Here is a 72,089-nt window from a genome sequence, read left to right as displayed (position 1 = left end):
TTACAATTCTGACTCCTTCCTTCTCATCGAAGTATTTATCCCAATCAAAATTATCCCAAACAGATTTTTCATCTTGTATACTGGATTCACTACGATCACAAAGTGTCAATACAGCTTGTCTCTTTTCTTTAGAAGGTCCTTCATCAATCTGCTTTCTTGTTGGTTGCTCGTTATTCTGATGATAAATAGCCTTTTTGTAGTAATCCTCATAAAAAGGATTCACGCTATCATCAGCTTTGTTGTTCGTGCATTCTCTCTTGAAGTGCCCCTTTTGTTTACACTTGAAGCAAGTGACTTTGTTCTTATCGAAACCTATCTTCATGTCTGGGCCTTCCAAGCACTTTTTGCCAGTTATCTCCATGAATCTTTGAGCTTTTCAGATGACACTTGCCATGCACCAGCGAATGTCCATGGGTTCCATCTCTTCTGGATCGACTTGATCGTAATCCTCCTTCGTCATGTTTGGATTCCCGATCTTACCTGCAATTAAACCTTCGTATGATACCAGAATAGAAGCTAAGAAACTCATGTGCTATTGAGCAAACTCATTGTTCAAAAGTGGAGAATTTTTCCAATCCTGGTTTGGATTAGTTTTAGACGATGCAGATGCAGATGAAGAATGATATCCTGGATAATAGCTCGAAGATTTGTTGTTTGACGAGTCACCATTCTTATCTACACTAAACACAGTTCTGATCTTTGGAGATTCGTTGTTTTGTAGCATTCCTCTGCGATAGTACATATTAACATCTTGTTGATAACTAGAGCTAGATATCTTGTTTTGTTTTTGTAGCAACAAATCATGTCCCTCTATTTAATTTCTCAATCAAACTCTCTAACGTTATCTCATCGAATTTATCATCATTTTTCAAAACGATCACATAGGTTTTCCAATCTTCCTCATGTGGTAATGCCTCAACTAGTTTATCCACCATCTCTTCTCTCTCTTTGTGGATTCCAAATCTTTCCATTTAAATCTTTAGATGGCAAAACCGTTCTATCATTTGACGAACTGTTTCATTCTTCATGCAACCAAACAAGTCAAACTCCTTTTTCAACAACGATAACTTGTTTTTCTTGATATCCTTCCCATCTTCAGCTTTCAACTTTAACGCTTCCCAAATTGACTTAGACGTTTCACCATGCTGAAGTAGTGAGAAAATATCCTCTTTGACATATGGTTGAAGTAAAGTTATCATTCTTAATTCACTTGAATGTTCCTTTTTATCATCAGCTGTGAATTTTTTAAGTGTGATTAATTCATGTTTTTCATTTCTTGGTTTTTCATATCCTATTGTTAACATGATCCAACTATCATACGCATAGGATTGCACCCAGTTTTCAAATCTTTCACACCACCAGTGATAGTCTTCAATATTCATAAGCTTTGGTGGTCTCAGATGATTTCCGTATACATTATCATGATTCAAACTCTCAGATATCACAGTTGTAGCATTCTTTGGTGTCACTGGAGTTTCTTCAGATGTAAACACGTTATAAAATGTGTTATAAAACTCTTCGCCAATTCCCGACATCTTCAAAACACTTCTTAAATTTATCGTTCCTTGAATTTTTCGCCTCGTTTATCACCTCGAATCACCTGCAAATGAACAAACGATCAGTTTAAAAACAAACAGTCAGTTGGATCGGATGTGTATCGATCGGACGAGATCAACAAAAAACAATCGGATGACTTTGGATCGGATGTCAATCCGATCGAACGTGGTCAACTAAAGTCAACTGTCTTGGATCGGATGTGACTTCGTTCGGATTGTCGTTCGATGATTGATAACAAAACAATTAAACAAGTTACTGTGGATCGGATGTCAGTTCGAACGAACTGCCTTCCGAGACTTTGCAAACGAGTGAACCACTTTATAATTTGAAATGTATTTGGGTCGAATGTCAAATCGATCGGATGTCAATCCGATAGTTGACAACTCCTTATAAACTAATATTGGGCCTCAAATTTGAAATTTGGATCTGATGGCAAATCGAACGGATTGCCGTTCGATGATTAGACCTCCAAATGATATCAAGTGTTGAATCGATTATCAAAACATTACAATTCTCATGTGCCAATGTCAGTATATATCAATTATAATTGGGCCGATTGCTATTAAGTGGATCTGATCACTGACACACTTTATTGGGCCACTAAAAGTATATTACAGAACGTTGTTCTCGCACATGGGCTATCTGTGTGGTGGATCAATATAATTGGGCCGAGAATAGACAATTATTGTTAACAAATATGTTCACATGTACCTTTAATATTGAATTGGATCGGATGTGTTTTTGGATCGGAAGGCAATCCGTTCGGATTGCCGTCCGACACTTGTACACCTTGAAAATTAATTGGATTACTGCATGTGGATCGGATGTCAATCCGATCGAAGTGCCTTTCGTTACTTGGATCGAAATGTCGTTCGACCGAAGTGTCGTTCGAGACTTGGACCTTAAATCAATTAAACAAACTGCCGTGGATCGGATGCCAATCCAATCGAAGTGGTCAATGATAGTCAAAAGATAATGGCAGAAGAGGATCGGATGGCAATCCGTTCGGATTGCTGTTCGATGATTGTACCACAAAATGATATTGACTTTCAAGTGTGGCCGACCATCTTTATTACTTCAACAGTTTAATTGGACCTCCAACACAATCACACATGGGCCGATAACACTATCACTTAATGGACCTGACACAAATGCAGATCACATGTGATGACAATTTGTTTAAATGAAACGAGTAGTGGCCGATAACTTTTACTCAAATATAAGAGCTTATTGGACCGTTAGTATGTAAGTTGGGCCACTGCAAAGATTGTTACGTGATATACTGTCAAAGTTAAGCTAAAGATAAGTCAAAGTACAATATTGAATGAATAGGCTTTGGATCGGATGGTCATCCGATCGAATGGCCATCCGATCGGTGAACATTCACATGAACAGTAACAGCAATAGCCAACATTATTAACGTTTTCGAATAGTAAAATCTCGATTTCTCTCAAACCGTTTGGAATTAAGATCTGAAATTGTGTAGGCTTTTAGAACTACGATTTTCGCACACAATGTCAAAATTTCAGCCAATTTTATCCGTAAAAACCTCGTTAATTTTGAGTTTTTCTGTTAAAGCGTGAAGAAAATGAGTAAAGTAAGAATCTTGACAAATCTGATGTGATTTTGATTCTGAATCTGATGAATTCTTGTGTGATTTTGTGTGTTTGATATGTGCAATCGAGCTCCTACTCTGATACCACTTGTAGGATCGGTTTTTGACTCCCGAACGATTGCGTATAACACGTGTGACGTGCGGAATCTGTACACGTGCGTGGACCGAACACGAGAACGTACTATAATCTGTGATTCTATTCAAAGATATGAAATCATACAATCACGTGAATCACCTTTTGCACTTTCTCTCTCTAGGATCCAAGCTCTCCAAATCTCCAAATGTGCAAAAGTTCTAAACAATTACCCTAAGAGATCTATTTATAGGCCAAGGCTTTAATGAGAGTTCTCATTAGTTACATAAATGCCACCTTGCCTTTTCTCTAAATATTACAATATAAGGGTATGTTTTATTCTAATTTCTGCTACAGACTGATTGAAGGAGGCGATAGACATTACTGCACCAACAATCTTTAATTGATATGCTACTTGCTAAGATACGTGTAGAACAATACGTGCATTACTCGTATACGAACCTAACAAATATTGGTAACCATAATAGGGTGTGGTTGACCGACTTATCACAAGTATTTTGCCTGCCGAGCAAAGCAAAGGTGAGTTCACACACACTAAAAGCATGCATCCTGGGTGGACACATACGAACTACTATCCTTGGGAAGGATACTTTTAAACTACTATTCCCGGGGGATACGGTTGAATACTATTTATAAATCATGACTTAGCAAACTAAATGAAACTCTATCATTAAGTCCCCACTTTCAATACCGATTAATCGCCGGGGGCGAACGGGATAATTAGTTGATAACGCTATTAGGTTTGACAAACCTCACACCGTGACCGGAGGGGGGGGGGCGTGAACTATTATGCATTGCAACTTGGTCAATGATGATAGACATTGACTTGGGTTACAACAACTTGACAGTCACTAGTATTCGGTATCATACACTTTAGTACGCTTGCAGATGGAGTAGCTCCCTATAACATGATTATAAATACACAATCGAACAACTTATGTTTTTTGGAACTAAAACTGGATAACTTGTGAACTCGCCAACTTTACGTTGACACCCTACTGCATGCTTTGCAGGTTGCTCGTTACAACTCAGGACGGACATTGCAATCGGCTGGAGTGCGTGGTTTGTAAGCTTTATGTTTAATGTATAATTAAAGAACTTGTGGTTTTAAGTTACAATGGGTTCTTTTTAATACTTTCGCTGCTAAATTAAACGGTGTTTTGAACATTTAAACTTCGAATACTAATCGTGTCAATTGAATCATTTATATAACTTACGTAAACGCGTTCAACATGATTGGTGTCTAGATCCTGGTCAGTCACACGCCTCGCGGTAGTATTACGAGTGTGGATTTTGAGGGTGCGACAGGAATGAAATGCCTCCCTTTAAGGATGGAGAACAACGATTGAAAAAGTAATAAGAGTGTAGTGGAGTGAGGGATGATCTATTCGATCCGGTGTGTCTTGCAATGGACCATCAACCTCCTTTTTATAGCAAGTTCACGCTTTTCCTTTGTGCAGTGGGTTATGCATATATATGGCATACTGTTTTCTCATTTCCATCACTTCAGGCAGGGAAGCTTCATCCATTCCGACTTGGGTAAAGGTTTGACATTTGACTATGTTATGGCTGCTGCATAGTGAACCTTTTTGTCTTCACCCTTTGTGCACATGTGCCTGCACCTATTGTGGAAAGGTCGTGTTATCCTTTCCTTAGAATGTTCGCGTTGGGAACTATTGTGCTTTGAGCCTTCTATCAAGGTGAGGACTTTTGGTCCTTTCCTAGTCAGGAGGTTGTGTTAGGCCTACCCCCGTCTTCAGTACCACTTTCTTTGTATCTAGGTGATATTCTATAACAAGTCATAAGTCAGTCTTCTTTAACCACATCAGAACAAAATCTGTTTTGAATACATATATGTTTGTCTATGAATCGGTTTCTTCAACAGAAGAGCAACCAACTTTTATTTTTAACTAGAGAACACTTATGCACTTAAGTTTACATTGTAATAATTGAACGATCTATTATGCAATCAGACATTTACCTGAAAAACATCAGTTTATGCATAGTCAATTAAACTTGATTTTGTTAATTATGTATGATGACATTTCTATAGAATAGATATCTGATAGAAGCCATCAAATTATGTTTATCTATTAGTGATATGATATTATGGACCTCCATCTTCGCACAAAGTAGGTAAACCGCAGAAATCACAAGAGTTAAAGCCGAAAAGATCCCACTAACAATAAACAGACCACCTAAACGACCAAGGTTTAGACTTTTCGGCATAATTGAAGAATCTTGGGAGGAATAAGGAATCCGATTTCGGAACCACTTTTTCTCCATGTCCTCTAGAATTCCGTCTAATCTCATTTTGGCAATTTCCCTTGACAGCTCAGCTCCTAACCGAGAACCTTTTGGGGAAATCTGTATGGGCAAAGGAGGTGTTAGAATATCTAGCCAGGTATTTTAAAAGAGTGGTCCTCTCTATAAATTCATGTACCAGAAGAGTGTAGTTTTTTTATTGGCCTTTAAACTGTTCGATATTTTTTGTTAAAAGTTTGGAACATATTAGTTTAAACAAATATAGAACTCTGAACTAGAGCAATGCTACCAGTTTCATTTAAAAGAGACTGTTGATTTATTTATAATGTCCGCTAATAGAAAATAAATCAATTCACGTACGGTTGCTGACATTTTTTTTTCCTAGTTCAATTGCAGTAACTTTTATAAGGCAGAGACATATGTCATTCAAATTATGACCTTTGGGACGAAAGGAGTGATCATATTGGTTGATGCTACTATTCAAGGCTTTTCCCAAAGCAAAGATGAATGAATATGTGAAAAGGGTACTTACAAAGCCAAAACCAGAAGTAATTGGTTGAGATGAGACCATGGCATAGTCATCTGAGTACTTGCTAAGAAACATCTTGATGTAAGGAATTTCATCAATAATGGCATCAGCACCACCATGCTTCCCACCTTTGGATAAAGCATGAGCATAATCTTGATATGAATAATATGGCCTAAGTTTATGATCTTCGAAGTTCAAGTTGCTCACTGTTACTCTTCTCATAAAGGAGTTCCCATTAAATCCAAAAATTCCCTCATTTGATGCCAATTGAAATTGCTCCACCGTCAACATTGAAGCTAATGTGGCTGTGTAGCTCGTGATCAAGATAAGAACCACAATTAACCAAGTATACATTACCAAACTTGACGAATTGCTTGACAGCTTCTTTTCTCCTACAAAACCAAAGTAAACAAAATGTAAGATCTTGGCATAACTCTATCCCATAAAAGAAGAATAAGAGAGAGAACTTTGTGCAGAAAAGATAGTCAATAGGACGAGCCAGAAGATTGTTCCCAATCGTAGAGGTGATGAATTTTCAGATTCTTGGTTCATATATTCAATAGCCCAAACAACAAAGACGGTGAAGATGACAAAGGCTATGGCAGTTAGCCATAGATCAATGCCCAACGGCTTTAAGAAGATCCACATGTCTTTTTTCTTCATTCTTACTAGTGTTCCAACACCCAAGTCCGAGTACGTAGCTGTAAAATCAACATATTCGGATCTGCTGGCAAGAATTGTTGAATCCCCGACTATTGCATCAATTTCCTGTCAACAAAGAAGCCAAACTACAAAGTTAAATGCTTTTCTAATGATCTCATTCATTTCACACTATATTTATACTCAAATATATTCACACACACCTGATTATAGACCTTCTGTACAAGATGATCATAAGTTACATTCTCAAATGGAATGAGTTCATAAGGAACTTCATATGGTAATGCACTAATGCAATGATTGAAAACATCAAAAGAAAACCCAGTGGCAGTTGTAACATTTTTCTCAACATCATGATCTATATCCATGAAGTACTTAAAGTTTGTTATTTTTAGAACCCCAATTTTTAACCTTTTCCCAGGAATTGTTGCTAACACACCACCTTTTGGAGCAGTTTCAGCACCTCCAGGCCATATAACATGTTCAAGACCCATGCTAGAATATCTATTACCACTGATAATCAGGGGGTGTGCTTTCTTGATACCTTCAGATTCTGTCCAGTATCCTACTCTCTTATAACCATGGTCAATGGCATTCACAATCTCATATCCATTAGTAACCACTTTTCCCTTACTAAATTGAAACTGATCACCACTTATACCCTTAATTCGGGTTTTCAAAATCTCATTTAAAAGCAAAGAACCATTGTGTGGGACTCCAACCTTTTCGATAGACTCCGCAAGTGCCCAAACTGTGTCATACGCCCATATGGCAAGCATAGGCAACTCCTTCCTTACATAACTAGGATACATTTTGAAAAAGGATGTATACCATCTTGTTGTTAAGCTATATAGTCGGCTTGATGCTGGAACATACGACCTAAAACCTAGTGCCCCTTGTAATGACTCAATAACTTCAAATTTTGTTGATCTAAAGATGTCAACCGTCTTTTCAGTTAAAATCCACACATATCCTTCCCTAATCATTCCTAACCTTTTTGCAATTAAAAAGACACTAGATGCCAGTGAAGGTGACATATGTACAATAATTATGGATGTGCTAAAATTCTTGAGCTTACTCAACTCTACATTTATTTGATCATGAGTCGCTGATGCAGAAATGGCACTTTTGTAATATATACCAATATTTTTATCTTGGAATGAGGCGAGAAAATTTGGCAAGATCTCTCTCCCAACTTCTGTGTCCTCATGAATGAAGATAACATTCCTCCATTTATATGATTTCACAAGGGCAGCAAGGCTTTTTGCCATAGTGGATTCGTCTTCTTTGATTTGGAACAAGTAAGGGTATTCCATTGAGGATGGAGAAGCAAATGAAAAGATTGGAACTTTTGCTTTGTCGGCAATCAAGGCCAATAGCTTCGATTGAAGATACGTTTCTGGGCCTATGATGGCTTGCACATTCTTGTTTTTCAGAAGATAGCGTACTGCCCGACAAGTAAAAAGTGGCAGTTTGAAGAAATAAAGATCATCAATAAACTTAAATTATATCAAAATTAGTTTTTAAAGATATACATGAAAGACTTACTAGCTGACAGAGCTTTTAATGGATCTCCCTCAGAGTCTTTTGTTTGAAGAACTATTCTTGTTGTGTAATTGTGATTAATAGAATAAAAATCAGATATTGCCAAGTTAATACAGCTATATATGGAGTACCCTATCCATGTCTCCATATCAAGAATAAGCCCCAGATCTACTATAATTTCGCCATTCATGTTAACGTTTTTGTTCTCCAATGGAATGGATTGACATCGTTCACGGTTTAAAATGCAGAAGATTACCAAAAGAAAAAGGCTTCTCTTGCTATGATATCTAAGCAACATCTTTGCAGAGGTATGCTTGTTAAGAAGTAGTTGAATAGTTTAGTACAAGTTCATTTTACTTAAGTGTAAACATATGACATTCAAGCAATGTGGTCCAGGTTAATTTTCATCGGGGTTGAAAGTAGAGAAACGTTTACCAGATAATAGCCAAACAAAATATGAGAAGGCGGAAGAAACTACCCAAGTTATAGACTTTGTATAACCCAAAAAGGTTGGTCCAAAACCTCCACCAAAATTTAGTCTGTCTTTTATTTTTTGTCAGCAACGACTTTGGTTTGGGTCAATCAAAAGGCCAAAACATCATTTTCATTAGAAATAACTACAAAACCGATAGCTTAATATCCATAAATACCATAGTTTATAACTCCTACCTTAGGGTGTTCACGGTTCGGATTAAAACCATGAAACCGCCAAACCGGTCATTGGTTCGATTTCACGGTCGGTTTTATTTTCAAACTTTCGTGGATTGGTTTCAAAATTGTTCAAACCGTAGTGAATGGTTTGGTTTGCGATTTATGTTGAAACCAGCCATATAAAACCGGACTGAATCGTAAGAATTAATTATATTCTAATTTTTTAAATATTTAATATCAGATAGATGTAGTTTTTTTAGAAATAAATGTATTTAATAATCCCAACTTAGCGATTGGCCGGCAACGGTCATAAATTTAAAATAACTTAGCCAATGGACCTTTGCTAACAAAATTTTAATTTCTTTTTGTCCCCTTTTTCTTTTCTGTTAGCAAAAGTCTATTGGTTATATGTGAAAACATGGTAGCATGACTGGTTATTTCTGAAGTTGGGACCGTTGCTAGCCAACAACTAATAGTTAGGATTATTAAAATCCATTACTTTTTTTTTCTATATTAGACTTGATTGATTATTAGGCTTAGTTTTTTTAATACATTCTTGATAAATATGTACCTTTTTTTTATATTAGACTTGATTGATTATTATGCTTAGCTTTTTTAATACATTCTTGATAATCTTCATTCTCAGTTTGTAAACAAATTTAGAATACATAATAGATGTCTTCATAAATAAAATATAAATTTATTAACCAATTGTGACAGGCAATCTGTTTTTTTATTTTTTTAATTTGGGAGCCAAGGTTTAAATCGGAACCAAGCTATTAAAAAGGGTTCGGTTTTTATTTTTAACGGTTCAGTTTTGATTTACGGTTTAATCCAAAAACCATCAACACCAAATCGTAAACACTTCGCATTGTCTTTTCAGTTCCAAAACCGCCTCTTGAATGTTTACCACAATACACTATGGTTGTGGTACCTACGAACCCTCCATTTGCACCGTGGTTTTTCAAAATATGTTGTTCTATTCGATTTTGAAGTTTTGTAACATGATTTTTAAAGGGGCCGGTTATTTTGGATGTGTGGTTTAGAGTATCCAACACTCATATCAAAATACAATATTGCAACATGTTTTTTATCTGTGTTAAAACCAACATGTCATAACATGCGACTGGCGTGCTTATTTATGTCCATGTTTCAGTGTAAATTTTGTTCGCATAACTTATAATAATTGTGAAAGTGATAAAAAAAATAACTCAATCACAATAACGGTTTGTGACAACCAGCAACTTCAGGTTAATACTTTAACGGAATCACGGTTAACTTAGACATACATTCATAGCACTGCATTTAACTAGGGTTAGTTAAATGAGTTTACATTGGTAATTCGGGGAATTACCGGACACATACATGTTAATTCTCGAACGTTGGTGACCAACACAGATAATAATTATAGACGGACGGTTTATACGAAACTTATGTTTTGAATGACAAATATGTGAACTACATGCTTTAATTGTAAATTACATGTTATTATGTGCTTTATGTGAAAGTTGCCTAGTTAGGGGTGCATTATGGATAATTTAGGAACCTTAATAACCCTAAACCCTCCTCTCAAATCAATCATACGATAGTTTTATCATTTCTCTAATCATCACCTCCAATCATTCCTCTAATAATTTGGCTACACCAAGTTCTCCAATCTTTGATCTTTCAACCTTTCAAGAACAATCTTTACATGAATCATAGGTAAGTGTTTATGATTATACGTTGTTGTTCTTGTTCATTTGATTTCATGCAAGCCCTTGTCCTCTAAACAATGGCCCTTTGTTTACTTGTTTATGCTTAAATGATTGTGTTATATGAATGTGTAAACCGTTTACCAAGAATATGGACGTTATTGATATGCTAATTGACATGTTAGTACTGTAAATCTGTGAATTGATTTGTAACATTGTAGAACTGCAGCAACTATTACATTGATGTTGGTTTTTGTGCGATTAGGGTTTACATTGAGGTTGAGTCAATCCGTATTTATCAAGTCTCCGAACTTGTAAAATAAGCATCAGGGTTTACTTGTGTACAAGGTCTGAATTTAACTTTGCATGAACGAAAAGGTCCAACTTTGTTAAGGTATGATATAAGGGATTCGACCTTATTAAAGTAGGGTGTAAGTGTCCGAGTTTGAGAGGACCTCTATGCTCCGAGTTCACAAAAAAAAATAACAAGGTCCGGGTTTGGCGTGGGAATGTATAATTAGGGTTTTTGTTGAAAATAAAAGAAGTGAATCCGAGTTTACTTTGGATTCCACTTGTTTATATGGTCCGAGTTTAGGAGGGGAGGGATTGTCAGAGTTTTCTTCTTGTCACGCAAATGTAAGATCTTATCATACATGAGGTATAACTTCCGAGTTTATATAGTTTAGGTGAAAGATCCGAGTTTGATTGAAGTGGTCCGGACATGTTTAAATGCCCACCGCATGGCTTTTACTGAGAAACTTAATGTGAGTTTAGAGGATTTGTGAGTGATCCGAATATATATATATATATATATATATATATATATATATATATAAGCTTATGGAGCCGCTAAAATGAAAACCACATCCAGTTATAAGAACCATGAGAACCACTCTCCACCAATCATATTTTGCCAATGAAAAGAGTAGTTTGGTCATTTACCCCAAATGTCTAATCTCACCCTCTCTCTTCATTTAAATCTGACACTCTCTCTCTTTATTTAATTCTCACCCCAGTTTTGAAATTAGCTTCCAATTATGGAACACCCTAATCGTTTCAATTCCCATTTCTATTTTGTTAAGAAATAAAGACCCTAGTTCTTCATTTGAGGAATTAGGGTATTTTAATTCCCCCAAATCGTACAATTTCAATTTGATCATTTAGAAAATTTCAACGATGGAAGGTGAGAAATTGATGAAGTCTGGAGGTGAGAGTAGGGTAAAAAGAGAGTGGGAGGAGATTCAGTTGGAACTTTTGATGAAGATCGTGTCTTTCATGGATGATCGGACGGTGATCGTTGCTTCTGGAATTTGTAGTAGATGGAGAAATGTTATTTGCAGTGAAGTTTCTCGTATTTCACTCTCTTGGTATCTTTTCTTCATCTTTTTTTATGTCTTTGATTGTTTACAGTTTGTTTCTGTGATTGGTTTGTGTGGATTTTGTGTATGATGTTCAAGATTTTCTTTTAAATGTTGATTCTATGACTATGTTCATGGGTCCGTTTAATCGTCTCCTTTGAAACGGGTCAGTTAAAACGGTTTTGGCTAGACTTAGTAGTCCATTATGGTTGGGTTGGGTTGGGCTGTGCTAGTTGTATAGTTTTCTATTATTTCATCTTGATATATTTATGAACTTTGGCCCTCATGTATATCATTTTCAATTCTAATAAAAACAAAAGGTGCACAAATAACATGAACAAGTTGGTGCTTTCTCTTGCTCCAAAGCTCACAAAACTAAGGGGTTTGACCCTTCGGCAAAAGTTTGAACCGCTGCTTGATGATGATATAGTCGAGACCATTGCTAATAACTGTCATGATTTGGAGGATCTTGACCTCAGCATAAACTCTAAACTTGGTGATCCGTCATTCCGTCCCTTTCTGCTTTGGCCCGTGGCTGGCCAAACTTAACTAAGCTCAACATCAGTGACTGCTCAGGTTTTAGTGATGATGGTCTCGAGTTTGTTAGTAGTCGCTGTAGAAAGTTGAAGATTTTGAACCTTTTTGGGTGTGGGAAAGGACGGCGGAGGGTAGGTTTTTTGAACCTGCAACCCCACTTTTGCAGCCTTTTGATTATCGGATAATCTGAGCCAAAACCCGTTTTTTTTCGAGATACACTTTGTTTTGATGTTGTTGTTTTTTATTTTCCCCCCTTGTCGATGATGATAACAATATATTTGAGACACCTCCCGAGTTTGCTACTTCTGGGTGCGTTCATTTTTGCGTAAAAAAGTTTTTGTAAAAAAAAAGTTAAACCCTAAACTTTTTAACGAAACTGTAAACTTTTTAACGTAAAACTTAAAAACGTAAAACGTAAAAAGTTTTACGTAAAACGCAAAACGTAAAACGTAAAAAGTTTTACGTAAAACGTAAAACGCAAAAATTTTAACGTAAAACGCAAAAAGTTTTACGTAAAACGTAAAAAGTTTTACGTAAAACGTAAAAAGATTAAAAAGTTTAACGTAAAACGTAAAAAGTGTAAAAAACGGCGCGTTAAAAAAAGTCATAAAAATGGCGCGTTAAACCGACGTGTAAAAAAACGTGTAAAAAACGTCGTGTAAAAAAACGTGTAAAAAACGGCACGTGAAAAAAAGTGTAAAAAACGACGCTTGAAAAAACGGCGCGTTCAAAAAATGACCGTTGAAAAAGCTCGGCATAAAAACGGCGCGTTAAAAAACGACGCTTGAAAAAGCCCGGCGTGTTAAAACCGTCACGCAAAAAAATTGACTTGTTAAAAAAATTTGAATTTAAAAATTCTTTTAATAAAAAAATTCTTTTTAATAAATGAAAAGTAATATAATAAAACAAAAAGTAATAAAAAATAATAAAAACAAAATTAAGTAATTTTACTAAACTACCCTTTTGGATTAAAATATTAAAGACATAATAAGACAAAATGTATTTAATATTCATTTTAGTTACTTTTAATCTAATCCATCCATCTTTTTGATCTAATGATTAGGAACTGGTTCTCGCGGTTCTTACAACTAGAGGTGGTTAAAGTACATCACGGCTTAACGTACATCACGTACGACAGGTAATTACGCACGTTCATTTTAAAATCACGCACGTTATAACTCAAAAATCGAAAATCACGCATGTTGAAACACAATAATCACGCATACTGAAAACATTAATCACGCATGTTATAGAACAAATCAAGCACGTTGTCGTACGTGAAGTACGTTAAGCCGTAATATACGATATACTTTTTCTATATATATATATATGAGTAACAATTATCCATGCACATGTGCATATGTATCGTTTCTTTGACATATTCCGTAATACATTACTAATATCAGACAATTGCACTTTCATTTACACTACCATTCATAATACACTACTTTTTACATTAACAATTACATGTGCATCTATATGTATGAACTTGTTATAACATTAACAACACTAGAAATGCACATGTGCATCTATATGTATGAACATGTTATAACGTATTTTGGTACACCACTTTGAATACACTTTCCCTTTCAGCTATCATACCATCCATAATACACTACTATTACCTCCTACCATCCGTAACACAATACCATTGCCTCCTACCATCCTAATACAATACCATTACCAATATTTCACTTTATTACATGTACATCAACACCCTTTATACCATCCAAACAACATATTACATCATAAAGTGACAAATATAATCAAACCATCAACCACTAGATATAACGGGTGTGTGTTGGGTGTGATATGTTTTTATTTATATTTTAAGCCCTTTTTAACACATTAATCAAGTTTTAAATTTATAAAACACGATATTCTACTAACACTAAACACACACATGGGCAAGTGTACCCATCATGAGCGTAGTATAGCGTTGGTAAGATACCGAGGTCATCCAAGGACACAAGAGCTTTAAGTACCGGCTTATCCACAACGTCTAATCAAATCAAAATTTTTAGAAAAGGTTTTAAACATGAAAATAAAAACTAAAATGCTGAAAATAAAAATAAAAATAAAAACAGATAGACAAGATGAATCAGTTGGATCCGACTCGCCTTTAATGTAACCTTTGATGATTTCCGCACTTTTGCACTTTCTAAGAGATTATCTTAGTTATAGTAGTAGGCCCTTCTTTTGAAGGTGACGTGACCCTCAACCCAGTGGTTTGAATCAGCAATGATACAATCCCAAAGGGTCGGAATATTGAAAGATAATTAATTAAGTTATTAATGCGTAAAGTGGTAGGCCCCTCTTTTGAAGGCGACGTTACCCTCGGCTAAGTGGTTTGAGTCAGCAGGAATACAATCCCAAGTAGCCGGTTTAATGTATTAATAGTAGTTTACATATGAGGGGATCAAGCCATTCGCACCCCCATTATCCAATACTAGTGGGTATTGAAGGAGGTCCTACTAAGCTTGACCCAGGTCCTTGCAGGATCTATCCACTGAACAAGGCAAGAACCTTACCAAACCATTCCCTTAACCCCCCACCAGGTAGCCAACATATCTCTATATAGACCGTAGAGATATGAATGGTGAAAATCTTTTACTTTATATAGACAGTAAGGTAATGCCAAGACACCACGGACAAATGATAAAGAAGTTTCACCTTCAACATAAGAAACTAGTTATTAAAGTCATTAATACAAAACCAAATAAAAAGTGCGAAAAGATTAAAAATCAAAAGTATTACATTAAATGCTTGTCTTCGCCAAGTGATGTAAGAGACTTAGCCAAACATGGCCTTTGATTAACAAGAACTCTTACGATCAATCTTGGATCCCGAGACTACTACATACACTCTAAGGTGGATGATGGATGATGGATGATGGTGGTGGATGTGGGTGTTGTAGTGGTGGTGGAGTAGTGGCAAAGTGGGAAAGAGGTGGTTTGCCAAGGGATGCCTTTGAAGTGATCCAAGCACCCCTATTTATAGCCTGAACAGAAGCTCGGCCATGGCCCCGTGTCCGCTGGACACGGCCCCGTGGCCTTCCACTTTCTCTTCCTTTATTAATTGCTCTTGTCTACATTAGGCTCCACACGGCCCCGTGTTCGCTGGGCACAGCCCCGTGTGCAGAAGCGTATCTGTACTATCAAGATTCTGCAAATCTTAGCGTTGACCACGCCCCCGTGTTGGGAATAGAAGCTTCCATAGCTTTGTCCATTTCTGCAGACACCTGACCACGCCCCGTCCTAGCTGGGCACGGGCCGTGGTCAGCCTTCTGTTTCTTGTTTTTGCTTGGGGAGATGTTGTCGAGGGGTCGGGCATGCCATGTTCACTCCTTTTCTTTGTATTTATGTTAGATTTTGCTACATATTTGTTCCTTTTGTTTATTTAAGCTCGTTTGGTCCTGAAAATACAAAAGAAAAACAAAAGCACACTTTTTCCAACATTAGTACTAAAAAATGGTTAGTTTTATGACCCAATTGATGTAATTTATATGTTGCATTTTACACACATCAATAACTAACCAAAACACATGTATATGGGCCTACTTCATCACTTAAAATCACAAACTTTTTGCACCAAAACACGTTATATCATGGTTATACATAATGATGCATATGTGCATTCTTAATATTGGTAATGTAAAAAGTAGTGTATTGCGGATGGTAATGTAAATGAAAGTGCATTTTTCTACTACTGGTAATATATTACGGAATTTGTCCAAGAAATGATACATATGCACATGTGCATCCATAACTGTTACTCGAAAAAAAGTTTTTTTTTGTAACGAAATATAGTGATTTTTTTTAGAAAAATATTAAAAAAAATTGTGTGTTTTTTTGGATTTTTTAGGTATTTTTTTTGTGTTCACATTAGTTCTCACGGTTTTCGCAATAAAGGTAGTTCTCGCATTAACCCTACCCTATATATATATATATATATATATATATATATATATATATATATATATATAGGGTAAGGATATTGTAAAAAGGACCTAAAGTGTGAGAAGTGTATTATAACACTATATAACACCATATAAACACCGTATAACACTATGTAACACCATATAACACAATATAACACTATGTAACACTATATGACACTATATAACAATATATAACACTATACATCTATCATAGACATGCTATCAGACAAACTATAGTGTTATATTTGTTATATAATGTTATATAGTGTTACATAGTGTTATATGGTACTATATGATGTTACATATTGTTATACGGTGTTTATATGGTGTTATATAGTATTATATGTAGTGTTATAATACACTTCTCACACTTTGGACACTTTTTACAGGATCCTCTACCTATATATATATATAGAATTGCGCTAAAATAAGAACCACATCGAGTTGTAAGAACCGTGAGAACTTTTTGATCCGGGCGAGGTGGACCAAATTTTTTTTTTCAAAAACGTAGATGCGTGTATTATAAACACATTTGTAAAAAAATTAAAAAAAAATGTAGTGTGTGTAGTTTTGAGCACCACAAGTTTGTGTTTACGGGTACCGTAAATTTTCCGGTAAGATTTACTGTACCCGTAAACACAAACTTGTGGTGCTCAAAACTACACACACGACATTTTTTTTTGAATTTTCTTTTTACAAATGTGTTTATAATACACGCATCTATGTTTATGAAAAAAAATTTTGGTCCACCTCGCCCCGTATGGTGTAGTTCTCACGGTTCTTACAACTCGAGGTGGTTCTCATTTTAGCGGTCCCCTATATATATATATAAATGGCTTAGGTCCGAGTTAAACCTTGACATGTTAATTTCTTAAACTCGGACCTAAGCCATTTATATATATATATATATATATAGAGAGAGAGAGAGAGAAAGGTTAACATACTTCACGGCTTATCATACTTCACGTAGGAGACAATGGTAACCATTGGATCAGGGGTATAATCACGCATGGAACATATAATCACGCATGGGACCACATAATCACGCATGGGACCACATAATCACGCATGGGATCCAAAATCACGCACGTTGTTTTGGTCAAAAAAATAATTACGCATGTTATATATTTCGTGAAGTACGTTAATGTACGTTAAGGCGTGAAGTACATTATACTTTCTCTCTCTCTCTCTCTCTCTATATATATATATATATATATAGTGGAGGGTTCAAATGAGAAGAATTTTTTTGTAAGAAGAAAAAAGAAGAGGTTTCAACCAATAAGAATGCTTCATTTTACTTCATTTAATACTTGCATTTAATTTTAATATAAGGGTATATTGGTAAACTTACAAAAATCATTAATTTGTATTCTTCCCCTTTAATAACTAACTAAATTAAATTTGTAACTCCTTTTCAAAATATATACTTTTTCCAAATTAGAAAAAGAACTTAATTTAAAGTGTAGAATAAATTACTAGTTGTGTAGGATAAATTACGAGTTGTGTAAGATATATTTCGAGGTGTGTAGGATAAATTTTGACTGTGTAGGATAAAATTCTATAATGTATAGGATATATGTTGGAAAATTTTGATATGTGTAGGTTTTGTAGATTATATGTAGGATAATTAATGATTAGTTGACTAATTAATTAAAGAGAGAAAAATTAATGATATGAGTTATAAATGAAATACTATTTTACTAATATGTCCTTTCTTCTTTTTCTTCTTAAATTAAATTTCTTCTCAAATGAACCTTCTCATATATATATATATATATATATATATATATATATATATATATAGGGTAAGGTTCATGCGAGAACCACCCTTATTGCGAGAACCGCGAGAACCAATGTGAACACAAAATAAAATCTAAAAAAAATCAAGAAAGCACTCAAAAATTTTTTTTTATTTTTTTAATATTTTTTAACAAAAAATCGCTATATTTCGTTCCATAAAAAAAAAAAAAAAAAAAAAAAAAAAAAAAAAAAACTTTTTTTTTCGAGTAACAGTTATCCATGCACATGTGCATATGTATCATTACTTCAACAAATTCGGTAATACATTATCAGGAATAGACAATTGCACTTTAATTTACAATACCATTAGTAATACACTACTTTTTACATTACCAATATTCAAAATGCACATGTGCATAATTAGGTATAACCATGATATAACGTGTTTTGGTACAAAAAGTTTGTGATTTTGAATGGAGAAGTAGACCCATATACATGTTTTTTGGTTAGTTATATCTAGTGGTTGATGGTTTGGTTATAGTTGTCAATTTTTTATGTAATATGTTGATTGGATGGTATAAATGGTGTTTACATACATGTAATAAAGTGAAAATATTGTTAATGGTATTGTATTATGGATGGTAGGAGGTAATGGTATTGTATTATGGATGGTAGGAGGTAATGGTAGTCTATTATGGATGGTATGATAGATGAAAGGGAAAGTGTATTCAAAGTGGTGTACCAAAACACCTTATTTCATGTTGATACATATAATGCACATGTGCATTTCTAATATTGGTAATGTAAAAAGTAGTGTATTACATATGGTAGTGTAAATGAAAGTGCAATTGTCTAATATATGTAATGAATTACGGAATTTGTCAAAGAAATGACAGAAATGCACATGTGCATGCTTGTGTATTATGGATGGAATGATAGATGAAAGAGAAAGTAGTGTACCAAAACACCTTATTTCCTGTTGATACATATAGATGCACATGTGCATTTCTAACATTGGTAATGTAAAAGATAGTGTATTACACGTAGTAGTGTAAATGAAAGTGCAATTGACTATTATTTGTAATGAATTACGGAATTTGACAAAGAAACGACACATATGCACATGTGCATGGATAACTGTTACTCGAATTTTTTTTTTTTTTTGAAAATTTTTTTTATTTTTTTTATTAACAAAATATAGCGATTTTTTCAAAAAAAAATAGTAAAAAAATAAAAAAAAAAAATTTTTGGGTGTTTTTTAGATTTTTTTAGGAATTACTGTTTATGTTCACACTGGTTCTCGCGGTTCTCGCAATAAGGGGTGGTTCCTAACGGATCTTTGTCCTATATATATAGGGTAAGGTTCATGCGAGAACCACCCTTATTGCGAGAACCGCGAGAACCAATGTGAACACAAAATAAAATCTAAAAAAAATCAAAAAAGCACTCAAAAATTTTTTTTTATTTTTTTTAATATTTTTTAACAAAAAATCGCTATATTTCGTTCCATAAAAAAAAAAAAAAAAAAAAAAACTTTTTTTTTCGAGTAACAGTTATCCATGCACATGTGCATATGTATCATTACTTCAACAAATTCGGTAATACATTATCAGGAATAGACAATTGTACTTTAATTTACAATACCATTAGTAATACACTACTTTTTACATTACCAATATTCAAAATGCACATGTGCATAATTAGGTATAACCATGATATAACGTGTTTTGGTACAAAAAGTTTGTGATTTTGAATGGAGAAGTAGACCCATATGCATGTTTTTTGGTTAGTTATATCTAGTGGTTGATGGTTTGGTTATAGTTGTCAATTTTTTATTTAATATGTTGATTGGATGGTATAAATGGTGTTTACATACATGTAATAAAGTGAAAATATTGTTAATGGTATTGTATTATGGATGGTAGGAGGTAATGGTATTGTATTATGGATGGTAGGAGGTAATGGTAGTGTATTATGGATGGTATGATAGATGAAAGGGAAAGTGTATTCAAAGTGGTGTACCAAAACACCTTATTTCATGTTGATACATATAATGCACATGTGCATTTCTAATATTGGTAATGTAAAAAGTAGTGTATTACATATGGTAGTGTAAATGAAAGTGCAATTGTCTAATATATGTAATGAATTACGGAATTTGTCAAAGAAATGACAGAAATGCACATGTGCATGCTTGTGTATTATGGATGGAATGATAGATGAAAAAGAAAGTAGTGTACCAAAACAACTTATTTCCTGTTGATACATATAGATGCACATGTGCATTTCTAACATTGGTAATGTAAAAGATAGTGTATTACACGTAGTAGTGTAAATGAAAGTGCAATTGACTATTATTTGTAATGAATTACGGAATTTGACAAAGAAACGACACATATGCACATGTGCATGGATAACTGTTACTCGAAATTTTTTTTTTTTTTTATTTTTTTTGAATTTTTTTTTATTTTTTTTATTAACAAAATATAGCGATTTTTTCAAAAAAAATAGTAAAAAAATAAAAAAAAAATTTTGGGTGTTTTTTAGATTTTTTTAGGAATTACTGTTTGTGTTCACACTGGTTCTCGCGGTTCTCGCGGTTCTCGCAATAAGGGGTGGTTCCTAACGGATCTTTGTCATATATATATATATATATATATATATATATATATATATATATATATATATATGTATTGAAAAAATGCTAAAAGAGTAACTAAAATATATGTACAAGATACGAAATTAGGCCACTTATAGGTCTTATAGGTCTGATACAAAACAGGGAAAACATGATTGATTGCTAGCATATTGTACGAACGCAAGCCGTAAGTTTCACGATTCCTCCTTTAAATGTTTTTACTTTAAAAAATTCTAGGGGAGATACCTGTTACATAATGGTATGATAGTTATAGAGTGAAATCAACTAGATCACGTGCACATAAGCGTGTGCATTAGTAATAGCCAATAGTCACAATAGACACCGGGGAACAATTTGATAGATCTATCAAGTCTAGGCATGCTCCACTCCTCCTCCGTGAAACCCTACAGAAGTGCTTTAGTGTCCCACAAGTCGCAAGGCACTAAGTGGCCTGATACGACGGATAACATTGTCGAGGTTTGGTTACTAGCTTATTGTGACAAATATATTAATGTACTTGCAAAACATTAATGATCAAGAATTTCACTGACCTTATGCATATCGGTTTTAATACAAAGTTTATCAAATGTTTTCAAGATTCGTTTGTGACAAAACAAAACACCTGAACTCGTCGACATTATTGTTGACTTTTTACTTAGCATGTATTTCAGGAAAGTAAAAGGCTTACATGGTATGGACGTCAAAAACAAGGATAACAAGGAACGATGCCTCTTTGGAGGGTTTGCCTTATATATTCTGCCCTCTTTCAGAATATAGGGGTTAAAGCCTTGTTTCAAAAATCTGTATTTTGTTTAAAGTATTTTGGGAAACGTGTAGTTCATGCTTCATGTATGAAAAACAAAACACTTTGGTTTGTATTATTATTTCAAATATTATATACAATTGGCATCATTGTTTATTTTAATTCATGTAGATGTTTACACTATCGAATGCTATGGAAATCTTTCATAATCACACCCTGCGGTTCTTCTACGAGGGGGTATGAAAGATTGGTATCAGAGCTTCGATTGTAGTGAACTAGAATCCTTCTCGAGTCTAAACTACAATCACCATACTAGGACGCTCTCACGAAACGAATTTTTACAAGAATGAAAAGTTTTCATTGCATTGCATCAAACAATGTCCTCGACTTTTCATTACATTGTAACATACAAGGTCCATTACACGGTTTAGTCTATAGAAGGTAGACAAGATACAATAAGTTGATCCACTTGGAATAACTAGGATAACACACGAGGATTAGTCTATAGAAGGTAGACAAGATACAATAAGTTGATCCACTTGGAATAACTAGGATAACACACGAGGACTTTACGTGATTTAATATTTATATATAATAAGTAAAATCTATTTATATATATATATATATAGGGGGCTGCTAGAATGAGAACCACCTCGAGTTGTAAGAACCGCGAGAACTACACCCCACGGGTGGGCGTTCACCACGATTTTTTTTACAACTAGATGTGTAAATTATAAACACAGCCGTAAAAAAAAATTTTAAACGCCGCGGCCGGGGGGGGTAGTTTTTTACACCACAAGTTTGGTGTTTTTAATTTTTTTTTCTTTTTTCTTTTTTCTTTTTTTTTCACCAAACTTGTGGTGTAAAAAACTACCCCCCCCCGGCCGCGGCGTTTAAAATTTTTTTTTTTTACGGCTGTGTTTATAATTTACACATGTAGTTGTAAAAAAAATCGTGATGAACGCCCACCCGTGGGGTGTAGTTCTCGCGGTTCTTACAACTCGAGGTGGTTTTCATTCTAGCGGCTCCCTATATATATATATATATACATATATATATATATATATATATATATATACATAGGGGGCTGCTAGAATGAGAACCACCCCGAGTTGTAAGAACCGCGAGAACTATACCCCACGGAGCGCCGTTCGCCGCGATTTTTTTTTTACAAGTAGATGTGTGCATTATAAACACGGCCGTAAAAAATCACGGCGAACGGCGCTCCGTGGGGTGTACTTTTTTACACCTCAAGTTTGGTGTTTTTTAATTTTTTTTCTTTTTTCTTTTTTTTTCACCAAACTTGAGGTGTAAAAAAGTACACCCCACGGAGCGCCGTTCGCCGTGATTTTTTACGACCGTGTTTATAATGCACACATCTACTTGTAAAAAAAAATCGCGGCGAACGGCGCTCCGTGGGGTGTAGTTCTCGCGGTTCTTACAACTCAAGGTGGTTCTCATTCTAGCGGCTCCCTATATATATATATATATATATATATATATATATATATATATATATATATATATATATATATATATATATATATAGGGGAAGGTTCATTTGAGAAGAAATTTAATGTGAGAAGAAAAAGAAGAAAGGGCATATTAGTAAAATATTATTTCATTTATAACTCATATCATTAATTTTTCTCTCTTTAATTAATCAGTCAAATAGTAATAAATTATCCTTCATATAATATACAAAACCTATACATATCAAAATTTTCCTACATATACCCTACACCTTATAGAATTTTATCCTACACAGTCGAAATTTATCCTACACAACTCGAAATATATCCTACATAACTCGTAATTTATCCTACACAACTAGTAATTTATTCTACACTTTAAATTAAGTTGTTTTTTTAATTTGGAAAAAATATATATTTTGAAAAGGAGTTACAAATTTAATTTAATTTATTATTAAATGGGAAGAATACAAATTAATGATTTATGTAAGTTTACCAATATACTCTTATATTAAAATTAAATGCAAATATTAAATGAAGTAAAATGGAGTATTCTTATTGGTTGAAACTTCTTCTTTTTTCTTCTTACAAAAAAATTCTTCTCATTTAAACCCTCCACTATAAATATATATATATATATATATATATATATATATATAGGTATATATATATATACCTATAGGGAGCCGCTAAAATAAGAACCACCCCCAGTTGTAAGAACCGTGAGAACCATTCTCCACCAATCATATTCAGCCAACAAAAAGGGTAATTTGGTCATTTAACCCATATGTCAATTCTGTCTTTCTCTCTCTGTCAGCATTTCATCCATCTCACCTCTCTCATCTCTCTTAAATTATCCTTCACCCCCAAAATCTCTGTCTCTCTCTATAACAAAACCCACCGGCCGAATAATGTTCTTCACCCCCACTTTCTTGATTCCAAACTAATCGCCGGCCACCCCCAAACAGAGGCGGAAGGCGGTGGTGGGCATCTGTTTCACGGCGGCGGTGGCACGGTGACGGCGGTGCCACCGTGAACCCTCTCCGGTGAACCTCTCATCCCTCTCATCTCTCTCTCTCTCTTTGTAATCCTTCTCCGGCGATGATTCTGGCCACACACATTTATCTTCCTCTCAAGTTTGAGAGAAAATCGGAGGGGAGAAAGAAAGTGCCGGAGAAAGAGAGATTGGCTCGTGGTGTCTGAAAGTTAGGACACCGCCGCCACCGTCACTGTCTCCTCCGCCGCCGTTCAACACCGTTTAACGGAGATAAAACCCTAGGATGCCGCCGCCGCACAGGGGGGTGGTGTGTGGTGTCTGAAAATTGTCCGGTTCCGACGACAGGTATGGTTTGGTCCCCGGTGGTGCTGGTCGTGCCGTTTGATGTCGGTTGTGCCGGTGATTGGGTGGCGGTTGGATTTTTGTTTTTTGAATGTTGAACAATCTTGACTCTGTTTTTACTTAGATCTTGGTATGATTTGTTTTTATTTTTGGATTTGCAAGAAGATAGGTGGGTGTTGATATTTGGATCTTTAATTTGTGGGTTTGATTTTGCAATCTCAGATCTTTTTATTTGTGGGTTTGATTTTTGCAAACAGTGAACTTGGATTTGAAGTTTGAAAGGGCAATCGTTCTAAATGCCCCTGTTTCTTGATCTATGATTTAAATGAAGTTTGTGTTCTTTTGAATCTGTTGGTTTTGATACAGGTTTGAATCTGTTTGAATGATGTTCTTGTTTCCTTTTGAATGTTTAAATCAGTTGAATCCGGTGCCTTATTGAATCGGCGGTTTGAATCTGTTTGAACCTGCAACCCCACCTTGCAGCCTCTGATTGTCGGAAAATCTGAGCCGAAACTTCGTTTTTTTCAAGAATCCACTCGTTCTTTTGTTTTTTGTTTGTTGGGTTTTTTTTGAGGCGTCGATGATGATAGCAAACTATCTGAGACACCTCCCGAGTATGCCATTTTCTGGGTGCGTTGGTTTTTGCGTAAAAACGCTTTTGTAAAAAAAAAAGTTAAACCGTAAGCTTTTTAACGTAAAACGTAAAAACGTAAAACGTAAAAAACCGTAAAAACGTAAAACGTAAAAACGTAAAACGTAAAAAGCTTGACGTGAAACGTAAAAAGTTTTACGTGAAACGTAAAACGTAAAAAGTTTTACGTAAAACGTAAACTTTTTTATCGTAAAACGTAAACTTTTAACGTAAAACGTAAAAAAAACGGCGCGTTAAAGCGTAAAAATTTTAACGTAAAACTTAAAAAAACGGCGCGTTAAAACGTAAAAAATTTAACGTAAAAAACGGCGCGTAAAAAAAACGATTCTTGAAAAAGCCCGGCGTAAAAATCAGCGCGTTTAAAAAACCGGCGCTTGAAACGTAAAAAACCGGCGCGTAAAACGTAAAAAACGTTAACGTAAAAACTTTTTACGTTCCGTAAAAAAACGCTCGTAAAAAAACGAGGCGTAAACGTTCCGTAAAAAAACGCTCGTAAAAAAACGGGGCGTAAAAAACGTAATATAAAATCTGTTTTTTAATCATTAAAAAAAATTATCATTAAAAACCGGCGCGTAAAAACCCGGTGCGTAAAACGTAAAAATTATCGTTAACGTAAAAACCCAGTGCGTAAAACGTAAAAAACGTTAACGTAATTAAACCCGGTGCGAACACTAATGTCACACTAATACCAGCGACCACTAACAATGAAGTTGTGGCGTGTTAATGCGAAGAAATTAAACCAAAACGTAAAACATATAAAAGAATAACTAAGTCGATCTCGGAGCAGCGCGTTACGTTTAACCTGTCAAACAGTAAAAAAAATAGACGACGTAAAAACGTTTAACCACACACGCACGTGGTATTAACTCACAAAATTTAGAACAAAACGTAAAATAAAAATTTTGTGAAAAATGAAAAGTATAGAGGACCAAACCTAAAACTAAAAAATTGTGAGATTAAATTATAAAAGATGAAAAGTTTTAGGGTTAAAGGTAAAAATAAAACTAATAGTTTTTGGTTAAACGTAAAAATGAAAGGTTTTGAGGTTTTAAGGAAAAATAAATCAAATAGATTTTGGATAAAAAGCAAAAAAATCAATTTAAAAAAAAAAAACTTGAAAGCATAAGACCATAGGGTGTGGGGATAACAAAATACGTCAGGTTAACCCAAAAAAACCCAAAACACTTTTTCTCATAAATTTTAAAATTTTTTAATTGAAGTTAACGAATATCTAAAAAGAATATATTACCCATTTACAAAGTAACAACTACACATATTTTTTAGAGTAAATTACTTCTTGTGTTCTTGTATTTTTTGTGTTTTTAAACACTTGAGTACAAAATCAAAAAGTTTAACGTCCCGAATCTCTAGCCACTCATTTTATAACATTTTGAGTCAAACATTTCATCATTTGTTCAGACTCAAAACATTATAATATATGATGATTAGGGACTCGAGACGTTAACTTTGTTTTTTATTTTGAACTCAAGTAACTAAAACCACTAAAACATACGGACTAAAAAAGGAATTTACTCTATTTTTTAGATTAAACAACTCATTTTGACTTAAATGGAAATATGGTTATCATCTTGCTTGCCTTTTGCTCAGGTTGACTCCCAAGCTCATCTGCAACCTTTGCACGAATGTTCTTTCATGTGAAAATTTCGACCCATTTATTCGACTACTTATTACTTTCAACATGCCAAATGGGTTTAATGGGTTTAAGCAAAAAAGAAAACATGCGAAACATGTTGACAGTCATCCAAAATATATTCCAATATAAAATAACTAAGAGCATTAATATGCAACCGACTTAAATCTTTGCTTTAAGTTTTTATAATATAAAGAGTATAAAAAGTTGGTTGTGAATGGAGAAATAAAATATTACTGTTTATCTATATATTTAAAAGGACAGTGTTTACCCCTATAATTTTTTAATATATTTAGAAAGTAATTGTGAATGGAGCAAAAAGAAAAGTTAATGATAAAGGTATAAAAGAATATTATTTAATTGAAAATAAAAGATAAGATATAGTGTTTTTTAGTTTAATTTAGGAAGAAAAAAAAATAATAGAATGGATGTGAATGCTTTAAGTCATCATCCCTGGCTACGCTGCACATTTTATACCTTTAAATCTAGGCACATTTTTTTGACTTGATCATAGAAGTTTTCTTATCGGTCATGGATTTTATTGTCGATTTAGTGGCCCTTGATACACCTTTATTATGTTTTTTACCTAAAAAAAGGTTGATATTGCATATGACTACAAATTGTTGCGAGTGTTCTTAGCTCTTAGTCCACCATCAACCAAGGAAATTCATGATAGACGGAAATAAAGTTGTTTAAAAAGTTCTTTAGCAGTTCTGTTTAACTGCCTTGATTGACCTTTAGCCTGTTAAAGGGTTGTTTGTTTCACAAGAAAATATTTAAATGGTTATGACCTCTAATTGGTCAAACACTTGTATCCTTAACAGATAACATTAGGGTGAAGGGAGTGGTTACTTAATGGAATACATAAACTCTTAATTCACTCAATCACATAACGTCATGTCAATTGTTTACCTAATGCTAAAAAACGTTGACGGTGGTTTGCCTACTAGGGTTTAGGTAAACTATTTAAAAAAAAAAGAAAAATGTATGATTGGTTAATAAGAAATAGACCCCACCACACACCCTCTCTCTACCCCTTTCCCTCCCTTCACCACCGAATCGGTGAACCTTCACCAAAAACACCCTCAATTCGGTAATCTTGATCGACAAAAATGGTTGGCAGTGATAGGGGGTCAGTATCGAGTAGGTTTACCGCCGCCACTCCATTCACCCTTAAACATCGTACTGGCTCTTAATGATTCATACCTTTTACTTGTCCAGTACTTAATAGTTCAAACAACCTACTGATTCATCCTACTGGTTCCCAAGAATGGACCATTCAGAAGTTCTCAAAAAGCCTCAGGTAAGAAACCGAATTAATGACAGCCACAACAAGCAGAATAATTCTGCTATTTCTCTATTTAAGTAGTTTTCTGTGTTTCATATTTTTCTCTAATCCACCGTAATACTCAGTAGCAGATTTTAAAGCATATAAATTAACTGAATAAAAACATAGGGTTTATAAGCTGTAATCCAGTCATGTGTCCAGTATGAACATAAAATCCATACAGACGAGTACAAACTGGATACAAAAACTCACTATCGCAAACGTAGAAATTGCCTCAAAACATTTCCAACAGGAGTTTTGGGACAGAGTGCGTTTGCAAAATTAATAACAATGGAAATATTAAAATAATATATCAGTAATAAAAGGGCCTAAAACATCAGTAATCAGAATCAGGCGAGTGATACTGATTGAAATTTCATATTGCAAGTTTGAGTAAAATTAACCGACTGGACCGTCGAAAATTCTAAATCCAATCAAGAAGCTGTCTTGCTTTGAAAAAATCATACAAACATGTTTAGAATATGGGAGATCGAAGAGGTTGTAGAGGATGATTGTGAACGTTTCTGAAGCGACTGCTGCTATTTGAAGGAGATTTTAGGGTTTCAATATTGGTATATTTTTATACGAGGCCCATTAGAGTGGTCCATTTTTTTATAATAGGCCCATTGGTCTGTGAGTTTATTTTCACCACTTAAGAGATAATATTAAGATAAGACCATTACCAAATGCAATAGAATGGCAGATAAACGGTTAACAAGCTTGGTCAAAACCTCCTTTTGAATAATAAAACCAATCATACCAAAAACAAAGCTATGGTGCTTCGAAGTCAAAAGATTTATATGCACGAACCGCTACACTTTGTTCAAGAAATTGACAACTTTGGGGGCAAGACCCCTAAATGTATCAAAAGCAAAGAGAATGAAGACATGTTGATTCTCAACATAAATTTCCATGGTCTGCCTTCAACATAGCTTGGCCAGTCACAGACCGATTGTCCTTGAGCCCAACAAAAGGTGACGCCCTGTTAAAGTCCACACAAGTGTATTTCCACATGCTCACCCGTTAACAATAAACAACTTATTGAAATACCTGAAAGAAAAAAATATATAATATAATATATTAGTGATAAATCATTGCTACCTATTGATTGACTAAGCTATGCATTGGTCTGCTCTCACGTAGTATCTTTTTAAAAAAAATCATATTTTAAATACTCTTTTTAAATGCATCTTCTTCTTCAATTTATAATATCGCTGAAAAAAATATAAACTCCGATTGTTTCTTCTTCCTTCACACTTATACCATCTTTGTTCATTTTAACATCATAAGAGCTAGAGGAACGAGGGTTAAGGTAGTAAAAAATCTCGACTAACAGAGAAATTGGGGTAGCTGGAGGGTCAACGGACCCTCATGACCCTTTTGTGGTTTCGCTCCGGTGCGAGACTGCACTATCTAGTTACTAATCACCAACTGCTAGTTCTTAATTCAAATATGATATGTATATCCCATTTCTATATTATTTAGGGAAAGTTGAAAATACAACACGCTAACTCTTTCAAAAAAAATATGTTTGAAAAAAAGAGTAAATTGTCATTTTCGTCTCTGAGGTTTGATTAAAATTGCAGCTTTAGTCCAAATATTTTTTTTTTGCCATTTTAGTTCAAATAGTTTTGTTTTTTTTTTTTTTGCCATTTTAATCCCTGACTTTGTCATTTTTTGTCATTTTCATCGACTACCGCCACCATCTCCCACCACCCACCCCATCACAACCTTCTATCATCGTCGCCACCTGCCTGCACCGTCACCATCCACCCACCCACTCCACCACCTACCATTTCCACCACCACCGGCCATTTCCCCGCTACCCACGTCATCAACCAACACTGTCGCCATCAACGTAAAATCAACAACCACCGCCATCATCTTCACTGTAAACCGGCACAACACCATCCCATACCATCACACATGCAAAAAAAGAAAGAAAAATGTGGTTTGGCCAAAATTCACATAAGTTAACTAAATTTTTTTAGTGGAGTTAGTGGGTTTGATGAAAATGACAAAAATGATAAAAGTCAGGGACTAAAATGGTAGAAAATAAAACTATTTGAACTAAAATGGTAAGAAAAAAAACTATTTGAATTAAAGTGTCAATTTTAGTTTTACTCTTGAAAAAAAAAAACCTTGAAGACCCAAGTGGGGATTTTCTTACATCATCAAATCACTATCTAACCTAGCAGTTTGGATGTCCACTTATCTTACGAGGCCCATTAGAGTGGTCCATTTTTTTATAATAGGCCCATTGGTCTATGAGTTTTTTTTAACCACTTAAAAGAGATAATATTAAGATAAGACTATTACGCGATGCAATAGAATGGCTGGTAAACGGTTAACAAGCTCGGCCATAACCCCTTTTTGAATAACAAAACCAATCATACCAAAAACAAAGCTATGGTGCTTCAAAGTCAAAAGATTTATGTGCACGACGCTACACTCTGTTCAAGAAATTGATAACAATGGGGACAAGACCCCAGATGTATCAAAAGCAAAGAGAATGAAGACATGTTGAATCTCATCATAAGTTTCTATGATCTGCCTCCAACAAAAGGTGACGCCCCGTTAAGGTCCACACAAATGTGTTTCCACATGTCCGCCCGTTAACAATAAACAAATTGAAATACCTGAATGAAAAAAAAAATATAATATAATATATTAGTGATAGATCATTGCTACCTATTGATTGACTAAGCTATGCATAGGTCTGCTCTCACGTAGTATCTTTTTTAAAAAATCATACTTTAAATACTTTTTTTAAATGCATCTTCTTCTTCAATTCATAATATCGTTGAAAAAAATAATAAACTCCGATTGTTTCTTCTTCTTTCACACTTATACCTTCTTTGTTCATTTTAACTTCATAAGAGCGAGAGGGACGAGGGTCAATGTAGTAAAAAATCTCGACTAACAGAGAAATTTGGGTAGCTGGAGGGTCAACGGACCCTCTTGACCCTTTTGTAATTTCGCTCCTGCACGCGGTTGCACTATCTAGTTACTAATCACCAACTGCTAATTCTTAAATTCAAATATGATATGTATATCCCATTTCTATATTATTTAGGGAAAGTTGAAAATAAAACACGCTAACCCTTTCAAACAAAAATATGTTTGAAAAAAAAATAAATTATCATTTTAGTCCCTGAGGTTTGATTAAAATTGCAACTTTAATCCAATTTTTTTTTTGCCATTTTAGTCTAAATAGTTTTGTTTTTTTGCCATTTTAGTCCCCGACTTTGTCATTTTTTGCCATTTTCATCAACTACCGCCACCACCTCTCACCACCCACCCCATCACAACCTTCTATCATCGCCACCACCTGCCTGCACCGTCACCACACACCCAACCACCCACCATTTCCACCACCACCGGCCATTTTCCCGCTACCCACGTCATCAACCAACACCGTCGCCATCATCGTAAAACCAACAACCACCGCCATCATCTTCACTGTAAACCGGCACAACACCATCTCATACCATCACACATGCAAAAAAAAGAAAGAAAATTGTGGTTTGGCCAAAATTCACATAAGTTAACTAAATTTTTTTAGTGGAGTTAGTGGGTTGGATGAAAATGACAAAAAATGATAAAAGTCAGAGACTAAAATGGTAGAAAACAAAACTATTTGGACTAAAATGGTAAGAAAAAAACTATTTGAATTAAAGTGTCAATTATAGTTTTACTCTTGAAAAAAAAAATCTTGAAGACCCAAGTGGGGATTTTCTTACATCATCAAATCACTATCTAACCTAGCAGTTTGGATGTCCACTTATCTTTAAACATTTTTCTAGCATCGACTTCATCGAAGCTACTTTGGAGGGAGAAATTGTAAAACTTAAATGTAACTTGATCAGTGATCGACCAACATCCCTTCCTATTGTCTACACACACATACTAGAGGATACCTGCGTGATGCGACGGATGACACAGACACTGGTAATCACGTATAATGTATTTTTTTTTAAATTGAAAAATTATAGCAATATTATACTCACATTAAAGAGAATAAATGTTCGTTTGCTCGTTGTAATTTAAAAATAAAAATATTAACGTATAAAAAATTATGGTTGTTCAAAAATCATGAAGAGAAGTGGTTTAAAAGTCAAACACATGTTTTAAAAATATTTTATATATATACTAATAAAGAAAAGATTTAAAAAAAAAGAACAAGTTAGATGAATTGTGACAAATGTCCTAAGTTAATTTTATATTTATCTATACTATTATAAAAAGGAGAAGTGATGTACGGAGATGTAATTTTACATCGCGTACATATTTTGAAGCAATACATACAAAGAAATTGTACTAGAATTTTGAGGGTAAAATAGGCAGTAAACATTAATTTAAGACACCTATAGGGGCAGTATGGTAACTTAAGCATTAGTAACTGAGAAGATTGAATGCCATTAATCTATTTACCCATACATCGCCCTTCGAAATTCATCAGTTGTTCAAATTGAATGTTATGTGAAACCCTTCATTCTTCTCAAAGGGTACAATGATCTGTCACAATTTCCTCTCCATCAATTCCAAATCAATTCCTTTATCTTTTGCTTCAATTTTAGCACACGCAAAAGTAAGTTTTATTACGGTTTTGTTTTGTTTATATCAATATATATTGAACCAATATACACTTCTTCAGAGGTACGTTTCATTTGAAATGTTGAGATTGAATTCGTTTGTAAACTATTGTTTGTGTTTCCTCCGTCAATTGTAACGGATCACGTTTTGATTTGTTCGATATTCGTGTTGACTTGTATCGTTGATGATAGAACAGTATGTTTTGATCTCATGCTTTATCAGGTGATATTGTATCTATCGCATTGACAGAGGGAACTTCAGGATTTGACAGAATAACGGGGGGCGGTTTCTGAATTTGCACATCGCAACCATATTCAGCTTACTTTTGTTTTTAATTTCCTCCTAAAACCATGTTGGCATATGATTATTATGATTTTAGTATGCTCCTAATGTATAGCAACTTTTTGAATTGTACATGAGTTTTGAAGTTTGTTTTTATTTTTCCTGTCATTATTGAGAGGCGGATTTTTAATAAGTAAAAGACCTGTAGATGAAGAAAGGTCTTCCTAAGTTGCAGCGAGTGAACTGGTCCCATTGAGTCAACATCACACTGTTTCATGTTTAAGGTATGCTTTTGTCACACCCCCAAATTCCATCTGCGGAGTAACATCCGCTTGAGGGCGTGACTGACCAGGATCCAGCCACCAATTATACTAAGCATTGGTTAATAGTAAAATAATTGCTATCCAAAGTAGTTAGCAACATCGTAGTTTAAGTTCGATAATTAGTTTAAACAAAAACAGCGGAAGCATAAACCAAAAAGATAGTTCAAAGTTCAAGATAATTAAAACCCAACACACGGGTTTTGACGAACACTACACATTCCCAAGCAGCAGCTCCTCAGTCACTGGTTACCTGCAAAGCATGCAGTAAGGTGTCAACAATAATGCTGAGTGAGTTCACTAGTTGTCCAGTTTTAATTACCAAAAACTTGTTTCACCAGTTAATTTACTCGTTTATACATGCCATGGGGAGCTACCCCAAAAGTTAGCGACTAAACTGTTTTTTCCAATACCGAACACTAGGTAACCGTTTGCGTTTCCGCAGGATGCCCCGATGTCAATGTTCTATCATCATTGACGGATGCCTGAGTACATTAGTTCACGACCGATCCCATACCATGGCACGGTGTGAGGTTGGTAAAACCTAAATAGCGCTATCAACTAATAACCCGTTCGCCTGGCCCCGGCGACTAATCGGTATTAAGTAGTAGGGACTTGAGTGATAGAATTTCGTTTAGTGCCGTTGGTTGCAATCCGTATAAACAGTAATTAACTAAAGGTTCCCAATAACAAGGGAAGAAAAGTAAGTTGTATCCCTCATAAGGGAATAGTGTTGTTTGTAGTTCCGTTTCCCAAACCACCGAGAACGCATGCTTTAGGTTGTGAACTCACCTTGGGTTGCTCGGTAGATATTTTACTTGGTCAAACACGTTGGTCACCACGTCCTAGTATGGTTACCAAATATAGGTCAAGTTGGGGTACAAGTAATCACGTATAGCAAACACGTATAGACACACTTAGCATGCATACATTCAAACAGTTGGGTTATTGGGCCTGCTCTAACATTTTCACAAACAGTAACAGATACACATGCAGTCCAGTCAACAGATAGTCCAACAAGCTTTTGGCCCAATAACACTTAGGCAGCCCAGTCGAGACAAGGGCGGTTTCGACTCGAGAATACACGGTTTCGAGTCGCAACCAAGGGTTCCGACTCGCAACCTCGGTCTCGGTTCATCATGCTTTGGTTTCGAGTCGCAACCAGGGGTTCCGACTCGCAACCTCGGTCTCGGTTCATCATGCTTTGGTTTTGAGTCGCAACCAGGGGTTCCGACTCGCAACCACTGTTACGTGCACCTGAATCCTTCTAGAACATGTCTTATTGTACTAACCAATAGAATTGTAATATCATGCAGCCGTGTACTATCCAATAAGAAATCACAAACATGTTTTCTTGTCTGTTTAATAACCAAAATGGATCAAAACAAGCATTTTTCAAATATTCATAACATTCATCACACCTTCAACATGTTCTTCACATATACGAGTATTCAAGTCACATTCAAATAGTTCATCATTTTTAGGGGTTTTTATCACATGATCATTTTTCACATTCACTAAGATTCAAACAATCATGCATATCATTCGGCCAAACATCAATAATAGCAACCACACATGGTTCAACTTCTAACTAGCTAAAACACGTTCATCATCATTATTAGTAACATTTCTAGCTAAGAACATGGTAAGCACTTATCATCAACTCCTAGCCGTAACATATTATCAAATAAGCATCACTTAATGACAAATAATCATCTTTTATCAAACAAACACCTTCATTGTAGATGCACAACAATTTCTCATGTATTTGGCAATAAACATCTAAATATGGCACTAACCGGTTAGTGTGTGGCACAAAGGTGTTCGAGTAGGCGATAAAATGAAGCCTTCGAGTGATGATTCCAAACCAATCCGAGGGTGTTCTTGTTGCCGGTTGAGTCCGAGAAGGAGGGGAGGAGGTTGTGGTGATGTTCTAGGGTTTTAGAGGGAGTGTGTGTGAGCAAGAGAATGTTTGAGTGTCAAAATGAGGGAAGTGTGGCTTATGTGGGGATTTTATAACTCATTCAAGGGCCATGCACCCTTATGGGTTACCGAGTGGGTTTCGTGTGAGGCTAAAGGAAGCGGCCCAACGGCCCATCAGTTCACTGTTCACTCGAGACCGGGAGTGGTCTCGGGTCGGGTCCTTGGGGTCTCGGCTCACTTGTAACACACATATAATATACATACATACAACACGTAATAACAGATAATTCATAGCTTTTCATTTAATAATGTACGTACACGAAGTGTTACATCAAGAAGGTTGTCCGGGAAAACCCGAAGTGTCACATTATCCCCAAGTTTTAAGAACTTTCGTCCCGAAAGTTAAGGAAGTCACTGTCAAGCTAGTGTTAGTGAGAATGTTTCAACGGGGTGTCACATCATCCCCCCGTTAGTTTGGAATTTCGTCCCGAAATTCGGTTGTAGCTTCAGTGCTGGGGTTTTCGTTTGGGAACAATTGGGGATACTTGTGCTTCATCTGGTCTTCCCGCTCCCAGGTAAACTCTGGGCCACGTCGCGAGTTCCAACGGACTCGCACGAGAGGTATCTGGCTACGTTTGAGGGTTTTGATCTCTCGATCCGTGATCTCAATCGGTTCCTCAGTAAAGTGTAGCTGTTCATCAATAGTTAGTTCCTTGAAAGGAATTACGAGCGTTTCGTCTGACAGACACTTCTTCAGATTAGATACGTGAAAAACGTTGTGTACCGCACTCAGTTCTTCAGGCAGGTTCAATCTATAAGCAACCTTACCGATTTTCTCGGTAATTTCGAATGGTCCAATATATCGCGGATTAAGCTTGCCCCGTTTACCAAAGCGAACCACACCCTTCCAGGGTGAGACTTTAAGTAGAACCCGGTCACCGACCTGGAATTCTAGTGGTTTCCTACGCTTATCAGCGTAACTCTTCTGACGGTCACGAGCTGCCGCCATGCGTTGTCTGATCTGGGCAATCTTTTCCGTTGTATCTACCACCATCTCTGGGCCCGTGATTTGACTATCACCGACTTCTGCCCAGCAGAGAGGTGACCGGCATTTACGACCGTACAATGCCTCAAAAGGTGCTGCCTGAATACTAGTGTGGTAGCTGTTGTTGTAGGAGAATTCCACTAGCGGTAGATGCTTCTCCCAATTCTTGCCAAAATCGATCACACATGCCCTAAGCATGTCTTCTAGGGTTTGGATGGTGCGTTCAGACTGCCCATCCGTTTGCGGGTGATAAGCGGTGCTCATGTCCAGACGTGAGCCAAAGGATTTGTGCATAGCTTGCCACAATTCCGAAGTAAAACGAGCGTCTCGGTCGGAAATAATTGAGGTTGGCACCCCGTGCCTCGAAACTACTTCCTTTAAGTAAATCTCCGCCAAGGTAGAAAACTTGTCTGTTTCCTTAATAGCCAGAAAGTGCACGGACTTGGTTAATCGATCTACTATTACCCAAATGGTGTCATTTCCGCGTTGAGACCTAGGTAGCCCTGTAACAAAATCCATGGAAATTTGCTCCCATTTCCATTTTGGGATTTCTGGTTGTTGGAGTAGGCCTGCTGGCTTCTGGTACTCTGTTTTGACTCTTGCGCAAGTCAAACATTTGCTGACATATGTTGCTATGTGGGCCTTCATGCCAGGCCACCAGTATGTAGTCCTCAAGTCGTGGTACATCTTGTCCGAGCCAGGATGTACTGAGTAACGGGACTTATGGGCTTCGTCCATCACGAGTTCACGTAAATCTCCATAGAGTGGGACCCAAATGCGCCCTGTTACATAGTAAGCGCCATCTTCCTTCTGTTCTAATCGCTGTCTCGATCCTCGCAGAGACTCAGCCCTGATGTTTTCCGGTTTCAATGCTTCGACTTAAGCATTGCGGATCTGGGTAGGGAAGTTAGACTGGATGGTAAGTTGCAATGCTCGCACGCGCTTTGGTGTCGTGTCCTTTCGGCTAAGGGCGTCTGCCACGACATTGGCCTTGCCCGGATGGTACTTGATGGCGCATTCGTAGTCATTTAAGAGTTCGACCCATCGACGTTGTCGCATGTTTAATTCCTTTTGCCTAAAGATATGCTCGAGACTCCTGTGATCGGTGTAAATAGTGCACTTAGTACCGTATAGGTAATGTCTCCATATCTTAAGAGCAAAGATCACTGCTCCCAGTTCCAAATCATGCGTAGTGTAGTTTCTTTCATGCCTCTTGAGTTGTCGAGAAGCGTAGGCAATAACTTTCTCGCGTTGCATCAATACGCAACCGAGCCCATGAATGGACGCATCGCAGTAAACCACAAAGTCGTCAGTGCCTTCAGGCAACGAGAGGATAGGAGCGCTACAGAGGTTATCCTTTAGCCTTTGAAAGGCCGACTCCTGAGCTTCATTCCACTTGTAAACAATGCCTTTCTGAGTAAGAGTCGTGAGGGGTTGAGCAATCTTTGAGAATCCTTTGATGAATCTGCGATAGTATCCTGCCAATCCCAAGAATTGGTGAACTTCGATTGGGGTCTTGGGCGTAGGCCAATTCTTTATCGAGTCGATCTTAGCGGGGTCGACGTGAATCCCGTCCTTATTGACCACATGCCCAAGAAAATGGACCTCTCGAAGCCAAAAGTCACACTTCGAGAATTTGGCGTACAATTGCTCATTGCGTAAGAGTTCGAGGATAAGGCGTAAGTGTCGTTCATGCTCTTCTTGACTTTTTGAGTAGATCAGGATGTCGTCGATAAACACAATCACGAATTTGTCGAGGTAAGGCTTGCACACTCGGTTCATGAGATCCATGAAAACTGCAGGTGCGTTAGTCATTCCAAAAGGCATAACGAGGAACTCGTAATGACCATAACGAGTCCTGAACGCAGTCTTAGAGATGTCTTCATTACGAACTCTCAGCTGATGATAGCCTGATCGCAGGTCAATCTTAGAATAGTAGCTCGATCCTTGCAACTGATCGAATAGGTCGTCGATGCGCGGGAGAGGGTAACGATTCTTGATGGTAACCTTGTTCAACTCACGATAGTCGATGCACATTCGGAACGTGCCATCCTTCTTCTTAACAAAGAGTACTGGTGCTCCCCAGGGTGATGAACTAGGACGGATAAATCCTTTATCCAATAGTTCCTGTAGTTGCGTAGAGAGTTCCTTCAGTTCTGCAGGGGCTAGACGATAAGGCGCACGAGCTATGGGTGCTGCTCCGGGGGCTAGCTCGATTTGGAACTCGACCTGACGGTGGGGAGGGAGTCCAGGTAGTTCCTCGGGAAACACCTCGGGGTAGTCACGTACTACTGGAAAATCTTCAATCCTCTTTTCCTTTTCGAGGGTGTCGGTGACCAGTGCTAGAATAGCGGTGTGCCCTTTCTGTAAACACTTCTGGGCTTTTAAAAGCGAGATAATGCCTGTGACTTCTCCACCTTTGTTGCCTTGAACGATGAGGGGTTGGCCAGAACGACGAGGAATACGAACCGCTTTCTCTTGACAGAGGATCTCAGCGCGATGTTTGGATAACCAATCCATGCCGATGACGACGTCGAAGCTTCCAAGTTTGACAGGGAAAAGATCGATACTAAACGTGTGACCAGACAATTCCAGCTTGCAGCCGTGGATTACGTGAGAGGCCTCGATGTTTCTACCATTCGCTATCTCGACGACGTGCTTAGAACTTAATAATGCGGGCGGGTGCTTAAGTTTCTTACTAATACGAAGGGATACATAACTAGCATCGGCTCCGGAATCAAATAACACAGAAACATAACGATCATCAAGTAGGAACTTACCCGCCACGACGTTGGGGTCGTTCCTTGCTTCTCCAGCTCCAATCACAAAAGCTCTTCCTCTTGCACCATTCCCCGCATTGTTGTTTTGTTCATTGTTCCCAGCTCCCTGGTTGTTACGATTCTGATTCAGTTCAGGGCAATCCTTCCGCATGTGCCCTGTTGCCCCACATTTAAAACATCCGCGGTTGTTTCCCTGCTGCTGTTGCTGTTGGGGTTGTTGCTGATTCTGCCTTGCTGGGAACTGACTTCTACAATCCTTGGCTTCATGCCCCATCTTGTTGCATCGCTGGCACTGACCTTTGTTACATGCCCCATTGTGGTGCCTGTTACACTTGTTGCACTTAGGGTAACTTCCCCGGTAGCCACCCTGTTGCTGAGTGCCTTTGTTGTTTTCAGTTTTCCTTTGCTGGGCTGGGGCTTGAGTAGAGTTAGCATCCTTGCCCTGATTTCCATCCCACTTTCGTTGGCCATCACTAGAAGTTCCTTCCGCAGCACTGATCCCTTTGGGCAACCTGCCCTCCTCCACAGCCTGGTTGGTGAGTTTGTGGGCAAGACGAACCACAGGCTGTATGGTAGTGAGGTTGGCCGAGGTCACATGGCTCCTGATTTCTGGGACTAAGCCTTTGATGTACAATTCGATCCTTCGATACATGGGTCGGGACATGTTTGGGCAAAGTGCAGCATAGTCGTTGGACAGCTTGGTGTAGGTCTCAATCTCTGACCAACCATCTTGAGACCATAGTACTCGTCCTCGAGTTTGTGGATGTCATCCCTGTGACAATACTCTTCCTTGATCATATCCTTGAAATCTTCCCATGCAGTAGCATTAGCAGTCTCCAAACCAAGCATTTGAATTTGCGCCTTCCACCACGAAAGCGCGCTTCCCTCAAGAGTACCAGTAGCAAACTTCACCCAATTAGCAGGGGGACACTCACAGACAGCAAAGACAGCTTCGACCTTCTCGATCCAGTGCAGAAGACCTATGGCACCCTCAGTGCCATTGAATGGAAGAGGCTTGCAATCCATGAAGGTCTTGAAAGTACAGACACGTGGTTGCACAGGCGCATGCTGACCTCCTGGGTGAGCTGCGAAAGCTGCAGCCACTGTGTTGATCAGGTTAGTGAACTGAGCCTGAGTCATGTTGACGTTTCCTCGTCCGCGTCCACTCATTGTCTTCATAACCAGAAAACATAGTATGAGTGTGATGTCGTAACATAGCGAGAATGAGATGGAAGAGGGGAGGCGTATCTATCTAATTAGGAAAACTAGTACGTATAGTAGAGCAGAAAGCATAAGACAAACAAGCAAGTATACATGGGTCCGAGCTATGAGGTCAGATAGGTCGAGCCTTGCACTTGGAGTGTAGTGTCGTCACGAGTCACGGGTTATAGTCTGGTTTTTCTCAAAAAGATTTTTCCCCTTTTTAAAACCAAGTTCACTATAACCAATGGCTCTGATACCAATCTGTCACACCCCCAAATTCCACCTGCGGAGTAACATCCGCTTGAGGGCGTGACTGACCAGGATCCAGCCACCAATTATACTAAGCATTGGTTAATAGTAAAATAATTGCTATCCAAAGTAGTTAGCAACATCGTAGTTTAAGTTCGATAATTAGTTTAAACAAAAACAGCGGAAGCATAAACCAAAAAGATAGTTCAAAGTTCAAGATAATTAAAACCCAACACACGGGCTTTGACGAACACTACACATTCCCAAGCAGCAGCTCCTCAGTCACTGGTTACCTGCAAAGCATGCAGTAAGGTGTCAACAATAATGCTGAGTGAGTTCACTAGTTGTCCAGTTTTAATTACCAAAAACTTGTTTCACCAGTTAATTTACTCGTTTATACATGCCATGGGGAGCTACCCCAAAAGTTAGCGACTAAACTGTTTTTTCCAATACCGAACACCAGGTAACCGTTTGCGTTTCCGCAGGATGCCCCGATGTCAATGTTCTATCATCATTGACGGATGCCTGAGTACATTAGTTCACGACCGATCCCATACCATGGCACGGTGTGAGGTTGGTAAAACCTAAATAGCGCTATCAACTAATAACCCGTTCGCCTGGCCCCGGCGACTAATCGGTATTAAGTAGTAGGGACTTGAGTGATAGAGTTTCGTTTAGTGCCGTTGGTTGCAATCCGTATAAACAGTAATTAACTAAAGGTTCCCAATAACAAGGGAAGAAAAGTAAGTTGTATCCCTCATAAGGGAATAGTGTTGTTTGTAGTTCCGTTTCCCAAACCACCGGGAACGCATGCTTTAGGTTGTGAACTCACCTTGGGTTGCTCGGTAGATATTTTACTTGGTCAAACACGTTGGTCACCACATCCTAGTATGGTTACCAAATATAGGTCAAGTTGGGGTACAAGTAATCACGTATAGCAAACACGTATAGACACACTTAGCATGCATACATTCAAACAGTTGGGTTATTGGGCCTGCTCTAACATTTTCACAAACAGTAACAGATACACATGCAGTCCAGTCAACAGATAGTCCAACAAGCTTTTGGCCCAATAACACTTAGGCAGCCCAGTCGAGACAAGGGCGGTTTCGACTCGAGAATACACGGTTTCGAGTCGCAACCAAGGGTTCCGACTCGCAACCTCGGTCTCGGTTCATCATGCTTTGGTTTCGAGTCGCAACCAGGGGTTCCGACTCGCAACCTCGGTCTCGGTTCATCATGCTTTGGTTTCGAGTCGCAACCAGGGGTTCCGACTCGCAACCACTGTTACGTGCACCTGAATCCTTCTAGAACCTGTCTTATTGTACTAACCAATAGAATTGTAATATCATGCAGCCGTGTACTATCCAATAAGAAATCACAAACATGTTTTCTTGTCTGTTTAATAACCAAAATGGATCAAAACAAGCATTTTTCAAATATTCATAACATTCATCACACCTTCAACATGTTCTTCACATATACGAGTATTCAAGTCACATTCAAATAGTTCATCATTTTTAGGGGTTTTTATCACATGATCATTTTTCACATTCACTAAGATTCAAACAATCATGCATATCATTCGGCCAAACATCAATAATAGCAACCACACATGGTTCAACTTCTAACTAGCTAAAACACGTTCATCATCATTATTAGTAACATTTCTAGCTAAGAACATGGTAAGCACTTATCATCAACTCCTAGCCGTAACATATTATCAAATAAGCATCACTTAATGACAAATAATCATCTTTTATCAAACAAACACCTTCATTGTAGATGCACAACAATTTCTCATGTATTTGGCAATAAACATCTAAATATGGCACTAACCGGTTAGTGTGTGGCACAAAGGTGTTCGAGTAGGTGATAAAATGAAGCCTTCGAGTGATGATTCCAAACCAATCCGAGGGTGTTCTTGTTGCCGGTTGAGTCCGAGAAGGAGGGGAGGAGGTTGTGGTGATGTTCTAGGGTTTTAGAGGGAGTGTGTGTGAGCAAGAGAATGTTTGAGTGTCAAAATGAGGGAAGTGTGGCTTATGTGGGGATTTTATAACTCATTCAAGGGCCATGCACCCTTATGGGTTTCCGAGTGGGTTTCGTGTGAGGCTAAAGGAAGCGGCCCAACGGCCCATCAGTTCACTGTTCACTCGAGACCGGGAGTGGTCTCGGGTCGGGTCCTTGGGGTCTCGGCTCACTTGTAACACACATATAATATACATACATACAACACGTAATAACAGATAATTCATAGCTTTTCATTTAATAATGTACGTACACGAAGTGTTACATCAAGAAGGTTGTCCGGGAAAACCCGAAGTGTCACAGCTTTATTGAAGCTTTAATCTTTGAATGCCTTCATTAACGTCTGCTGATCGACTCTAGGGTTCCATTAGTTCCCCTCTCGCCGGTGAACACACTGTTCCGAATCATGTTCATGTCTCACGTCGAGCCCCATCCCGTAAGAGCTTTTCATCTCTTCCGGTCTATTTATTATTGCAAACGAATTCGGTATATTTGCGTTTTTTTTTTTTTTTTGCCTGATTTTAAGCAGTGGAAATCTGTATTTGAATGTTCTTTTAGCATCAGATACGGTTAGATAATATTGCAACTGAATAGTTACTCGGTACTGCTAATCTGATTCTTATTCAACATATATTGCTCCAAATTGTGTATGGATTATGTGCAAGGCACAGGTGGAAATTATGGGCAGTGTGGCGGTGGAAACTACGGGCAAGCAAGTAAGTGGCGGAAATTATGTGCAAGGCACGGGTTGAAATTATGGGCAAGGTGGCACTGGAAACTACGGGCAGGCAAGTGGCGGAACTTATGGGCAAGGAGGTGGTGGATATCATGGACGAGGAATGGGTTCTGGCGGCAATCAAACTTCATCGCAATATGGAGAAAATCCGAACTTTTCACAGGCGGGGCAGGGCAGCAACATTGGTGGGCAGCAATGGAACCGAACTATGAAGTTGTTGAAGAAGCAGAGGCTTTTAAAGTATGATTTAGTTTTTCTTTCTTAGTAATGATCGATTGGCTTTGATATTCTATAAATTATGATAGAAGTGGGAGCTTTTTTCAGAAGTCGGCGATTTGAAAAAGTATTCTATAAGTTATGATAGAAGTGGGAGATCAAAGGTATTTATTTAAAGTTCGGGTATTTGTATTGCAGAAATTTTTATTATATTTTTGTGTTTTAAATCGTTTTCTTTTCACCGGTTTAGGGGACGGCTGAGATTGTATTTGCAAGACGGCAAGATGCTCTAGCAGCTGTTAAGAGGTTTAACAACATTCATAATCTAAGTACAGTAATTAAATCAGTTATCATTTTTTAAACATATATTTCAGGCAGAACGTGACGGATCCAATGAGTACATGGATTATGAACTGTAAAGAAATGCTGACAGGATCATGATCAGGATATGAATTCTTGGTTTTATTCTATAATTATTCAGATGCTGGACTTCACTTACATATATACACATACAAACAATATTCTTCCAAACATGCTGTTGGTGGACATAGAGAGGTACCAAGTTGATTAAAAAACAACACTGTTTCATGGGACATTTTGAGATAAAGCTTCTATTTTTTTGTATAATAATAGTTTTATTATAAATTATTCATCTTGTTTGGACCGTTTACGTTGTAGATGCTTTAGCAAATAATATAGTGACACCTTACAGGGAAAAAGATAATATAAATTTTGGCATAAAAATGACCATGCTATTATTGGCAAGTTTTGCTAGATGTCGGTAATGGGTCAAAACGGGTCGGGCTGGATCGACCCACAAACATATTTTTTAGTTTCTTTTTTTGGGTTTTACAAATAATTAATGTTTTTAATATGATCAAGAAAACTATATTGTTACGGTGATAATATATTTCTCGAAATAAAAGTATTTACGGCATTTTGTTCATATTGTGCGCATTTATGGTGACTTTCAACCCATTTGACTCGCTTGACCCATTTATGGTTTTGACCCATTTGACTGAACTTCATAACTTCAGATGTGGAAGTCCCGGTTGCTTGCGTCATATTGGTGCTCCTGTTTTGCCTCCCACATTACGGGACCCACCGTGTAGGGTTCTTGTTTGCACCTATCGTGATCATGTGGCTTCTGTGCATCAGCGCCATCGGAGTTCACAACATTTTTTACCGGAACCCACAAGTTTTTCAAGCGTCATCGCCTTATTACATGTACAAGTTTCTTAAGAAAACAAAAATAGGAGGATGGATGTCATTGGGTTAGATCTTGCTGTGGATAACAGGTATAGATCGGCTATTCTCTTGGTAGATTGACTTTTAAAACGACTTTTGTTGACTTGGGTTCTTGACATTTTACTCAATTTGGTATTTCAAATGCGGTTCTTGATATAATGTTATCTGCAAATGGCTTTTACGTTTGTGGTTTACCTATCCTTGATTCTTGCTTACATGGGCCAAGCCACTTATCTCTCAAAGCGTCACATTCTACGTATCCGTTCCCAGTGTGCATTTTTCATGTTTTTATTCTGAGTTACATGTGAAGTTAAGCTAACTATGTGTCTGTTATTGAAAACAGAAAAGTTAAGATGGCCGGTTCTTGGAATCGCGATACTTGCTGTAGTTGTCGGAAGCCAATCTATTATCATTGGGACGTTTTCTATTATCAAACAGTGTTCGGCATTGGGTTGTTTCCGAGGGTCAAAAAAATCCACATATATAAAACGCATTTTTATATATAGAACTTTGAAGATGTAATGTTTATTTTTAACAAACGAAATCACTGATCAGTTTCTATGTTTTAAGGAAGAAATGCGGTAGAGGAAGAAGCGAATTGAACTTAAAGAAACACGTAAAGGTTTTGTTTTCTCTATAAAGTTTCGGGTGTGCTAATGTTTTTTACGGTTTAACGCGCCGCAACGCGCGCGGGTTTCCACTAGTTAGTCATATATAATGTATAGATTTCAAATTTAATGCATATGAGATAACTACTTCACTACTTTGTCAATTATATCCATTTTTCTTCAACATCAAGCTACACTTTTAAGTTTTAATATGATATGATGAGTATGATATATGACACTAGTATTACAGCATATAGCATATATACCATAACGATACAAAAATTACTAAAATAAATTTGCCAACAAAAAATATTGTATCAAAACTAGAATCTACCTCAAAACTAAATTAAACTGCTTAACCAAAAACTTTAAAGATCATCAAAGTTGATCATCAGCTCACTATTCCAGTATACTTCTGCAGAATCATCAACATGATCCCTCGAGGCCCTATCAAACTCCGATAGCGAAGCCGCCAAATCTGTGCCTAAAATCTCAGATTTACAGACTCTCGTATAGGTGTCGTATCCTGCCACCATCAGTCCTTCTGCCGCCAGTTCCCGGAGCCCGTCTCCGGAACCAATTGCATCTAGAAACCATTCTGAAAGACCATTTTTCCAGAAGACAACAATAGCACAATTCTTGTCGATCAACCGGACATCAAAAACATCATCTTCCGACAACACATCATGAGACTTGCAAAGCATGTTCTTCAGTTTTCCAGCAGATATGCCGCTTCTGAAACCCCATAAGAAAACCAGATTGTTGATGCTGATTTTCTTTGGATTATGAGTCCATATGTTGATGCTGTCCGTCTCTTGGAAGCCGTTGGAACCCAAATTAAACGCATTTGAGTACGGTTTGGTTAAAGGCCCGTCAAGATTGTCGTGTTGAGCTTCTGGAGTGAGTTTTAGGATAAAGCATAACCTAGCAAATAACTCGCTAATCCTTACAACGTTATGCCCGTGATTCTTGCATTCTTCCATGCCAGCTGTTCAAACATGGAAGTAGTTAGATAGTAACAAATACGGGTTGTAGGATGGTCGGGTCACTAAACGGGTTTGGGCTGAAAAGGTTTTAGAATGATACAACATCATTTAAAATTTAGCCTTCGCAAAAGTTAACGAATTACTCTTATTGAGTAAACTGCCATTTTGGTCCCCGAGGTTTGGTTACTTTTGCCACTTTAGTCCAAAACTCAAACCTTTTGCATCTGGGTCCATGTGGTTTCAGTTTTATTGCCATTTTGGTCCAAAAATGAAATCAGGTCATACTCGTCTTATAAAATCCTGCAATTTTGTCATTTTCCTCAGGGGCAAATCAGGTCATATTTGTCTTATAAAATATGGTATTTATTTATAAAAAAAGAAATGATCATTTTGCCCCTGCGGAAAATGACAAAATAACAGGATTTTATAAGACAAATATGACATGATTTCATTTTTGGACCAAAATGGCAATAAAACTGAAACCACATGGACCTAGATGCAAAAAGTTTGAGTTTTGGACTAAAGTGGCAAAATTGACCAAACCACAGGGACCAAAATGGCAGTTTACTCTTATTTTAAAGTTTAGCTTGCACAAACACTTTCATTTATATATTATGATCAAATTAAAAATGGCTGCTATTATAGGTACACAATATGACGTCATCATACCGGCCGTATAAGAAGCGAAAAATAGTCATACAAGCCATGTGACTTCTGTGTCAGTCAAACACATCATATGGCCAATAAACTTTTTTTTGCAGAAACCAACTCATACGACCCGTATAAACATTTTTTGCCCATCATACGACCCCGTAAGATCATACAACAGGTATAAAAGTTGAAACGTCAGCGGTGTGTGAGTGGTGTTTCTTTAACGTCTCCCATAAGAGTTATAAAATACTTGATACTAAGGTCAAATATTGACATTTTATTTGGAACTAAAGAAATACAGACCTTTATGAGTTATATCTATTTCTACAGGTGCAAAGAAGTTTCTTTTCAAGTAGGAGATAGCTGAAGGTAGGTTAGTGTATTTATTAAGAGGGCCCACTTCCTTCATTAGATGATTAATGTCTCGTATGTCACAAAAAACTGAATGCAACGAGCTTCTGAATTCATCCTTCGTAGGCGGGAGCGGAGATATGAATCTGGAATGAATAAACGTAAAATCTGCATGAAAGAAGACAAAGTCGCATTTATTTAAATATAAGTTTTGCATCAACGGAATAAAAGATATGACAGTACAATGTTGATATAATAACATACCATTGAGACAGTTGTGAACAATAACAGGTTTCTGAGAAGCGGAAATCAATTCGATCACCTCTCGAAAGCCACGAATACTCTTGCTTTGTTCCTCTTCCATGTTTTTAAGATCTTTCTGCAATTTGGAAATCGAAATCAAATTTCCACTAACAGTCGAAATTAGAAGTAGGTGGAAAATGGATGGGTCAAAACATGACTGGTATTTTCTTACCTCACAAACACTTTCTTCCTCCATATTTTAGTTTTTTTTTCATATACATAATTAATCCATTAAAATATTAATTATGATTACACAAATTTAAAATCTTTAAATACAATGATTTAGAAGGTTGTGATTTAGGAGCGCTAAACGGGTCGTGTTTGTGGGTTAGTGGGTTCAACCCGAACCCGAAAATTTTAGATGAACCCAGTGGCGAAGCTTGAAAATTTCTACCGGGGGATCGGAAGTCACCGAACCTAAAAATTATATATAAGTAATTTTTTTTATAAAACCGTGGGTCGAAAACGTATATACCTAAAAAATTCTACACGAAACGTACATACATAACACTACTAAGCGAAAAGTTCGGGGGGTCGGGCGCCCCTCCCGGCCCCTTGAAAGCTACGCCCTTGGATGAACCCGAACACAACCCGAACCCAAAAATCATGTCATACATATGAACCTGAACACAACCCGAACCCAAAAATCATGTCATACATATGAACCTGAACACAACCCGAACCCAAAAATCATGTCATACATATGAACCCGAACACAGCCCGAATATTCATGGGTTGACCCGAACACGACCCATCCAACCCGAATTTTTTTATTTTTTTTCCTCAAATTAATATATTAAAATTAGAATTTTACTAAAAAAACACAAATATATATAATACAGTTACATTTTAATTACACCCCTAGGTTGAATGCATTTAAATGTACTATGAGCGCCTATCAACCCGTTTAAACTATTTGACCTGTTCTCCTTATAGCAAATAAAATTTATTTAACCTGTTTTAAATTATAGTATAATACTTGACCCAAATCTACCCATCGACAAGTAAACTGGTTGAAATTGCAACCTTAAATTAATAATCGCTTCGTGTCTAATACCTCTAGAAGATCTCTGTCTTCTTTTGAACTTGTCAAAACAACCCGAACCGATTGGGTTCCTCCTCCTTTTGCTGGGATTGTCAAAGGTACGACATTTTCATAACGGGACTTCACCATCTGCAGTGTGCTTATTGTCATTAAACTTCAAAAGGGTAAAAGAAATTCCATCGATTTATAAATAAAGCAAAGTACCAAAGTTATTTCATCAAGAGTTGACCTCAAATACAAGCTGCACTTGACGTTCACTGCACACGTCTATGTTCAAAGATGGTCTCGACCCATATTCGTCACCTCCTAATATAAGTTTCCTAAGCGAATTAACTAAAGCATCTGCAGATAACAAGAATAATAAGTAAATAAATTCAAAATATAAAGAATAAAAATATTTGTGATTTAGATGATTTTGTTCACCGTCGGCTTTCATGTCTGAACGTTTACAAGCACTTATCCAATGTCCAACTCGGGTTTTAACTCTTTCAACAAATACATTATCCGCAACTGAACGAGACAAAGAAGATTGCGCCACGTAACCACTTGAAACTGGATTCCCTATTTGATGTTTCGCTGCTGCTTCTTGTGCTCTGGACAAGTATGATATACCTTAAAGTGGAGAGTAAAATAAGAAATTCGAACCACTTTGACCATTTTGACCAGAAACAAGTGTGGGAAAATTACCATCGTATATGCAGCGATTGAAGTCGAAATCTTCACGAGCCATAGAAGCTAAATACGACGGTTGACATGAAAAACTGTAACATGGTGACCCTATTTTCAGTTCATCCCTCTGGAACAAATGGAAGTTAAACCTACATAGGTGAAAGACAAAATTGAGAATTCATCACCAATTTATTGTGAAAATGAACTAATATTATAACATCCATAATCTGAGAATCACATTCATTTTGGTTCCATCATCAATACTAAACAATGGCCGGGGGGGGGGGGGGGGGGGCTGTAAACAAACCGAACGAACACAGACAGGGCATTTCCGTGTTCGTTCAACTTAAAATGAACAAACGATCTAGTATGAACACCTAAACAAATGTAGTTTTCTTGCTTGTGTTTGTTTACTAAGAAAATAAATGTGTTTGTTCGCTAATGATCAGGGGCGGATATAGAGTGTAACAACGGGTAACCCCCGTTGCCCCTTCACGCTCTGGCGATAGTGTAAATTTTGGAAAAATTTGACCTTTTTCGATTTCGTTAATTTTTTTTTTTTTTTTTTTTTGAAACGTTGCACATATAATGATTTTCTAGATCCGCTACTGCTAATGATATAAGCAAACAGTTGGTGAACGTAAACGAACACAGACGAACTTAAATAAACATAAACAAATGAACATATATGAAGATACATATTAAGAAATGAATGATCATTTAACAAACATACATACAGGGAGGGACATGTGTTCTTCGCTTATTTATTTATTTATTAAAGAAACAGACAAACATGAAGAGAGACTTACGGGTGAGCTTCAAGCTTATTAGAAACCCTAAGGGAAAAAGGGCAAACAGCAAACTGAAGAATCTGAAACTTGTTGGCTGCATATTTAGCTTTCAAGTAAGCGATTTCAGAAGTGTCGAATGGGAGAATCCGGTGCCAGGGAGAGGAGTAAGAGCCGGTGTTGTGCAATGAAAGGGCGATGAAATCGGAGTTGGAGATGTGGGTGTTGATTTCGTTGAGTGAATCTGAGAAATTGGACTTGGTGACCTGCTTGATCGGCCACTGGGGCCGACGGCGATTGCTGGAGGTTTGGTTCAACGAGAAGGTAGAGGTTTGAGTGCAGAGGAAGCGCCTCCGCAACATCTGAAATGGCGGCATCAATGGAGCATCTGAAAGAGGGTCCGAGTTGTAGATGTTACTTTTTTTTTTTTTGGTGGTTAGGCTTATATGTTTCGTATAAGTCTATACGGGTACGTATAAGTAAATACCGGCATACAGGCTTTGGGCGTATTGAAGATATTGAAAGGATTTTCTTTTTGCAAATATTTTATTAAAAGTAGTTATTTGAAAAAAAAACATGTTTAGAAATTTATTACGTAGTACACATCTCGTATATACTTATAAGGCTAAAGGGTGTGGGGGTCATGGTTGGTACATGATTTGCCACCTAGGAACATGAATGGAAGGCTACACCACCCCCTTGCTTGATCCACCATGGTTTGCATGGATTAAACCATGGCAACCATGGTCCTCCTTTTCATTTTTCAACAAATCATTTCCTTTTTCTTTAGACAAAGATAAATTAAAATAAATAAAGGGCTAGTGGTTTGAATCATGATCACACCCTTAGGGTAGTGATTTTGGATGGTGAATTAGAGGTGGGTTCCATAACAATGACGTGGAGGGTCATGGTGGTCATGAGTGTCATGACCACACCCTATAGCCTAAGTGTAGTATAGACATAGTGAGTTACAATACAAAGAGTTTAAAAATAAGAACCAGAGAGTGACAAGTGTCCTAGGAGAAACTAAATGGAAATGGTAATTTTGTCTACAAGAGGAAAGAGAATATTCACATGCAAGTCATATGTTATTTCCCCTCAATTTTTAAACGTCCGTAACTTTTTTATACATCATTTATTCTTAAAAAAAATTATACCATAAAATCGAGCGTTTTTTTATCTTTAATACGAGTACCATATTGTTATATTTTTCAAAAAAAAATTATACAATGGACATGATGTAAAACACAATGTAAAGTAGATCAAAAACACAATCAATGACAACAGATAAAGACACAAGGGACAACATACTAAAACACAATGACCATAACGTATAACACAATGGCGATAACATATAACACAATAAGTATCAGACTAAATAAAAACACAATTGATGACAACATATGAAAGACACAATTAATGACAACAGATAAAAGACACAATGGAGAGCAGATGAAGACACAATGGAAAACAAACTAAGAATACAATACACAACAAACTAAAACACAATAAACAAAGATAATAAAAAAATTGAACAAATTATTAAAAACACAATGGACAACATATTAAAACACAATAAATAACATCTTAAACACAATGACCTGAACTAATAACACAATTTATAGAAACCCAGATATAACACCATCTTCATTGTGTCATTTATTGTGTTATAGGTTCTTATAAAAACGCAATGGATAGAACCCAAATTAACATTGTGTTATAGGTTTTGATAATAACACAATGGACATGATGTAAAACACAATGTAAAGTAGATCAAAAACACAATCAATGACAACAGATAAAGACACAAGGGACAACATACTAAAACACAATGACCATAACGTATAACACAATGGCGATAACATATTACACAATAAGTATCAGACTAAATAAAAACACAATTGATGACAACAGATGAAAGACACAATTAATGACAACAGATAAAAGACACAATGGAAAACAAACTAAGAACACAATACACAACAAACTAAAACACAATGAACAAAGATAATAAAAAAAATTGAACAAATTATTAAAAATACAATGGACACCATATTAAAACACAATAAATAACATCTTAAACACAATGACCTGAACTAATAACACAATTTATAGAAACCCAGATATAACACCATCTTCATTGTGTCATTTATTGTGTTATAGGTTCTTATAAAACCGCAATGGATAGAACCCAAATTAACATTGTGTTATAGGTTTTGATAATAACACAATGTATAGAAACTCTACTAACCAAAACCCAGTTAAAAGACACAATGACCTGAACCTTTAACCCAATGCAAAAAAAAAAACCCAGTAAAAATGAAATTTTTTATTTTATTTTTATATGATAATATGGGACTCATATTAAAAATAAAAGAACGCTCGTTATTATGGTGATTTTTTTTAAAAAAATGTCGTATGAAAAAGTTATGGACGTTTTAAATCGATGGGGGAATTGGCATGTGCCTTGCATGTGGAGAGAGAAAATCCATAAATATAGGATTCCCTTTATGCCTTTCTGTTATCTTCTTTTCCCTACAACTAATCTCAACCCTCCAAATCTAAGATCAATGGACTAGAATCCTTCTTACCCTTCTTATTTATTTTATCTTTTGTATTTGACCCTAACCCTAGATATAGTATAGTATAGGTATAATCTACTATAGTATGGGTGTAGTATTGTATTGTATCCTAACATATTTTATAGTATCATATCGTGTCGTATTGTATTGTGTAGTATAAATCGTTTATTGTCATAGTAATCCCAGGAGCTATGGTGATTAAAGAACCTTTGATGTGTTTATTTCAGCATAAATTGGTACATGAGTTAACGTGAAACCAAGTAACTTATGGACTCGATCACACTTGGATGGAATTTATAGAAGGCTATTCAGCATAAATTGCTACATGAGTAAACATGAAGGACTAGAATGTTAACTTTATGACCAAGTAATTTATGGACCCGATCACACTTGGTGACTTGGATGGAATTTATAGAAGGCCTTAATGCAAGATTATGAGATACCGACATTGCCAAAAACCTTAATTATAATATAAGGGTCGATGATAGCGTGGTGATTTCTAAAAACCAAGAGTGCAAAGGGAACTCAGCTTATCATCTATGGCCCATTCGATTTCCAAGGTAGTTCAAGATCTCTATTTCTCTTGAACTCGAACAGGGTCGGTCCCTAGAATTAAGGTACCTTGTCTGAGCCCGGAAAAAAACGTGCCCTTTAAACCTTAACGAAATATATAATGTTCACTTTCTTTAAACAATGATTAAAGCTACAGTAATAAATAGTGCAATTACCAAAATGACAAAATCATGGTATTCGAATGAGTTTCTAAGTTCTAACAATTAACAATCAACTAATTCTAACAAATAACATCCAAATAATCGACAAATAAGGCCAAATATATAACAAATATAGGATATTTTTTCTAAAAAATGGGCATAACATATAACTTGATGTTTTATACGGTGGCGAACTTAGGAAAAAAAATTCATGGGGGAGAAAAAAAATTTAGACTCGCTTGTTTATCGATATATGGTACTTTTTCGGTCAGGTTCGGGTGATTAGGTCACAATGTAATTTTCTTTTGAGTAAATCCATAGTTGTGCCTTAATATTTAGAGGAAATATCATAAAAAACCAACATACTTTCTCATTTTTCTCATAAAAGTCCTTCAAAAAAATTTTGCACATAAAACCAACATACTTTTTGCTTTATCTCAAAAAGTCCCTTCACAATTTTTTGAATATTAAAGTCCCTTCACATGTGAGAATTGAACAAAATTATAACGAAAGTAATTTAAACAACTTGGAACCGTTAAAAGTGTCCATCGGTTCTTTTCGGTTTATTCGATAATTTGGTTCATTTTATTCGATTTGAAATTTTTTGGGTTAATTATGTAGGAACGGTTTTCTTCTACACTTGAATTAATAAAACTTGAAAACGGTGCAAATGAATATCTATGACATTTGTAATAGCACGAAATCCAATCACAAATGTTATGTAATGATCAGATGTTACATATAACTTTCTGTATTGATTTTGAAGCAATTCCTTACAATTAGATTCCTTGTACTAAAGCTTGAATTCCAAAGTTATGAGCTCATATGCACCACCCCACACATATACATAGGCGCATGACTCTCAAACGCAAAACTCATGTGTGCGGACTACTCATACGTGCGTAGGACTCCTGCGCACGTATGATCCTGATAGAATAAGGGATAAGCCCATTAGAGTTAGTGATTTGCCTCTATAGATTTCTGATTCATTCAAAAACACAACTAAACATACAATGTTTTGTGTAGTAGCACCGCCGCACCTTTTTGTTTAGGATTACATACTTATAATGAAGGGTCGATAATGATCAACAACCGTTAAATTTTTTGTATATACAATGGTGACAGTTAAGCTTGCTAGTTGTGATGTCACATCGCAATGGCATACTCGGAATTTTATAAAAAAAATCATATTTTAAAAGTTATAAGCGAAAAAAAAAATATAGTAAAAAAACAATTATAACAATAATATATTAGAAAAATCAAAGAATTAAATAAAAAATCGAGTTACGTGTATGTCAGTATTCATTTTCACTCTATTTTGTAATAGATAAATGATAATGTTCAATATTGTTACCTCTGTAACTAGGGAAAAGCCCATTAGAGTTGGTGGTTTTCCTCTACAGATTCCCTATTCATTTAAAAATACAACTAAACATATAATGTTTTATCCAGTTGAACTGCCATATCTTTTTTCCTAGGACTTCCATACTTACAATGAAGGGTCGACGATGAGCAACAACCGTTATAGCATTTGTATACACAATGGTGACAGTTAAGCTTGCTAGTTGTGGCAGTAACCGTGATTCTTGGCTCTTTATGTGTGGATATAGTGATATCTTATTTGGTTGTATATAATGAAGTTATAACAACAACAACATCATCATCAAAAACAAATTATTCTATTATTTAAACACTAACTTAAGGAATACTTCTTGCATTGTATTAGGGTAAGTTGGGCGCTAGTTGGCCATGACTGGCGAAACTGGAAGACGACCCAACCGGTGGATACCACATAGCATCTAGTAAGCAGCATTTTTTATGTTTTCCCAATTAACAGCTTACTTGATGTCACACGATATCCACCGGTTGGGCCGCCTTCTAGTTTGGCCAATCATGGCCAACTGTCGCCCAGCTCACCCTAATACAATGCAAGAAGTATTCCTAAGTTAGTGTTTATATATATATATATATAGGCGAAAGTAGTCTAAAAACAAGAAGAGTGTGTGGTTGAAAGTGTGTTGGGTTGCTAATTGATTGAGGGATGCAGATTCAATTCCTTGGGATTCTGGTTTTGAGCTGTTTTTTTAGAAAAAACAAAGTTTTAATAACTCCCCTGAACTTTAACCTAAGAGTAAATTACAAGTTTTGTCCTTTATGTTTGTACCAAATTGCAAGCAGTGTCCTTTGCCTTAAAATTTGATGAATTTTTTCCTTAATGTTTCAAAATCCTGCACGTTATGTCCTTTATCCCTAACTCAGTCAGATTTTTTTGTTAAATATAGTCATGTGCCTTGCACATGAGGGTATTCTTGTCATTTTACCTTCCCAGGGGCTATTTTGTAAAGAACTTTTATTAAGGGGCCATTTTGTACAAAACTTAAAAATAAAACAATATATAAACATGCACTCTCTCTTAAATCTGAAACTCCTCTCTATCTCTTCTCTCTCTCTCTAACAACTGATGGAGGTGGCTGAGGTTGCTTTTGTGGGCGAGTGAAGGTGGTGTGTGGCGGCTCACGACGGTACAGGGTGGAGGTGGCTGTTGTGGTGTGATTGCAGGTGGTGGTGAGTTAGGGCGGCGGTGGGTGAAGGTGCGATGATGGTGGTGGGTTAGGTACATGGTGGATGGACGTGGTGGAGGTGGCTGTTGTTGTGTGATTGCCGGTGGTGGTGAGTTAGGGGCGGTGGGTTAGGTACGACAGTGGGTGAAGGTGTGGCGGTGGTGGGCTGCAGATCCTCTGTTTCCTAGCTTATCTCTCTTGTTGTTCTATCTTTATTCAACAACTTCAAATGTTGTTTCATGAATCGGAATTTATTCTCTGCAGATCGTATTCTCTGTTTCCTAAAAACCACATCTTCAACCGCTTCGATTGCTGATCAATCATGCTACAACCGAAAACAGATCGAAATCAATAACATCACAGATCAAGAAGAATATGAAATGCAGGTAGAAAACATACAGAAATTGCAAGGTTTTTATGGTGAGATTTGCGGAGTAAACAAATCGTAGACGAGGTGAGTATGTTTAATTGGCAACTGATGGAAAAATCCCTAAATGTGAGGCAAAATGGAAGAGATTGGTAAAGATGCGGTTTTTAGGAAACAAGAATACCCCCTTAATAATTTTTTTTTACAAAATAGCCCTTGGGAAGGTAAAATGACAAGAATACCCTCATGTGCAAGGCACATGACCATATTTAACAAAAAAATCTGACTGAGTTAGGGCTAAAGGACATAACATGCAAGATTTTGAAACATTAAGGACAAAACTCGTCAAATTTAAAGGCAAAGGACACCGCCTGTAATTTGGTACAAACATAAAGGATAAAACTTGTAATTTACTCTTAACCTAATTTACACTACTGCCCCTAAACTCTAAAAAAAGTTATTTTTTTCTTTTATCTTAGTTTTTTACGGTCCTTCTGGATTTTTAAATTTATTTCATTTTTGTAAAAAGTATGTGTATAAGTATATATAAGAATAGATGAACAAGTCATTAAACCTTTTTTTTAGTTTTTCCATTTCTTTTTTTACATTTGTTTTGTTATCGTTTTAGTTTACTTATTACTAGGTTAGGTACCCGTATATTACACGGGTTGAACAATATTACTTATATAATGTGTAAATCTATAAATAATCAAAACATAAATGAAATTACATGTTACATTAGATAAGAAAGAAAAAAAAAATAGAATTACAATTACAATTACAATTAGAAACTCGTATATTAAATGGTTTTGAATGATGAAAACAATACAATCAATAGATCTCATGGTTAGAATCAATTGATGTGATACATAAATGCAGGTTGGGGAGTTAACCTATTTACAATATGCGTATAAGAAGGAAAAAAATTTAAAGGTTGTTTATTAAGACCATATGTAGTGGTTATCTACGTGACCTGGTCTTTTTTGCCACGTAGCGTCCACATCATCAAGGCCTGTAAAATAGGTTAAATGATGTATTGGTGAGGCATGTAAAAATTAGTGGGTTTGGAATTAGAAAAAAAATAAACTGGTTAACAAAGAACCAACCAATCACCCTCTCTTTTTCACTTATTGTTTAAACCATAAAGATGTCACACCCCAATCGATGGCGGAAACATCGGAGTGAGACGAACAAATTGCTCGAGACTTCATAACACTATTTGTGACAATAATTAATTCAAAACCAATTTCATTTCATAAAAATAATTGTGAATTACAACATCGAAATCAAAGTACAACATTGAAAGATAATGTACGACAAAGTTTAACAAATACGACATCAGAATCTAGGATTTCTAAGTCATCCCTACTAGATTTCGTCATGATCATCATCATCAACCTGCAACATGTTTAAAAGTATAGTTCAACACACAAGGCATTGGCGAGTACACAAGTTTAATACATAGCATAAGTAATTAAAGTTTAAACAAATCCACATGGCAAAACTAAGTTATCAAGATTAATGTAAAAATGGCATGTGAATATTCAAGTCAACCCAAGGTTTAACGCAATGTTTAAAGACTTAACATGACCTTACGTTCACGGGCGGTGCGGTACTCCTATAGCGCTATACATGTTAAGGGTAGGCTCGTACGAAGTTAATGACAAGTTTATCACAAAACGAACAAACCCAGATTAACGAATCAAGTATAACGTATGCATGCATGTATTGGATTGTTTGTGCATTTGAATAAAGTATAAGTGTGATTGTGATTTTCATAGACTAAACATATTGCACCCAAAAAGTGTAAAGCGTAAAAAGAGTGTTCGAGTGTACTCACGGTTTGGCAAATCTTTCCTTTGGAATACCATGAAGAGATTGAGAGTTTGAGGATGGAACACCGAGTGTCACACCCCAACCGATGACGGAAACATCGGGGCGCGGCACTGAGCGAAACAGATTGTCCAGGAGAAATCCATAACAGCTAATTTTACCAAATATTTAAGTTAAGCCCCATACCAAAACATACTTAGTAAATCAGTTATTACAGACATAGTTTCTCATAGACAAATTGAATTGTTCCGACAACTCAGATTTAAATAGAAGATAAATTGTCTTTGTTTCTAGACTCCATCCTACTCGATTCCACAAAAGCATGAAAACACCACATCCTAGTAGATAGCATCCTAAACACCTGTTACATTCATTAAAATAAAGGTCAATACATAAAATGTAAAGGTGAGCATACAAGTTTGATAATAGCATAGTAGAGTTCGAAATAGTTTACGCATAACCAGCATGTAACATGTATAAAGTGAAAGCAAGTAGGTTATCGACAGAGAAATATGCACAGACGTGACTGCGAGTTATAGAATGCGCAACACATATCCCCACTGGGATACATGAAGTAAAGCCCTTAACAACCCCTGTCCACGATAGGTGCTGAGTCCAAACAATAGTACTATCATTGCTAAGGTGTCAGACAACAATCACTGTGTTAACATAACATACAAGCATTCATCGGAAACACGTAGCATGCAATAACGGTCAGCGTATAAATAGTGTTTGCGTTGTGTGGTTGATGTGATTTGAATATAGGTAACGTATGTAACACCCAAAAGTGCGTAAAGAAAAAAGGGTTCGAGTATACTCACAGATTGTGTTTAATAATAAACACAGCCTTGGATTGAAGGGTGTGCTGAGAGAAATTAGCCTGAATCATTAACGATAGCATAAACGATAAGCGGCGCGTAAAACGGTGCAAAGTGCCAATGGATCGGACGGTAATCCGATCGGATGACAATCCGATCGGGTGGCCGATCGATCGGGTGACAATCCATTCAGATGGTCATCCGATCGGGTGACCATTCGATTGGATTGCTACCTTGTTTGGGAAGGATGTGTTTGTGTATGATGGTTTGCCTTTTGAAGTTTTCATTGTAGCATTTTGAAAACTGAGAAGTATCTCTACCCTTCATGTTGATCGATCGAACGGTAGTTCGATCGAGTGACGATCCGATTGGTGGACACTTAGTGAGAACAAGTTCACAGCAATTTTTCACTCGATCGGATAACAATTCGATCGGGTGGCAATCCGTTGGTCTTTGTTCATGCATTGAACATGTTGAAAGTTGTTTAAGTATCGAAGTTCAAACATCACATGGTCGGGTAGTCGTTCGATCGGGTGGCAATCCGATCGGACGGCAATCCGTTCGACGTTCAAACCTCTTTGAAAGTTTGAAATAAAGTTTAAGTGTGGGACAAAGTGCAAGCCGATCGCACCGCTGTCCGATCAGGTGGCAATCCGATCGGATGGCAATCCAATCGGACGGCAATCCGTCTCGGTGGCCTGACCGTCTTGTCACTTGTTTTGTTTTGAAAGTTTGTAGTTTGATCGAGACAAGGTGATACGTGCCAAACAACAGAAACCTCGTCCAGACTCGAGTGAACCGATCGGACAGGAACCACCCTAGTCTGACCAGTTAACTGTTCGAGACCGTGTTCCATGTTTGATCCAAAATCAGTAGAAGATCAGAACGAGCTCCGACTCTATCAGTTTTGAGTGCATTGAGTGTAAAATAGTTGAAAGAAAGTTAGAAACCATCCTTCAATCCTCTTTCACCGTGAATATGTTAAGATCTATGCAAGATCTTTGTTTATTCATGTGGAAATCATTCAGATCTAAGTTGTTCTTGGTGGATTGAAGCCAAAACATGAAGTTCATAAGAACTCCATGATGACATCACCCTAGAACACCTCAAATTCGCTGATTTCACGGTTAAAAGTTAAGATTCAAAAGATAGAAATGTGAAGGAGTGCGTGTAGGTCATGAAAGTACAAGATTTAGGTTGAAAACTTACAAGAATCGCGAGAAATCGAGAGAAGGAAGCTTGAGAGCGGCTGGGTCGAGTGAGAGGAGCTGTCACATCAAGTCATGTGACAGTTGAGGTATTTATAGGGTTTCCCAAAAAGGAGAGTGAATTGGATAGGGTGGGTCACCGATCGGGTGGCTGTCCGATCGGGTGGCACTCCGATCGGATGGCAATCCGATCGGGTGACCATCCGATCGAGCTGTGACTCGATCGACTGGCTCTGATGACTGAGTTTCGGCGTTTTCGTGTTGTGCGTTGAGTTTTACGATGCGATAGAATTACTCATTAATCCCAACTACTATATCTAACATACAATCACTACAATTAACTTGCGTTTAGCGTCTGCGATAGCGTTGCGATTGCGTTTCGATTAATCGTCACAACATATGTCACACCCTGGCTTTTGCGGAAGCGTGGTTTATTTGGTGTGACTTCTTAATACCATAGAACAACCACAACAATGCTATATGATAAAAATACGTGATGTTCATCCATTAATATAGTTTAGAAAAATGCACAATAACATTGTCTTAAAATGTCAACCCCAAAATAAGTTACAAACCATGACTTGTTTAAAACGAGTTCATAAGACTCAACAGAAGACTACCAATAAAACAAGGTTTAGAGACATTTAACCCGTCCAGGAAGGGGTTACACTTCCCAAACCCTACGACCCTGGATGACATCTTTATTTAGTACGCAGCTTGACTAACATGCATCACTTGCCAGATCCGATTAATTCCCTGAAATACATGTAGTTTAAAAATATCAACAAAAAGTTGAGCGAGTTCATGTGTATGTCTGTGTGTATAAGCCTTTAAAATATGTCTTGTATGTATAAAAGTCCCTGATATGTAGCAATAAGGAAAAACAGATCACCAATGGGTTGCAAAGCCAATGGTATGTATGAAACTGGTGCAGGAAGACTCAAACCTAGCAAATTTGTCTCCGGTATGAAGACATAGTCACCACTATGGGCGTGTCCAGCGGACACGGGGCCGTGCCCAGCCTTCTGTTCAGCCTATAAATAGGAGTGCTTGGTTTCATTCCAACTCATCCCTTAGCACACCACCTCTCTCACACTTCATCCACCACCCACCACCACCATAACACCATCATCCACCACCATCATCCATTGTCCATCGTAGAGTGTGTGAGTCGTCTCGGGATCCAAGATTGATAGTAAGAGTTCTTGACAATCAAGGCCATGTTTGCCTAAGTCTCTTACATCACTTGGTGAAGACAAGTGTTTAGTATAATACTTTTTATTTTTAATCTTTTGCACTTTTTATTTGGTTTTGTATTAATGACTTTAATAACTAGTTACTTATGTTGAAGGTGATCTTTCCTTATCGTTTGTCCGTAGTGTCTTGGCATTATTTTACTGTCTATATAAAATAAAAGATTTTCACCATTCATATCTCCATGGTCTATATGGAGGTATGTTGGCTACCTGGTCGGGGGTTAAGGGAACGGTTTGGTAAGGGTCTTGTCCTTGTTCAGCGTTTAGAGGTCCTGCAAGGGACCTGGGTCAAATTTAGTAGGATCTCCTTCAATGCCCATAGGTATTGGATGGCGGGGATCCAAACTCTTTGACCCCCTCATAAGTTAACTACTATTAATACTATAACCCGGCTATTTAGGACTGTATCCCTGCTGACTCAGACTACTTAGCCGAGGGTAACGTCACCGCCAAAAGCGGGGCCTGCCATAATTTGCATTAATAACTTAATTCATTATCTTCCAATAATCAAACTCTTTAGGATTGTATCCTTGCTGACTCAAACTACTGGGTTGAGGGTAACGTCGCCTCCAAAAGAGGGGCCTACTACAATAACTAAGATAATCTCTTAAACAAGTGCAAAAGTGCGAAAATAATCAAAGGTTATACTAATACACGAGTCGGATCCAAGTGATTCATCTTGTCTATCTGTTTTTATTTTATTTTTATTTTTCAGCATTTAGTTAGTTTTTATTTTTCTAGTTTAAAAACCTTTTCTAACCTTTTTGATTTGATTAGACGTTGAGGATAAACCGGTACTAAAAGCTTTTGTGTCCTTGGACGACTTCGGTATCTTACCAACACTATACTACGTCCACGATGGGTGCACTTGCCCATATGTGTGTTTAGTGTTAGTGAATATCGTGTTTTATAAATTTAAAACTTGGCTAAAAGTGTAAAAAGGGCTTAAAAATATACATCAAAAATATATCACACTTCACGCACATCAGTTACGTTTCTTATATTATTCCGAGTGATAATTATTTGTCAAAATAATTTATATTTCAGCTTATATTATATGTTGAAATTGTAATTTCATGGTCTTTTGTTAAGATATATTATTTTGCCCTAAAATAGTAAAACTACTCTACAAAATAACAAATATTCACACATGTGTCTTAGTGTAAAATATATATTCTAAATATATATTTAACCATTTTCATGTATAAAACCAACATCCGATACTTTGTATTTTGTTACAAAAATTATGGCGAGTTTTATGTTTGAAAAACATAGTCTAAAATATACTAGTAAACACTTGTCTAGGAAATATTTACTAAGTGTTGAAAGTTTTAGAAAATTTTGCTATAGTTTCCTTTGTAAATGGAGGTGTCCATGCTAAATAGCATATCATTTTCTTTGACATATAGCACGTTAGATCGTTCTCAGATAACCTACCCGATATTTAGACACGCGAAATACTACTTATGTCGTTTCAGTTTTAACATTCAAAACTGGGCTGTTTTCGGGCATTTGGATAAAATAGTTAACTTACTCCAAAAATTTCCAAATTTTTACAGAATGTTTTATACGATCCAAATATTATTGTGTAAAAATATCGGGGTCCAATTCATTACCAATATTTTACAAAAGATCATTTAACGGACTGCAATCAGATTCGTCACTTTCTGACTGCAGTCTACGGAATAATTCATTTAAAATTCATCGTAAGTCCGATGGATGAAATTCCAGCTGGAGGATCACAAGACATTAGTGGTCATCTACAGTACAAATTTCATGAGCTAATTCTACACAGATTTCAAGTTATGACGAAAAATATAACACACATTTTCTGCAGTAAAAACGCAGCTTGTGCTGCTGTACAAAAACGGACCTTTAAAAATAGTAAACGACCCCGAAAAAATATGACTCCAGCGCCATTTGATTTGTTTTTCGAAAATACATAATTTAGACTTCAGAAAATTAATTTTTCGATTTATAACGATCTGTTTACAGCAGTTGAAGTTGGCTGAAAATATTACTCAGCATGCTTTTTATAGTTTAAATGTCACTAAAATGCACACATACGATCACCATACTTTCTAATAAATTCCACCTGATGATCAATCATAATATTACTTAGAAATCAACATGAAATCATCATCCATCTACCAAACCACATCAATCTAACAATATATCATCATATCATCATCTTTATGTAACTTATGTTCATGTTTTATGTTTGTGTTCTTGTAGTGTTTATATGACTTCATCATAACATAATCTTTTAACCATGAAAATAAAAGTAGACAAGAGTTTAAGGAAGTCTTACAACTAGCTTAAAGCTAGGGAAGAACTCAAGAACAAAAGATGATGAAGATGGTGTGTAGAGCAATGTATGAAGTTCCTTCAAGATCTCCAAGCTTCAACCTCCAAGTATCACCTCCTAGCACTTGAATAAGCTTGAAAATGGAGCAATGGTGGTGACAAGGTGGTGATGGTGGCGGTTGTATAAAGGGCCGAGAGGGAGAGAATGAGTGTGAGGGAGTAGGGTGATCTTTGAGTGAAGATATGATAAGGATATGTAATGATTAAATGTCTTGGGAATCATACATATAGAGATTTTTAAATATTTTGTTCAAGATTACAAGCAAGATTAGAATAAAATAATCAACAATCATGATTAGGGTGTGGGTCCCCTATGTGGGCCGTAAATGGAGGGGGGGGGGTTATTTGCAAGTTTTTGATGATAAGTGGGTAAATGGTTAGGAGGTTAAGTGTAATATCTAATGTATTATGTGTATGACATATTTTATAGTGTGTTGGGATATCCGGAGACCATAATTAGTCTAAAAAAATAAAACAATGTTTCTGACAAAAATTTGGTGTCCCGGGTAATGTCCGGTTATTCGGTTAGGTACTGTTCCGTTAAAGTGTTAAATTGTACATTATAGTGTCTTTTATGTATCTTTTTGTAACACAATTAATTCCCAACACTTAGGAAAGCATTCAGAACCATTTAGTCAATTTTCTGCACAATACTAATATGTAAAAGCTGAATTTTTGCTGAAAATGCAGAATTCTGCACTTAAAATGAGTTTTAGGCACTTTCCGGCACTCGAACTATCACCTAGTGACACAATCTTATGGTCCTCGCTTCCCTACACACCATACTAGTGTAGTACCTTGACCCTGGCCATACTGGGTCTCAAAACACTGTCTGTCAATGTACTGGCACTGTCAGTATATTTCTGAGTTATCCGCTAACTGTGCTAACTGTGCTTTGTGCATCAAGTATGTCACTAAAGTTTGTCTGTGGTAATGATGTGACATTATGTAATATGTGGTGCACATGTATGTATGATGTAGTAATCAGAAAGCAATTAAGTAATTCAGCACAATCATTAAGCACTTAATTAATATTAATTAATTGTACGAATACCTAGTTTAGTGAGAGTTGTCATATTATCCCCCCGTTAAGAAAATTTCATCCCGAAATTTTAAGTTCTGCTTGTAGTTGCAGGGGTCTTGGGGAATAAATGTGGGTACTTTGCCTTCATACGATCCTCACGTTCCCATGTAAATTTCGGGCCATGTCGTGCATTCCATCAAACCTTAACGAGTTTGACACTACTCCTGCGTGTTTTGTTAATCTTCCAATCCGTGACCTCAACTGGTTCTTCAGTAAAGTGGAGTGTGTCGTCAATGTGGATTTCGTCGGCAGGAATGACCACTGTCTCTTGAGTTGGACTCTTTTTCAGGTTAGATACATGAAATGTATCATGAACGCCATTTAGTTCTGCGGTTAGATCCAACTTATATGCTACCAAACCAATCCTTTCCAGGATTTTAAATGGACCAATGTACCTGGGGTTCAACTTCCCACGCTTCCCAAAGCGTGCCACACCCTTCCAAGGTGAAACTTTCAACAAAACCATATCTCCTACTTCAAATTCCAGGGGTTTTCTTCTCAGGTCCGCGTAACTCTTTTGTCGATCACGAGCCGCTTTGATGCGCTCTCGGATCTGTGCAATCTTGTCTGTCATTTCCTGGACCACTTCCGGACCGACAAGCTATCTATCACCGGCGTCAGCCCAACATATCGGTGATCGACACTTGCGTCCATAAAGAGCTTCGAACGGTGCGGCTTGAATGCTTGCATGATAACTGTTATTGTATGAAAATTCAACCAATGGTAGGTGAGTATCCCAACTTCCACCTAATTCCATTACGCAAGCTCGCAACATGTCTTCCAGCGTCTGAATCGTTCGTTCACTCTGTCCGTCTGTTTGCGGGTGAAAGGCAGTACTCAGGTTCAACTGAGAACCAAAAGCTTCTTGGAAGGATTGCCAAATCCTTGACACGAACCTTCCATCTCTATCAGATATAATTGAGAGAGGCACTCCATGTCGTGCAACAATCTCCCTCAGGTATAGCTCAGCTAACTTGCTTGTGTTATCTTTTTTCCTTGATTGCCAAAAAGTGTGCGGACTTGGTCAGACGGTCCACGATTACCCAAATCGTATCGTGACCTCTGGGTGTTCTTGGCAATTTCGTTATGAAGTCCATAGAAATCTGTTCCCATTTCCATTGGGGTATTTCAGGTTGTTGCAGGAGACTTGAAGGTTTCTGGTACTCGGCCTTTACCTTGGTGCAAGTTAAACATTTGCCAACATAAACTGCAACATCGCCTTTCATTCTCGGCCACCAATAGAAAACCTTTAGATCTTGGTACATTTTATCCGATCCTGGATGGATCGAGTACCGTGACTTGTGAGCTTCATCAAAGATAACGTCTCTCAGACCACCAAAGAAAGGAACCCAAATTCTTCCCAAGAAAACATAATGTTCCATCCTCCTTTGGTACCAGTTGTTTCTCCATCCCCCGGAGATATTCATTTTCAAGATTCTTCCTTTTAAGAGTTTCCCTCTGTGCAGCACGAATGCGCAACGTGAGATCTGTCTGAACAAGCATTTCCAAAGCCCTAACCCTTATGGGCATAATCCTTTCTTTCCGACTTAAGGCATCGGCGACTACATTCGCCTTCCCTGGGTGATACTTTATCTCACAATCGTAGTCGTTTAACAATTCAACCCAGCGTCTTTGTCTCATGTTAAGCTCTTTTTGATCAAATATATGCTGCAGGCTCTTGTGATCAGTAAAGATTGTGCATCGCGTGCCATACAAGTAATGTCGCCAAATCTTCAATGCAAACACCACCGCGCCTAACTCCAAGTCATGCATGGTGTAGTTTTTCTCATGAACCTTCAGCTATCGCGAAGCATAGGCTATAACTTTTTGTCGCTGCATCAACACGCAGACCAAACCTTGACGTGAAGCGTCACAATATATCACGAAGTCGTCAGTGCCTTCGGGTAGAGATAAGATCGATGTGTCACAAAGTTTGTTCTTCAACAATTGGAATGCTTCTTCTTGTTTGTCTCCCCAATCAAACTTCTTGTCTTTTTGCATGAGAGAGGTCAAAGGTTGAGCGATTTTCGAGAAATCCTCAATAAACCTTCGATAATAGTCAGCCAAACCTAGGAACTGTCGAATCTCGGTTGGTGTCTTTGGAGACTCCCAATTTTTGATTGCCTCGATCTTTGTGGGATCCACATGGATTCCATTTCCATTTACCACATGACCAAGGAACTGAACTTCGCGTAACCAGAATTTGCACTTCGAGAACTTCGCGTACAACTTCTCTTTCTTAAGCAGCTCTAGAATAGCTCTTAGATGTTGCTCGTGCTCTTCTTTTATCTTTGAATAAATCAAAATGTCGTCAATGAACACAATCACAAACTTGTCGAGGTACAGCTTGCAGACTCTATTCATTAAATCCATGAATACTGCGGGCGCGTTTGTCAGACCAAACGGCATAACCAGGAACTCGTAATGTCCATAGCGAGTCCTAAAGGCAGTCTTCGGAATACTTTCTTCTTGGATACGCAATTGATGATAACCTGACCAAAGATTGATCTTGGAGTAAAAACTTGAACCTTGTAATTGATCGAACAGGTCATCGATCCTTGGCAAAGGATATCTGTTCTTGATTGTCAACTTATTCAGCTCCCGGTAGTCGATACACATGCAAAAACTACCATCTATCTTCTTAACAAACAGGACTGGAGCTCCCTAAGGCGAGAAGCTTGGTCTGATAAACCCCTTGTCTATCAACTCCTGAAGTTGCGTCGATAACTCCTGCATTTCCGAAGGTGCAAGTCTATATGGTGCCTTAGCCACAGGCGCGACGCCTGGGACTAAGTCAATATGAAACTCGACTTGTCTTTGTGGTGGCAATCCCGGCAAGTCTTCTGGAAAGACTTCAGGATATTCCCTTACGACAGGAATGTCTTCTATCTTTGGCTCAACGGCCTCCTTATTCACGATGTGTGCCAAGAAGGCAACAGATCCCTTCTTCAAACATTTCCTAGCCTTCAGGTAACTGATGATCCTCAAGGGTGCATCACGCTTTTCTCTGTGTACCACAATTGTTTCTCCATTCGCCGTAGGGATGCGAATGGTCTTCTCGTGACATATAATTTCGGCTTTGTTGCTTGATAACCAATCCATTCCTACTACCACATAGAAGCTTCCCAACTCGACTGGTAGTAGATCCAGTGTAAACTCTTGCTCTCCCAGCTCTATTACGCATCCTCTGATGACTTCGTTCGTTTCAACTAACTTTCCATTGGCCAGTTCAATTGAGTATGGAATTTCTAACTTACTAGAAGTTAACCCAAGCGTACTTTTAAATTCTAACGATACAAAGCTATAGTCGGCACCAGTGTCAAATAAAACAGACGCAAAGCGTTGATTTATAGGGAACGTACCAATGACAACGTTCGGGTCCTGGCGTGCTTCCCTTGCTCCAATGTTGAATACCCTTCCCTGAGCTTGATTGAGTTTTGGGCATTCACGCTTTAAGTGCCCGATGTCTCCGCAGTTAAAACATCCTGGTCCTCTTCCGTTACCATTACCATTACCGCCTCGATTGGCGTTAGCTCCCCGGCTACCAGCTTGATTCCCATTCCCGCCATTTCCTCCCTGCTGGCGGTTTCCATTCCCTCCTCCATGACCTCTTTGATTACCACGTCCAACACCATTACCAGCCCAGCATGTTTCTTTTGAGTGGCCAGTCTTCCCACATGACTCACATTTCCTGAATTTGCATGGGTCGGGGTGATGATATTGGCATGCATCACACTTGGGCAGGGTGCCCATGTATCCTCTTCCTTTGCTTTCGGCACCAGTTTTGGACCTGGCTGGTGCACTTCCCTCTGCTTTCTTGCTGACACTGCTGGTACCCTTTTTGAAGTTTGAGAACTACCTCTTGTTCTCACTCGGTGATGATTCAACATGTGTTTCCTTCTTTTCTGATTCAGAGATTGAAAACTTTTTCAATCTGATGGCTTCCTCTGTAAGTGCCACGCTGAGATCAATGGCTTCGGTAATCGTTGGAGGCTTGGACGTCGTCACCATGCTCATGATCTGGGGTGCCAATCCCCAGATGAAACGCTCAATGCATTTAAACTCAGGATCAACCATACACGGCACAACGCGTGACAAGTCGTGGAACCTTTGAATATTCAGCAATTTTTGGACCGTCCATTTTGAGGTGCCAGAATTCTGTTTCCAGTTTCTGTATTTCGGCCAGTGAACAGTATTTCTTTCTCATGAGCTCCTTCAGCTCAGTCCATGTCAAAGCATACGCCGCCGCTTCCTCCAGGATCTGTACTTGAAGGTTCCACCAGGATAGAGCACCATCAAGAAAGAGCCCTGAGATGTATGTAACTTGGTGTTCAGGAGCACACTTGCTCATCCTTAAAACAGAGTCCGTCTTTTCCGTCCATCTGACGAAAGCAACAGCAGCCCCAGTGCCATTGTTATTTAAGGGCTTACAATCCAGAAATTGTTTTTAGGTACAACCTGTACAGGCCATATCATTTACAGAAAGCATTAGTGGATGTGTAAGAAATATCCAAATGTAACGCAATGTGCCTCAAGCGACTTAGATGTTACCATTGGGCGGGTTGTTGTTGTTGTTTGAGGTATTCCTGCTTGTTTCGGCGCGCGAGGCCTCATAGTCTGCTATTGCTTTTGAAATACGCTCCTGCAGTTCTGCCTCAGTAGTAGGCAAACATGTGTCACGTCGGGGAGGTATCTTTTATAAAAAGATTGTAATAGTCAAGTCATAGTAAGTATAGTAAGTAATATGTGTATGTAATAACACCCATCAACACAATAGCACATAACATCCCATGTCATAATCATAAACAAATAAGTCAACAATGCATGTAATGGGAAGGCTGCGATTGAGCTTTGCATAAAACAAGACCACCAGTACAGTTTTACAATTGTATCATATGTCAAAAGAGACTAAGGGTCACATCACCCTTGTCTGCATCGTCTAACAAGTTACAATCAACCAAAAAGTCAAATATCAAAAGCGTGGTCTTCAAAGGTTTTCATAATCATGGCTCAATAGCTGTCTTCTCACCAAAAGTAGCATGTCTGTAGGAGACCTGGAACCCCTAAGCTGATGGTGGGGGAGGAGGAGGTGGAGGAGTGAGAACTAATCTGCGCAAATGTGCCAAATCCTCCTCGAGAGCATGGACAACACGCAACAGGTAAGCAATCTGTTGGTCCGTGGTGAGGAAGCGGACATCAGAATCAGGGTGCAGTCCGAGAGGAGCTGGTGGTGTCGCAAATGGAGACTGGTAACGACAAGGGGGACGTGGAATCCTATCTAGCTCCTAGACTCATCGGCTCAACGCATCCTGCTGTAACTACAAGGATATGAGTATATCATCCGCGGTATATCCCACATGAAAAGGATGGTATGGGTCTGATAAGGGCGTGACATTGGGCGAAGACCACATAAATGGCTTGCCCGAGGGTGCTGAGGAAGTAAAAGCCGTGTGTGCAGTAGATGCAAAAGGGGGTATGTATGGAAAAGCTGCTGTCATGGGTGGCATGTGACCATGCGGTCTAGTAGAAGGTCCTTCCCCTGGATGGGGAGCGGGTATGTCCTGAAGAAAGGTAGTGGGTAAGTCGGTGCGGTGGGTGTCAGATACATGTGGGTGGAACAGTGGAACATCAACGGGCGCGAAAACAGGTACAACAGGGGGAGTGAATGGTAGAACAAATGGAGGATAGTCATCATCATCCTCAATCCACCCGTTACGGGTGTCGGCATATCTAGGATCAATATGTGTGGCAAAAGGTGCAAGGTCATCAAACACTGGCATAGGGTCGGGTATAGGTGCAACAACTGGGACCTCAGCAGCTGGTGGTGCAACGACTGGTGCATCAACAGGAATAGGGTCGGGAGCGAAAACAGGCTCTGGTGCAACTCCAAGCTCTGGATCAGCTGGAGCAGGCTCAACAGGTATAAACTCAATCTCAGGATCCGGGTCAAAGTCATGGAAAACAACGGGTGCAGCAGACATCGCCATGTCTGAATCAGTGTCGGTGGAGTAGTGTTGCACGTCCTGGGCGTGAATAGTGGCGGATGATGCAGACTCAAGCGGGTAGGAAACGGACGGATCAGGCAAGGCCTCCACAACAAGAGCCTCGAAAGGTGGTACAACAAGGGCATCAACAGCAGGAATCTCAACCATAGGAACAACGGGGTCATCTACCGGAACATCAGCAAGTGGGATATCGTCATCCATCGGGGCCCCGCCATCCTGGTCTCCCTCCGGGGGACCCTCGATAAATAGATCGATCTCGTCATCGGGTAACGCGTCAAGTGGCTGTTCCTCAAAAGGAACTGCCAATGGGAGAGGGGCAGGGATCTGGACAAGGGGTAGATCCTCTCCCAGTAGACCATCAGCTAAGGGCAAGTCGTCTCCAAAGTCCGGTAGGGCGAAGGGCTGAAAATCATCCTCGTCGGTACTCGTGGTGTCTGATGTATAAACCTCCAAGTCCGTGGTTATCTCATCATCCGAGGTAATACCCATAGGGTCTATCGTGTCGGACACTCCGCTATCAGAAGAAAATGCCATGGTGTCTGTAACACAACCACAACATATGCACGTATATTAGATAAGCATGTAAGCAAATAGCAATGTAATCATGTATGCATCCTAGTCTTCCCAGACTATCCCACCCAGTCTCTTAGACTGAACTCCCTAGTCTCTCAGACTAACTCCCTGGTCTCTAAGACCAAACCTCCCAGTTTCTAAGACTCACTCCCTGGCCTCTAAGACCAAACCTTTCCCAGTCTCTAAGACTCAAACATTTCCCCAGTCTCAAAGACTGAAATTTTCCCCAGCCTCTAAGACTGAACTCCCTCAGTCTCTAAGACTGAAATTATATACATAGCCTTTGAAATGTGTATTTGTGCCTTTTGTTTGTAAAAACGTTTGTTCCCTGGACCTGGACATTTTGTGTATGCAATGTAAAAAGGTTTGAAAGCGTTTTCGTGAGAGCCCTAGTGATCATAGTCTAGACTCGAGAAAGAATCCTAGTTCTCTATGATCGAGGCTCTAATACCAAGCTGTTACACCCTGACTTTTGCGGAAGCGTGGTTTATTTGGTGTGACTTCTTAATACCATAACAACAACCACAACAATGCTATATGATAAAAATACGTGATGTTCATCCATTAATATAGTTTAGAAAAATGCACAACAACATTGTCTTAAAATGTCAACCCCAAAATAAGTTACAAACCATGACTTGTTTAAAATGAGTTCATAAGACTCAACA

At 37.5% G+C, this 72,089-nt stretch overlaps 5 protein-coding genes across 6 annotated transcripts; 2 read left to right on the top strand and 3 right to left on the bottom strand.

Annotated features, from left to right (window-relative positions):
• Nucleotides 1-5,104: 5,104 nt before the first annotated feature.
• LOC110882241 (glutamate receptor 1.3-like) lies at nucleotides 5,105-8,745 on the bottom strand. The gene is made up of 5 exons (XM_035985725.1): nucleotides 8,269-8,745; nucleotides 6,924-8,167; nucleotides 6,528-6,828; nucleotides 6,064-6,452; nucleotides 5,105-5,633 (listed from the first exon to the last, which is right to left on the bottom strand). Exons 1-5 carry the CDS (start codon nucleotides 8,561-8,563, stop codon nucleotides 5,292-5,294), a joined length of 2,571 nt encoding a protein of 856 aa, XP_035841618.1. The 5' UTR covers nucleotides 8,564-8,745; the 3' UTR covers nucleotides 5,105-5,291.
• Nucleotides 8,746-11,617: 2,872 nt separating this feature from the next.
• On the top strand, nucleotides 11,618-13,607 carry LOC110882284 (F-box protein SKP2B). Its single transcript, XM_022130347.2, is given in 4 exon segments — nucleotides 11,618-11,977; nucleotides 12,289-12,475; nucleotides 12,478-12,636; nucleotides 13,569-13,607. Coding segments are annotated over 4 exon segments (576 nt in total). The 5' UTR covers nucleotides 11,618-11,786.
• A 19,092-nt stretch (nucleotides 13,608-32,699) lies between these two features.
• Nucleotides 32,700-43,604, top strand: LOC110882242. 2 transcript variants are annotated; one of them, XR_004884225.1, is made up of 3 exons: nucleotides 32,700-33,189; nucleotides 42,814-43,429; nucleotides 43,495-43,588. XR_004884225.1 is itself a non-coding variant. In XM_022130316.2 (2 exons), exons 1-2 carry the CDS (start codon nucleotides 43,103-43,105, stop codon nucleotides 43,579-43,581), a joined length of 414 nt encoding a protein of 137 aa, XP_021986008.1. In that variant the 5' UTR covers nucleotides 42,780-43,102; the 3' UTR covers nucleotides 43,582-43,604. The 2 variants fall into 2 exon arrangements, 1 of the variants encoding a protein (XP_021986008.1); XM_022130316.2 differs by lacking the exon at nucleotides 32,700-33,189 and having other exon boundaries at nucleotides 42,780-43,429; nucleotides 43,495-43,604.
• Nucleotides 43,605-45,494: 1,890 nt separating this feature from the next.
• LOC110885494 (poly(A)-specific ribonuclease PARN-like) lies at nucleotides 45,495-50,489 on the bottom strand. Its single transcript, XM_022133201.2, has 8 exons — nucleotides 50,076-50,489; nucleotides 49,285-49,415; nucleotides 49,021-49,209; nucleotides 48,827-48,939; nucleotides 48,610-48,726; nucleotides 47,514-47,628; nucleotides 47,202-47,417; nucleotides 45,495-46,249 (listed from the first exon to the last, which is right to left on the bottom strand). Exons 1-8 carry the CDS (start codon nucleotides 50,429-50,431, stop codon nucleotides 45,630-45,632), a joined length of 1,857 nt encoding a protein of 618 aa, XP_021988893.1. The 5' UTR covers nucleotides 50,432-50,489; the 3' UTR covers nucleotides 45,495-45,629.
• Nucleotides 50,490-70,161: 19,672 nt separating this feature from the next.
• On the bottom strand, nucleotides 70,162-71,382 carry LOC110882243 (vegetative cell wall protein gp1-like). The gene has a single exon (XM_022130317.1). The coding sequence runs from the start codon at nucleotides 71,380-71,382 to the stop codon at nucleotides 70,162-70,164; it is 1,221 nt and encodes a 406-aa protein (XP_021986009.1).
• Nucleotides 71,383-72,089: the final 707 nt, after the last annotated feature.

Source organism: Helianthus annuus, chromosome 16, assembly GCF_002127325.2.
Source record: "Helianthus annuus cultivar XRQ/B chromosome 16, HanXRQr2.0-SUNRISE, whole genome shotgun sequence".
NCBI lineage: Eukaryota > Viridiplantae > Streptophyta > Magnoliopsida > Asterales > Asteraceae > Helianthus > Helianthus annuus.
This window is presented reverse-complemented; position numbering and strand designations above follow the sequence as displayed.

What these genes read in the sequence shown, in the direction of transcription:
- LOC110882241 (XM_035985725.1), bottom strand. Translation starts at nt 8,563, where the DNA reads ATGTTGCTTAGATATCATAGCAAGAGAAGCCTTTTTCTTTTGGTAATC. An exon ending in TACAGAAGGTCTATAATCAG is followed by an intron (nt 6,829 to 6,923) that starts GTGTGTGTGAAT and finishes CTTTGTTGACAG; the next exon opens with GAAATTGATGCAATAGTCGG. An exon ending in GACTATCTTTTCTGCACAAA is followed by an intron (nt 6,453 to 6,527) that starts GTTCTCTCTCTT and finishes TTGGTTTTGTAG; the next exon opens with GAGAAAAGAAGCTGTCAAGC.
- LOC110882242 (XM_022130316.2), top strand. Translation starts at nt 43,103, where the DNA reads ATGGATTATGTGCAAGGCACAGGTGGAAATTATGGGCAGTGTGGCGGT. An exon ending in AAGAAGCAGAGGCTTTTAAA is followed by an intron (nt 43,430 to 43,494) that starts GTATGATTTAGT and finishes AAATTATGATAG; the next exon opens with AAGTGGGAGCTTTTTTCAGA.
- LOC110885494 (XM_022133201.2), bottom strand. Translation starts at nt 50,431, where the DNA reads ATGCCGCCATTTCAGATGTTGCGGAGGCGCTTCCTCTGCACTCAAACC. An exon ending in TGTTCACAACTGTCTCAATG is followed by an intron (nt 47,418 to 47,513) that starts GTATGTTATTAT and finishes TCTTTCATGCAG; the next exon opens with ATTTTACGTTTATTCATTCC. An exon ending in AATAGATATAACTCATAAAG is followed by an intron (nt 46,250 to 47,201) that starts GTCTGTATTTCT and finishes ATGTTTGAACAG; the next exon opens with CTGGCATGGAAGAATGCAAG.
- LOC110882243 (XM_022130317.1), bottom strand. Translation starts at nt 71,382, where the DNA reads ATGGCATTTTCTTCTGATAGCGGAGTGTCCGACACGATAGACCCTATG.